General features: G+C 44.0%; 1 long non-coding RNA gene across 1 annotated transcript; it reads left to right on the top strand.

Annotated features, from left to right (window-relative positions):
* The first annotated feature begins 41,205 nt into the window (after positions 1–41,205).
* Positions 41,206–41,947, top strand: LOC142740364 (uncharacterized). Its single transcript, XR_012880626.1, has 3 exons — positions 41,206–41,277; positions 41,362–41,472; positions 41,657–41,947. It is a non-coding gene; the product is annotated as an uncharacterized LOC142740364 (long non-coding RNA).
* Positions 41,948–72,089: the final 30,142 nt, after the last annotated feature.

The raw sequence follows: 72,089 nt of genomic DNA, 5'->3' as shown, positions 1-72,089 counted from the left end.
TTTTTGTTTTACCATGGGGGCGTTTTATAGAAAAGTGTATGACACTGACCAATCATCTCTTCAGTCCAGCCCAGCTTCATTCACAGCCCTGTGTGATCTTAGCTAGAATCGTGATATCACGCTGTGACATCACTTACTCCCGCAGGTCCTTCACTGGAGCAACAGAAGACGGACCAGACATCGCCTCCAGCCGTGCCAGGATGATTATCCTTCTCAGTAGCAGCTGTGACAGGGTTCCGTTGTTCTTGACGGAACCAAAAGTGCAGTCAACTGCGCTATTGATTCCGTCAAAGCAACGGAACCCTGTCACAACGGTGACAAACCTTTAGCAATGTTTCCGTCACCATTGAGATCAATGGTGAGGGAAACGGAAGCTAAGGTTTCATTGAGAATTTGCGAATTATAAATGAAGCAATATATTCATTTTCACAAATTAAAAAAAAAAAAAAAAAACTCCTTTTAAAAGAAACAATGAAGTGGATGTCTGTAACAGATGATGCACAGCCAAGTAATAACATTTGCTTAGTTTACAATTGACATGAGACTAAAGTCAGCCAACACAGTTTGGTTTATTGCTAATTTCCTCTACATATACAAATTGGGAGAGCTGTAGAAAATGACTTGAGAGAGGAGCAGAAAAACATTTTCTCCATTGTTGAATTGGTAATTTAAAACATATCTGCAGCATAATATACAGAAAAAATGTATACGGTAAAGAGAAGACTCTATTGAAGTTACATGGTATGACAGAAAAACAGACCGATCATATGAGCTGAATATAACAAGTATACTATGATCTCTATGATAAAATTATAACAAGTGGGTGGTTGTTCACCAAAATAATAGCAAATCCCTATTCAATAGTCATGAATTATTTGTTTAAGACTATGTAGTCCCTAGTGTAATAGGGGATGCTTGGATGTCAAAAAGTATTTAAAAAGCAACCTTACCCATCTCAACGGTCTTAGACAACTGCATACCATGTGCAGAACCCCAATGCACATTTCACGGTAGTGTGCTTCCACAGGGGGTGCATAGTATTCTGTCCCAGCATTTGCCCTTAAATAGGATACATCTCAGATGTATCTTGATTGTTAACTCAACGCCAATGAGTTCATGGCGCATGTCCACTGGCGCTACCGGAAACAAGGCATGCCCCACTTCCGGCCTCCAGTGCTGTAGCACATATCCAGGTTCCTGACGCATACCAGGGATTCCGGACATGAGCAGTGCACTAAAGGAGGTAGGAATGGGGCAGGCGTCGCCACACACAGACAGAGTGCGCACCTCATTGACAGCCGGATCTAAATAACAGGTAACATATTGTCTGTTTATATCTGCAGCATATTTGCATTCATTTCCACTACATGAGTGAGAACACAATATTTTCTATGGCTGTAAATTTAATGAATCATGGAAAATTCTCATACAAACCATCTAACCCATTAAGCATCAAGCCCACTTTTGTGTTAAAGGTGCTTTCCGCTTTGGACAATCTTTACTTGTTAGTAGAGTCCCTTGTCAATAAATTGATAATAAAGCGTCCTCCTGCTCGGACCCAAGTGATCAGTTGTAATCTGTGTGGGAAATCTGGCAGTAATTGTTCAATTTCCCTGCAGTGCTACCACATGGGTAACTAAGCATTCCTTGACGTCCATAGCAGCAGCACCAATGGGGGTTTTATCCTCCTGGAAAATAGGACAAACAGTATCAATTAACAAATTATTTAATTAGGCACCTTCTATAGGATCTCTGATAGTTAGTCGCATTGAGTTTTTTCTTCTGTCTTCCTTGGAAGGTCCAGGTGTATGTGGGGTGGATTTTCAGACTCCATGGATAGCTGGTCTGAGTTTTCTCATCCTTCTGACAGCCCCGCCCCCGCAACCCCCCCTCCTCGCAACCCCCAATCCTTCCTGCAGCATCTACCTCCTTTTGCACACCTGTGTAAGGAATCTTGGTCTCCCTGACATGTTGGTTGCAAGAATCTGTCATGACTCCGGGAGTCTTCTCTGCCCCCCCCCTGACACTCCTTGGAGCCTCTCTAGCATCCTGTGACGTGGAGTAGCCACCAATATTTAAAAAACCTTTTGTGGTATCCACCTTCCCCACTGGCCAGGCTGTTGGTTTTTGTATTTGCTGCAGTAAGGTATGGATGCTGTTTTCTCTCCTGCTCTGTGGATTATCAGGGAGCAGTAGGAGGAGAGGGACGAGGGTTTTGTAATAGGAGTATCTTTATGTTTCAACCTTTTAGTGTATGTGTGTAAGCAATTTTGAACGTGTTTTTTCTGTAGCCTACTTGTTAGTGCTTCTTTATTGTATGTTAAGGTTGCAGGTACAGTACACCGAAATTACCTGGCTAGTAATTATAAAGATAATAATAAAGGGGATGTTATATGAGTATTTTCACATTTATTTATTTTTTGTGACATTGTTCTCATAGCACAGTCTTATCCTTTTACCTTTATTTTTTTCCTGTAGTCCACAGATGTCTAGTCAAGGCTCTGGGGATAGAGGCTCTGCTGGGAGAAAGGTGTCTGCGAAGCGCAGATATTTAACTTGCAGAGCATATGATTCATTACTGCCAGATGGCACTGAGTATTTTTTCTGTGCGGACTGCAGGGTCAATGAATATCCCTTGGAAGATTGTCCCATTTCTAACTGGGAAATGCTGCTATGGATGGAAAACTTTGTGAGCGATTCACTCACAGAATTGAAAGAATCCTTATGTCAACAGGGAGAACCTGCAGGAATGGTCCCCTCCAAGGCCTGAGGTAGTATGCCGCGGGACAATACAAGCTCCCCTTCTCAGGAATTATTGTTTGGGTAAGAATACAAAGTTATTGACGAGGTTGATACCTCTACCTCCGAGTCGGATGATGACCTGAAGATTAGTCGCTTTCCATTGGAGAAGATGTCTCGTCTGTTTAAAGTGCTTAAGTCGGATGAGCGGGTTCAGACTGAGATTGTGGGGGATGATGGTCTTCCCAAGAAAGTCAGAGCCTTCATGGTGGACTCAGTAATAAAGAACCTAATGTCCAATGAATGAAAATCACCTGACAAGGGTCCTATTTTGAATAAAAGATTTAAGACAATGTTTGTCATTGATGAGGAGCAAGAGAAGGAGTGGGGTGAGCCCCCCAAGGTAGATGTAGCCATTGCAAAACTCTATAAGCGCACAGTGATTCCGAGTGAAAATGGGTCAAACTTCCATGAGTCCATGGATTGGCGCATTGGTAGTTCGTTGCGACGAGGGTACCTGTCGGCTTCTGCCCAAGCCAGGGTAGCCCTATCCTCATCAGTTGTTGCTAAAACCCTGTGGTCATGGCTACTCCAGATGGAGGAAGACATCGACAATGGGGTGTCCAGAGATGACGTTCTTAAATCTTATAGGCAGGTCTCTTTAGCATCTGATTTCTTGTGTGATGCAGCAATCCAGCAGGCGAGATTGGCATTTCGTTCTATGGCTCTCTCCTCTGCTGGGAGAAGAGCTCTTTGGATTAAGCTGTGGAGAGCAGATGCTCACTTAAAGAATTCCCTCTGCGCCATGGAGTATAAGCCTAATAGGCATTTAGGGCCAGAGCAAGACTCCTTATTGGAGAACTTGTCGGAAAAAAAGGGGAAATCCCTTCCATAGACAGGCAAACGTAAGCGGAGGTCTAGTTTCCGTGGCTCATCTAGGAATTTTAGATCCAGTAAACAAGGAAGAGGAGGTAGTTTATCTTCTGGTGTCCAGAGATCAGGCTACAGATGTTCCGGAGGCCAGGGAAGGGCAGCCCGTCTTCTAGGAAGAAGATGGATTTCTGACGCCAAGAAGATTCCTGTGGCAGGGAGGCTATCCTTCTTCTACCCCCAATGGTTGTCATCAGTAAAGGATCTTTGGGTGCTGAACATTATAAGATGGGGCTATTGGATAGAATTTTCCTCCAGACAGGTTTCTCTCCAATCTCAAATTCTTCCCTGAAATATAAGTCCTCCTAGAAAGGTGAATTCAAGACTTCATAGATATAAGGGTCTTAGAAGAAGTGTCGTACCCCGACATAGCTGTTTACTCGCAGGTGTTTCTTGTGCCCAAGACAGGCAGCCGTTGGAGGTTCATAATCAACTTGTGGTACCTAAACAAGTTTATCTGCAAGAAGAGATTTTGAATGGAGACAGTTCGGTCTGCCTTAGTACTTCTGGATGAGGGAGATTTCCTTGCCACTATAGACTTGAAGGATGCTTATCTGCATGTTCCTACCCATTTAGACCACAGAAGTTTTCTGTGTATTGCTGTGTGGATAAAAGGGGAGCTGCATCATCTCCAGTTTACCTCGCTCCCGTTTGTGAAGGTGTGCGGAGCTGATGCAATTCCAAAGATTGTTGTCGCAGTGTTATTTGGTCTGAGAGAAAAAGGGATCACGGTTGTACCTTGATGACTGGCTAGTAAAGGGCAGATCTGCAGAGATTTTTGAAGACATATCTGCACAAAATATTTACCTACATCCAGTCTCTAGGGTGGCTAGTAAATTGGGAGAAATCCCATATTCTTCCGTCGCAGACAAAACAATTTCTCGGTTTCATCCTAGACACCAACTCGATGGTGATATCTCTTCCTCCGGTCAGACTGAGAAGGATCCAAGATGCTGCCAAAGATCTCAGTCAGCCCAAACGGGTATCTATTGTGTCATGATGAAGGTCTTGGGCCTTATGAAAGCGGCCAGCGACGCAATAGGATGGGCAAAGGGGGGGTCACATGCAGGGTCAGATGTTGAAAGGGTCCAGGTCTCCAACAGAGAGACTCTTGTCCTCAAATCTCAGGGAGTTGAGAGCAGTTCAGAAAGCCCTGATACACTTTCACCATGTCATCCAGGGAAGAGCAATCAGGATAAAGTCCAACAATGTCACGACTTTCTCCTATATAAACCACCAGGGAGGAACATGATCCATAGCCCTTCTTGTAGAAGTGGAACCGATCATGATTTGGGCATGCAACTCTCAGCTGTCCATATCAAAGGGACCAACAACACCATAGCGGACAGATTAAGTTGCGATTTTCCTTTACTGGGGGAGTGGTCTCTGGATTCAATGATCTTCAAAAGGATCACAGCACGTTGGGGTCAGCCCCAAGTGGACCTAATGGCCACACAGCACAATGCAAAGGTGACTCGGTTTTGTTCCCTATTCAGGAATGACAAACAATGGGTTCTGGATGCCCTCTCCATACCTTGGGAGTTTCACCTTGCTTATGTATTTCCACCAGTCCCTATGATCCCAAAGGACTTGCAGAAGATCAGGCGGGAACAAGTCTCGGTGATTGCCATTTACCCCTATTGGCCGAAGAGAGCCTGGTTTGCTCAATTGATCACCATGAGCACGGGAGTCTTCTGGAGACTACCCCTGATTCCGCACCTGGTGACACAGGACGGCCGATGCGGTCCACACCTCGATCGTCTCCATCTGACGGCATGGCTGTTGACCACTCCCTTTTGAGAGGATCCGGCTTGTCCGAGGCAGTCATTAATACCCTCCTACAGTCCAGGTAGGAAAACAAATAAGACCTTTCTAAGGATTAAGATAGCTTTTGTCAGGTGGTGCAGAAACAGACAGGTCTCCTCAGAGCATCCTTCTATCCTAGATATCCTGAGTTTTCTGCAAAATGGATTTGACAGGGGCCTTAAACCTGCCACGATCAGAGTTCAGATTTCTGCCTTGTCAGCAGTTCTGGGGAAAATTGGCAAGTGAACCCTTAATACAAAGGTGTGTCAAAGCCGTCCAGAAAATCAGGCCTACCATCTCTAATCTAGTTACAAAATGGGATCTTTCTCTTGTTTTGGATAGGCTTTGTTATCCCCCTTTGAACCCTGGCAGAACATTTACCTGAAACATCTAGCTCTCAAGGTCTGTTTCCTAGTGGCTATAACGTCAGGAAAACGTGTTAGTGAGATCCAGGCATTGGGCACTGTTGACCCTTATCTCATTTTTCTTCAAGACCGAATCTTGCTCAGAACCCTACCTAATTTCATCCCTAAGGTGCCTTCACTGCATAATATTAAACAGCAGATTGAACTGCCAGCTTTTTACCAATATCCCTCCTCAGAGGAGGAGAAGAAACTCCATTCCTTGGATGTCTGTAGGGCTTTGGAGGTCGATCTGTATCGCACTGAAGAGTTTAGGAGGCTGGATCATCTTTTTATCTCCTACCATGGCAGGAGTAGAGGTCAGAAGGTCTCTAGGGCAACCCTGTCCAGATGGATAAGGGATGTGATTACCCTCTGCTATAACCAAGCAGGTCTTCAGGCCCCATGACCTATTAGAGCCCATTAAACTCGAGCAATGGCAACATCTTGGGCCGAGAGATATCATGTTCCAATTGACCAGATCTGCAGGACTGCCTCATGGAGTACACCTCATACTTCGTAAATCATTACAGACTAGACATCAGAAGAGCTGGGGAAGCAAGCCTTTGGTCGAGTGGTGTTAGAGTTCGCTGTTAATATTAACCCACCCTAAGTTGATTTTTGATAATTGCTAAATCTCCATTGGTGTTGCTGCTATGGACGTCAAGGAAAGTGTAATTTCTACTCACTGTAAATTCTCTTTCCTTTAGTCCAAGCAGCAGCACCGCTTTCCCGCCCAATAAAGGTTGTTATGTTTTTTTAGCAAGCTTTGAGTTTTTTTGTCATTACTTGTTAGTACACAATGCGGCTGACTAGCAGATATCCTATATAGGGTGCCTAATTAAATAATTAGTTAATTGATACTGTTTGTCCTTTTTTCCTGGAGGATACAATCCCCATTGGTGCTGCTGCTTGGACTAAAGGAAAGAGAATTTACTGTGAGTAGAAATTACTCTTTACACAGTGCTAATCCAAAGCAGTTCCACAATAGTTTTTTTTTTTACTTTGTTTACACTGTGCACCATTTTCCTTTACCTAACACTGATCACCTTTCTGAAAGGGTTAAACGGACACGATTTAGGAAATCCATTGCCATTGCAGAGTAGCAATCACATCCACTCTCCAACAGACGGGGCTTGTGGGCACAGTTCCAGTGCCTGCGAGCCCACTATAACATATACGTGTACGTGTACGTGGAGAGGTAATATATTGCTCCCCCCTCGTACATATATATGATATTTTAGGAAGGGATTAATGCCTTGTTCACACGGCGTGCATTTGCCGCGTTTTACACACCGAAAAACACATCAAAAACGCATGTTTTAAGCTTCCCATTGACATTGGCATCAATGGGAAAACACATTGTAGTGCATACGACGCATTTTTCTTTACACGCACGTGTTTAAAAAGAGCATTGTGTAAAAAATGAAGCATCAGGTCAATCTCCGGCATGTAAAATATGCGTAAAACACGCCAAAAACACGCTTAACTTTTTACGTGTTTACATGTCCTTTTTTTTTACAGCTGTGTGAACAAGGCCTAAAGAAGTAAGCAGCCTTGTCTATCCTGTTTGCACCTCTAGTTCAATAGATGACAGCCGTCTAGCTTTTAGTACAAGTAATTATACAAGTATTTATATTATCACTGTGACATAGTGTTTTTTAGTAAATCACAATAAAGTCATAGGATTACTGTGTGCCGACTTTTACGTTTCCTTATGGGCAAAAAAGTTGCAAGAAATCATAGCAACATTTTTTGCAATGGTCAAAAGGTCACCTGTGACTTTTTTCTTATTGAGGAACATTGAAGTTGCAGAGAAGACGCAATGATGCCATTAAAACATGGAGCCCTATACTAAACCATTCAGTCTCAAGCACATGAGAGTGTACTAAATTCCTGGCAAAAACTTTATGAGAAACATCCGCTAGTTAGTAGGAATAGCGGCTCAGTGACATGACAGCCTGTCCATTATCTCTTCGAAGAATTTAGTAGAGCTGCTATGAAGAAAAACCTCATTATATACCTGTGACTTTAAACTACCTAGCATTACTATGACAGGTTAAAAGGTGGTTTCAAGTTTTATGTAGCTAAAGCTTATTAATTGTATAGTGAGATGTTATCAAGGTTATAAATTAGACGTTGAGTAACAGCAAGCAGAGGCCTTTTGGTCTTTAGCGCTTGCATGAACGTTTATTAAATTGCTTTGGTCCTTTTATGATACGCTAACCATATCTGCAGAGTTAGCAACACTAATATTTTTGAAAATGTATTTACTTATAACCAATTATCGAAAATCATATGTACATTATCATTCCAGACTTGTGGGGCACAATATACAGCACCGGGGTCCTTATGCAATGCTGTACATGACACTCCACTCTAGTGCGCATATCAGTGACTCCTTTGATACTTTTGCTGGTCTCCTTGTACATAACCATTCATTTTACTATGTTCATTTTGGAGCCTCAGATAAAACATACCAGTCTCTGCAGTTGAAAAAGCCCAGAATTGAAACATATCTTCATCAATTAAGTCACCAAGCGACCTAGGAGCAGCATTCTCATTCTCAGGTTCAACAGCTTCCCCGGTAACGGATCGGACTTTTGCTTCCTCACTCTTTGCATTTACGAGGTGGTCTCCTCTCTACATTCTCGACCTAGCCCGCACCTACGTTTGACCACACCAGCTTTGTCACCAGCTGATCCAGCCATCTCTACTCCTTGAGATGTTGGGGAACATACTGGATTTATATTAAACTTTCTGGGTAGCTCTTACTGAGCCCATCGTCTCCATTGTTTAATTTCTACAGTTTTACTAATATAGGGATTTTCTAGTGGACTGTCTGCCAAAGATGAAGCTCCTATTGACTTCCATTGATTCTTTCTGGGACTCAATTTTCTATTGCGGAACATCACTATCTTCCCTTTTACCACAGTTCCATGGAAGATGGTGACAGTTGATGTGTGTGCTGAAGTGCCACCTACCTCAGAGATTATGCGGTCGTTTACATTTTCCCCATTTTAGACCTTCATATTAGTCCTTCCCCTTCATGGACTGAGTTCTTTATGAAGTTCTCACTTCTGCTCAGACCAGATTCTGGATCTTTGCAACCTCATGTTCACAGACCTATATAACCGTACATGGTACAGTAAATGAAAACCAAGAAATACCCACGAGGGGATTTTAGTTCAAATAGTGCAATGTATGAGCATCTAACTATAATACAATATTTCAGTCTCTGTAGATGGCACTATGAAAAAAATCCTTAGTAATGACCAAGTAAATCTTGGTGCGTTGATCAAAACCAACTAGGGAGAACTATGAAGTGAAAAGATGATCAACTTAAGCACAAATTGTAGAAATATAGAAATATATAAATTTTATTACATAAAGACATAAACAGGTTAAAACAAGATGGAATAAAAAGATGAGTCACACAATGGATAGGCGTCAGCCTATGCTAGACCAGAGCAAAAAATGGCTTGTTTACACATATTAATAGCAGATTGCAGACACAATATGTATAGAAGGTCTTAAAAAGAGGCAATTAGTAGATGTAATAATAAAAACAGTGTTTGATAAATATGCCAGATATATCATAGTAGAAAAAAAATAAATGATACTGATGTACTGCAAAGGGCTAAGTTCTGTCAGAAATACCAGTATAAGATAACTGATAGATGTGGAAAGTAGTTACATACCAAGAGACATGGTCGCACACAGGAGAGACGCTCACACCCGACGCGCGTTTCGGCAAATGCCTTCGTCTGGGGGTGGCATCATCCTAGCGGGACCCACTCCTATATACTGTCTATACTGTATTTACTCTACAGTAAATGGACAGATGTCCTTGGATTTCCCCCTGGAGAGGGGTACTAGACAGGGCTGTCCACTGTCCCCCCTTTTACATGCACTTGTGATTAAACCTCTCGCTAGAGCAATAATAGAAATGAAGGAAATTAACCCCTTCTCGACGTATGTCGTATACTTGCGCCATACCCGGGTAGGGAAAGTATCGAGCGGGCTCACAGGCTGAGCCAACCTCATACAACGTGGTGTCGGTTGTATATTACAGCCGACACTTCACTGTAACGAGTGGATTTAACCCCTTAGATGCCGCGGTCAATAATACTTTTGGCCTGACTGTGTGCTTCCGATTTGAAATATTTAGGTATTAGGATTTCTAGAGGGTTGGTACACTATGAGAGTCTCAATGTTAGCCCTTTGATAGAGGGTCTGAGGATGAAGGCATGGGTTTGGAGATGCATCCCCTTGTCGCTGAGTGGCAGAGTGGCATTAATAAAATATGTTCTGCTCCGCAAGAATCTTTGTATTTTTGTCAACTCCCCAATATGAATTAATCCTAAATTATTCTGCATAACTCTTCAGTTTTGGAGAACTCATTTGGAGAGGAAAAAAAGCCAGAATTAGGAAAAGTGTGGAACAGGAGGGGGTGGCTGTGTGCGTCTTTATTTTTTGGCTGCTCAAGCAGGTTATTGGAAGGGATGAGGTAAAAAAACAGTCTGGGCATAAAATTACACAAATTTTTAAGACCATGGTTAAGGAAGATGATCTGCCAGTTTATTTGGAGGCAGACAGTTTGCTTGACTTTGTATATCCCAGTTCAAAGGGACTGGAATGCAGTGAGGCAAATATTAAAGATTGGAAATTAACCCACAGGGACTCCTATATGTAAAAACTGGCGACTACATGAGTTATTCAAGATACAGGAGTTTGAGGAATGGAAGCGTAAGGGAATTGTGTATTTGCATGAGAATTTGGAGGCAGGGAAACACAGTTCATGCAGAAGTATAACTTTCAAATAAGTGTATACTTTTAAATACATGCCGTTAAGATCATCGCTTAAAGCTCAGGGACAGGGTAGAGAGGGTTATTTTTCGAAGACTGTAAAGAGTTGAATTTCAGTTTACTACAAGATAGGGTAAAAAAAAAGCTGTGACTCGGGTCTACCACCTGACTAAGCCTGATAATGATATTTCGTTAGAAGATACAAAGCAGAAGTGGCTGGAGGACTTGGGGGCAGTCTTATTTACAGTGGAGACTTGGGTGAAGATTTTGAGGGCAGTTAAAAAAAGTGTCCCTATATCCTGCAAAGAGAACTTCACAGCTGTATATTATACATCGAGTCCACTATACTCCATTCAAATAAAAGAAGATGTCTTTGAGCAACTCAGATAGATGTCCTAAATCCAAAATAGAGTGTAGGACCTTAATAACTTGCGTAGCTATAGGGGTCGCAGCGGTCGCAGTTGCAACCGGGCCCCGAAGCCAGGGGGCCCACAGCCCCCCGCACCACATCAATAAAATGTTACTATAGTAACTCGGGCCACGGGCCCCTGTTACTATAGTAACAGACTGTACTTACCTTCCTGGTTCCGGATCGCAGCGGAGGTCCTGACGTCAAGCTCTGTGCGCAGCGCATGACGTCACATCGCTTTGCGCCGCGCACAACATCGAGAGGACAGGACCTCCGCCGCGGCTGAAGAGGAAGGTAAGATTAGTTGCCCTGACTGCTAAAGCTGACTGGCGGGGTCCGACTCCCTGGACCCGCCAATCAGCTGTTTTGAAGGGGCCGCAGCACTCGTATGAGAGCTGCTTCCCCTTCATTCTGGTCACTTCATTCCGGTCACACTGTGAATCCGTGTCGGCGATTCTCAGTGTGAGCGAGTAAGTGAAATGAAGGGGAAGCAGCTCTCGTACGAGTGCTGCGGCCCCTTCAAAACAGCTGATTGGCGGGTCAGGGGAGACGGACCCCGACACATCAGCTATTGATGGCCTATCCTGAGGATAGGCCATCAATGTTTAGGGACTGGACAACCCCTTTAAGCCTACGATGTAGCAGGCTTAGAGGGCCCATTAGACAGGATCACAGATTGTGTGATCCTGTCTGCTGGGCCCTGTATCTAAGCCAATCACATGGTAGGCTTAGATACATGGCCCATGTGTGATCCTGTCTGATGGGCCCTGTATATAAGCCTACCACACTGTAGGTTTAGATACAGGGCCCCAGCACACAGTAATCTTATAATGTATAAGATTACTGTCTGCTGGACCCTGTATCTAAGCCTACCTTGTGGTAGGCTGAGATACAGGGTCCCACAGACAGTATCACACATGGGCCCTGTATCTAAGCCTAACATATGTTACTAATCGTTTTTAAGGGTGTGTTTTCTTACAGGCTAGGTCGTTGGACTACGTCGGATTCCAGGACTACTTCGATGACGGCTTTTTTTTATTATCAATAAAATGGTTATTGAGGGTTGTGTGTTTTTTTTTTTATTTCAATAAAATATTTTTTCTATGTCTTTGTGTTTTTTTTTAAACTATATTACTACCGCCTTAGTAATGGCCGCCGGCTGATTGACAGCGTCCATTACTAAGACGGGGCTTAGTGTTAGCCGGTGCAGAGGCTAACACTAACCCCCTTTATTACCCCAGTACCCACCGCCACCAGGGGTGCTGGGAAGAGCCAGGTACCATCCAGTACTTGACCATCTGTTAGGCTGCTGCTGCTTTATTGTATCTGGCTGGTTATGAAAAATGGGGGGACCCTACGTCATTTAAAAAAATAAAAAATAAAAATAACTGGAAAGAACGATGTCGGGTCCCCCCCCAATTTTCATAACCAGCCAGATACAACACAGCAGCAGCAGGCAGCATTACCAGGGTGGTAGGTGCCACTGATTTTGGCCTTCCCCAGCCTAATACTACCAGCCTGCGGCCACCCTGGTGCCTGCCCGTCACTACAGATGGACGGGTACTGGTTCGTACCCGGCTCTTCCCAGTACCCCTGGTGGCGGTGGGTACCGGGGTAATAATGGGGGTTAGTGTTGGCCTCTGCACCTGCTAACATTAAGCCCCGCCTTAGTATTGGAGGTTGTCAATCAGCCGGCGGCCATTACTAAGGCGGTGATAATAAAGTTTAAAAAGATACAAGCACATAGAAAAAATATTTTATTGAAATAAAAAAACACAACCCTCATTAACCATTTTATTGAGAATAAAAAAACGCTGTCATTGAAGTCCTCGAATCCGAAGTAGTCCAACAACCGAACCTGTAAAAAAACACACAAAAATAATCCGTAACACATAAAGAAGCAAAATTATTATTCTTACCTTTCCTGGGTCCAGCGCTGGAGCCGCAATGTCAGAGAGCTGAGTCCTGTATCTAATCCGATCATGTGTGATACTGTCTGCTGGGGCCCTATATCTAATCCTATCATGTGTGATACTGTCTACTGAGCCATTGTATCTAATCCTATTATGTGTGATACTGTCTGCTGGGCCCTATATCTAATCCAATCATGTGTGATACTGTCTGCTGAGCCACTGTATCTAATCCTATCATGTGTGATACTGTCTGCTGGGCCCCATCTCTAATCCTATCATGTGTGATACTGTCTGCTGAGTCATTGTATCTAATCCTATCATGTGTGATACTGTCTGCTAGGCCACTGCATCTAATCCTATCATGTGTGATACTGTTTGCTGAGCCACTGTATCTAATCCTATCATGTGTGATACTGTCTTCTCAGCCACTGTATCTAATCCTATCATGTGTGATACTGTCTGCTCAGCCACTGTATCTAATCCTATCATGTCTGATACTGTCTGCTGAGCCAATGTATCTAATCCTATCCATAGTTGATAGGGTCGTAGTGCTATAGATATGCTATGCTGTCTCCTATACACACATTTTTTTTTGGGCGGACACATGTATTGGGGCTATTCCCCTGACATTTTAAGCCCTTAGTGACGCCCCCGGCTGCTAGTGCTGCATTGTCGGGTCACTTAGGAGACCCAGCGATGCAGCTGAAAGCTGCGGACTGTCGGCCATGAGAAGTTTGCGGGGGGGGCCCAAAAATAACTTTTGCATCGGGGCCCATGAGCCTTTAGCTACGCCCCTGACCTTAATCCACTTATTGTGGAACTGTCTTAATCTGAGAAGATATTGAACAGGAGTAATAACGACAATGATGGGAGTTTTCTCTCCAATCAGAATATGGATCAATTACTTGTTTGGCGTTATATTGGACTAAAAAATTTAAACTGCTACTAAAATAGCGATAAAAAAGTAGTATGTGTCACAAGAAAAGTCTTGCTACAATATTGGAAACTAGATCAGAATGAGTAGTAGGGGCTCTAGAAAGAGATCTGGAGTGGCTGGATAGTACAAATGAGTACTGAGGACAAATATATTATTGATTATATTATTGTTTTGGTTTTTTTTACCTTGCAACTCCTCCTCCCCTCCCCGCACCCCCTTAACAGGTGGTTAAGGGTTTTGGGTGGGATTGGGATGATATGATAAGGGTTTATAGCCTTGTTTTTCCATTTGATGGTTGTTATACTAATTGAATATACTTTGGATTGTGTTTATAATTGTAAAAAACTATTTTTCAAAAGAAAAAGGAGAAAAAACCCAGAAAGTCATTCATCAAAAGAACTTAGTTCGAGCCTAAACCAAAGGTTTCTTCATCTTGTTCTCCAGGTTCATATCGGTGGAGTGCCTTGCGACTCGCACGGATGGCACATGCAGATACCTTTTGTGAAGGGTAATATTGCTGATTCCCTAACACTGCTAGGTGATATTCCCAGAAATTGTTTTTGCTGCTCCGAAGGATTCTGCTCAGGGGAACCTTAAAGGGGTGACATTCATTTCCACTGGACCCTTCCCTTTATATTTCCTGAACATGTTCACATACATCCTCTGCCACCACTTTAATAACCCATGGTGCACATTACAGCAAACGGGACAAGATTACACATTCTTTTTGTAAACCATACAATATATACTTTCGCATCAATTATTTTCTCCTCTCAAACTCTTGACCCTTTCCTCAACTTTTATCAATTATTATTCTTTCTCTGACCATGGGATGATCACTCTCTCGCTCCCCTCCCTACACATATGAGCCTGAAAGTGGCATCTCAATGAGACATTGCTACAGTACCCGAAGGTCTTAGAGGAATTAGAAAGAGATCTACACTCTTTCTTTGAGACTAACATCACTGTGGACTCTAATTCCCTATTGGTGTGGGAAGTTCATAAATGTTACCTTAGAAATAAAAGAATGTCTATTTACTCCGACCTTTCTCAAATTAGAACAATCCCACATATTTCCATGGACAACTCTGTAGGTGCTGAACTCTGTAGGTGCTGAGAGGAAGCCGGAAGGGCGAAACCCAGGGTCGGGCGAGAGTGTTTGGCGTGCCGCCTAGAAATTTTAAAGATTTTTACTTACCTTGATGCTTTTATTTCTTGTTACTTCTGTGAGTATGGATTAAACTTGGCGTGGAGCAATCTTTTTGCAGAGGGTGTTGCACTATGTGTCTTCCTTTTTCCATCTATTAGAGACATAAGATCCTTTTCCTACCAGGAGTTCTTTGAATGTGGAGGGAGACGATAAGGAGCTTGGTGGAACTACAAGGATAAGAATTACCATCCATACCCTCATTGGATTGCGGACTGTCCACTGCATTTTTCTGGGAGAGAGTGTCTATACTGAATGATATTGGACTGTTACCAGTGCCGTCTGAGCGGTAAACTTCACTGTACTTTATAGGTGCTGAACTGTTTCGACTCTGTGACAAACTTCACTACATAGTCTTAACCAATGTGAAAGCCACTCTAGCCAAGTGCTTTCAGCATTTATTTAAATTTGGCAATAAACCCTGGCTTACTCTTGCTCAAGCCCTCCCTACCCAATGTGCACAGACTTTTGTTCCTCAATCAACAACCACCTGGGGCTCCTATGAAAACAGCTAACATTTTCAGATTTTATTATATTGAGCTTTATCGTTTACACCCTTCCCCACAAGACCTCACTAAACTCCACAGGTTAGCAATTATACAGTCTTATCTTTGAGAATCAGGATTGAGAGATGTTCCTCGGCAGGCCTTGACTGCCTTATAATCCCCTCTTAAGGAAAAGCAATTTTGCATAACCCTTAAAGACTCCCAGATGGGTAAGGCACTGGATTCTGATTGACTATCACTGCTATATTATAAACACGAACATAACTACCTAGTCTGTCCTTTACTTTTCACATTTAATTCCATCCCAGGCAAAACCACCCTAGCAGTGTCACCCTTAGAGCACATATTACGGTTATCACTAAAGAGAGGAAGGATGTCTCTGTATGTAGCAACTGCTGTCTCATATCCCTCCTCAATGTTTCTAAAAATCCTGGCTACAAGTCTGACCCCTATTTATAGCACCTTACAGTATACATGGTGACCAACTGGGTTTATGCCTACAAGAAAGATAATATCATCAGGGCAATTCATTTGATTGATTTATTACCTTCTCTTCTACCCCTAAGTTTTTTGCTATCCACAGATACCAGAAAGCTTTAGACCAAGTTGACTGGATATTTCTAAAATAGATACTCTCTTACATTAATATAGGTCCTTCTGTGCTTGGCTTCATTTTTAGCCTTTAATACTCCTCCCCTTGCTCCTCGCTTTCTATGAAGGTCAATGGCTACATCTCCCAGTCATTTTTCATCCCCAATGAAACAGGACTGCTCCTGGTCCCCCCTATGCTTTATACCTAGAACACTTTTTATGTCATGTATGTAACAAACATGACATCTTTGGAACTACTGTTAAAGGGGCTGTCCCCCATTAAATAGTATATTCATTGTACAGATAGTAAAAAAGAAACAATATTTGCCATTTACAAGTTGTTAAAAAATGATCCAGTGAAGTTATGACATTTATTTACATAGTATGGTTCCACCTAGTGTTCAAAATAGAGCAATGTGCAACTCCACCTAGGAAGTGTAGTGCTGGTGGACACAAAATCTCAGTCGCTTGCCCCTCAGCCAGTTCTCTTTATATAATTATCCTCTATTCCCTGCAGAACAGCCAATAGAAATAGATTTCTGCCCTGCTTGTCAGGAAAGGAGCAGAGCCTTTCCAGTAGCATTGCAGTATAGCTAAGGAGACGCCTTCTCCTCTGCTTGCTAGGATTGTAAAGCTCTACATCCTGACAGAAAATATGAACCTGCACATGTCCTCTCAGTCTTTATTGGCTTTAATTGGTTTCTAAGATGGTGCACACTGTGGACGTCATAAGGTATATATCTTCAATACTCCGGATCCCATATTACCTATCTGCTCAGAAAGTAAGCAGGGACTATAGTGTCAATTGCCAGAGAGGGAAGGAAACACAAAAGCAAAAAAAAACTGCTATTCACAGCCTTGTCTGGTCATCTTTTATGGTACGGAGGAGAGGGGGAAATTTTGAAGGTAGAGCTGAGAAACATCACTAGTAAGAAAGAAGGGGCTTACTGGAAGTGGACGGAACCTGCCAAGGTTGACACTGTCAAAAGAAATAGGTAGATATTCAGGGCCTCAGTTATTTAAACCAATCTTAGTGTAACTGTCGTTTGAGGTGACTTTCAGAATCTGTGCCATTGTAAAGCTACAATAGTATACTCTTATAGAGCTACATGCCAAGTGGTTAAAGGAACAGTGTCACGCAAAAAAATTTTTTTACGGCAGTTTTATTTTAGTGTTTTATTAAAAACTTTTATATTTATTTGTGTGTTTGTGTTTTACTTTTTTTTATTTTTTCACTTTTTCTTCCCTATGGGGGCTGCCATTTTTTTTTCCATTTCTGTATGTGTCGATTAACGACACATACAGACATGGAATACGGCAGCTACAGTCCCATAGTGAATGCGAACGGGGCCCGTTCCATCCACTATGCTGTACGCTGTCTGTAGACCGGAAGTCGCGGCCGGACAGTAAGATTACTACTTCCGGTCGCGGCTTCCGGACTTGTGCACTTGGAGCGGCGGTAGCAGATGGAGCGGACGGACCGGAGGGAGTGGCGGCGACTGGAGCAGGTAAGTTATTTCTGTGTATGTAAGTGTTTTACTGTGTGTTTACTAGTGTATGTAAACCTACTACACTGTGTGTTAGCTCAAAAAATGGCGACACACAGTATAGGAGGTTTGACCATTCAATCCCCTCGTTTCTCCCGGCACTAGCCAGGATAAAGGAGGGGGGATTCTGAGAGCTCACTAGAGCGAGTGAGTTTTTTCAAATTTTGCAGCATAAAGCAATGTGGTTGCTTTACCACATACAATGCTGCAATTTTGGGAATTGCTCCATCTAGTGACCAGCACTGGGAAATATTATAAATTAGAATCTAATTTATAATATTTCCTGACTCGTGAAAAAAATTAAAAAAATTAGAACAATGTTTAATCACCTATACACTAATTGTTTAACTAAAAAAAAAAATAATAATTTTCTAGCTTCACATTCCCTTTAAGATTACAGTATAAGGTGAACATAACAAATAGTTTATAACAAATAGTCAAACATCACAGGATGTCTTTTCATATACAACATGGCAAAGTCAAATACTAAACTAACATGACATTTGACCAACCGAAACACAAGGGACACCATTAATATAAAAAATATACAGGTACATTTCTTTATCCAACATCTAATATTCCAGTCTAGTAATCTGTCACTTTTTTTCCAGCTCAAATTATTATATGATTTGGAATTCCAAAAAATAAAAAAATAGAAGAAGACAAAGTTTAAGATGCAATTAGGAAATTCCTCTGATTAAAAAAAAAGTAATAGTATCATATTTTGTGTTAAACTTTTTTTTGGGGGGTTTCCTCCCAAAAAGGATCGCTACTTTTAAAAAATAAGTTTTATATTATTTTTTCTAAATATTCAGTCCAAGCTGTTTATGGTGTTGTAAAATAATTGTATTTCTCTATATACAAATAATACTTTATAATTACATGTCAATATAAATTTTGCATTGACATGTCTGTAAATACTATTTGTATAAACATCTATTTTTGAGGATTATACAAACAGGATAAACCTACGTGAGCACTACTCAACTTTTCCTGCAGAGGCAGTCAGGCACAAATCACTTTTGCAGGAAGTTTATTTTTCTATGCTAAACACTGATTGACATGACATAGGGGTTTCTGCTTTGAACAATCCTGACTTGTTAGAAGGGTCCCCTGACTGTAAACTAATCACAAAGCTTCCCCCTGCTGGGACCCCCAGCAATAAGCTGTTATATGTGGGGAAAAATGTCAGGAAGTGTTCAATTCCCCTGCAGCGCCACCATAGATAAAATTAAGCATTACACAGTGCCAATTCATATCAATTGGTTGTCTGTATAATACAGGACATTAAATAGAACACAAGAGAAAAAAGGAGTCAGATACTATTTAGAAATACAAATTGCCAAAGGCATATAAAAATACAAATTTTATTTGGACAAATACAAAATACATGGTTAAAAATAGACTACAAATCAAGAAAACTGTATATCTCCAAATGTATGGGAGGGGAACTAGAATCGAAGTAATTATGAGTGAATTACAGACAAAGAGAGCAATTTCTCTAAGACAGAATATGTAATTCGCTCTAAAGTGATTTCAATGTAGATATATGGTAAGAGCCAAAATATACATGCATTCATATGTGGTGTTGCTACATATCATTGAGACAGTAAGTCTTGTATCAAGTAGTAGAAGACAACAGCCGTGGTAAACAGAGAAAGACTCTATAAATCCACACCTGTTATGTTAAGTAGACATAAGATATTTAACTCAGCCTGTCTCAATCACAGCCACAACACAGGTAAGTACGCATATAAGTAGTAAGAAGCATTAGAGATTTTAGGATTGCATTGAAACCAACACTGGTACTAACCCATATAGTTCCGCAGAAAATGGAACTCCCAGGTATGGAGAAACCCCAACGCGCGTTTCGCGTGGATGGCTTGAAAAATGGTAGCAACACCACATATGAATGCATGTATATTTTGGCTCTTACCATATATCTACATTGAAATCACTTTAGAGCGAACGACATATTCTCTCTTAGAGAAATTGCTCTCTTTGTCTGTAATTCACTCATAATTACTTCGATTCTAGTTCCCCTCCCATACATTTGGAGATATACAGTTTTCTTGATTTGTAGTCTATTTTTAACCATGTATTTTGTATTTGTCCAAATAAAATTTGTATTTTTATATGCCTTTGGCAATTTGTATTTCTAAATAGTATCTGACTCCTTTTTTCTCTTGTGTTCTATTTAATGTTAATTGGAGTTTCTATTTGTTACTGGGAAGTCTAACAATCCGCACTTGCTGCTGACTTGGCCCATATACTTTGTAGTCCCATGAGACATATGTTGATACTAATACAGGACATGTCCTCCAGAGTGAAGGATACTCATTGTAACCGCTCTTCAGTAAGGCCAGGAGGTAAGGATCCTAAACAGAGGACCCCTCTATTAACCCAGAATTCCCTAATAGGGTATATATGAAAATGGATTTTCTAAACTAGATAACTCTTTTAAGAAGAGGTACTTCAGCAGCTACAATGGATATTAAACAGTAGTGAGCCGCAGCAGCTACAGAAAATTAAAAAAAATCTGCTTTCTTTTCAAAAAGTGTTTCTGAAGTAGCTGCGGCATGTATTATGAGTAAACCTATAACCCGAATTATTAATGATAAAGAATTTTAAGAGTCACGGAACTCCACAATGACTACTTATATTCTTATAATTTACAGTAGAATGTACATTATTCCGCACATTTACCTAAAAATGATTAATTAAATATTATTTAAATCCTAATGCATATGGCTCTGTAAAACCTCCGAGTTGTATGTAGCAGGAACCAATAGTATGCGATCATACTGTACCTTCGTATACGTCTGATGCCAAACAGAGACATATGGAGGTTGCTTCGTTGCACGATCCATCGGATGCCATATTATGAAGGTATTCTCTACTAGAAGCATTGATACTAGGGGAGGACATCTTTATAATATGGTGCCAAATGAAGGCACCATACAGTGGCATATGCTGTGTGTATGAAGTCTATTGGTTTCAACTTTCCATAAGAAAGGTCAATTCGGCTGTTAAGAAATTAACTTAACAATGGGAAGATAAAAAAAAACGTAATAAAAATAGACAAAAACAATGAAGTGATCTTGTACAAAGTAAATTGTATTCTGCTCCAACCATGTGTATAGAATCGTGAAACACAGAAACTCTTTCCTGCATTTAACATCGTTCTAATAATAAAAAAAAAATCTTTATTTTTTTATTTTTCAAGCAAAACAAATGGAAGACTGCCTGCCATCCCCGGATGAATGTTTACTTAATGGCAATCATGAAGTAGAGGTCTGTTAAGAGACTGCGGGATTTGGGGGCTGGCGTGCGCTTTATGTTTTGGACTCACAGCTGGCGCAGGTGAATTCTTAGCTATAATAAATACTAACGTTCCCCGTGGAAACATTCAGCTGTGAAAAAACAGACAGAAATCTATTATAAATGTGAGTGTAATGTCAATGTTTACAGAGGGAGGTCAAATAACAAAATTTCCTTTGGTAAATGTCAGCTCTCAGCTTTTAAAATGTACATTCTCTGCTGAATGAGGCCTACTTTACTTACAATTATTAGACACATATTACAAGTTTTATTCTGTTTTTCTTTCTACCCATCTCCTTTTTCCGGGCACTGACTGCTGTGTAATGTCATCATTTTCCCATTCAGAATAAGATTTGTGGTTATGCAGACATTGCACTGGGGTGGTAATTAATCATTAGTTTGCATACTGCACATTATATTTTAGAACTCCTGAAAAACACATTACTAATTATTAGCAAATACCAGAGGGATCACTTGGGTATCAGCTCCTGTGGGAAGCTTTTAGAGCAGTCAGATGATAAATGTTCGAATCTCTAAAAATAAAGAAATATCTCACAATCTATTTAATATTTTTAAAGGATTTGCACACATGTGGCTATAGGTTGACTATATTCAGTTAGTTCCCCCATGAGCTTGTGCTGACTTTGAATTGTTGATATCAAGGGCATTTCCCTTTCAATGTATTGTTCCTTCACAGAGGATTAATTATCTTTAGAAGCCTGACATTCAGAGCTATAAGCGGTGCACAAGCCAAGAGATTCTTAACGTTATAAAGTTGTCCTTAGGACCATAAAGTCGTACCTTAAATTAGCAATTGTAAATTGAAGATTTTTGTGACAGAATGGCTTTGTCTAGGGCTCCATGGTAACTATTGTTTTGAAGGTTTTTTTAGAAACAGCATCACTCTTGCCGATGGGCTGTGCCTGGTATTGCAGCTAAGCCACATTGACTAGAATAGGGTTGAGTTGCAATACCAGGAAAAACTCAAATGTGTGGTGCTCTCAAAAAAGCAGACCTATATTATAATCCCATACAACCGCTTTAACCTCTTAACGCCGTAGGACTGATATATCCGTCCTCTGCAGCTGCTAGTTCGCGCAGGAGGACGGATATATCTGTCCTGTGATCGCGCGGGTACTGCCAGTGTACACACGCGATCAGTGGCAGGAGCACGGCTGTTATACACAGCCTGGCTCCAGCTGCAACTGCCGGAATCGAAGAGCGCTCCGATTCCTGCAGTTTAACCCATTAAATGCCGCTGTCAATAGCGACAGCGACATCTAATGTGTTTGACAGAGGGAGGGAGCTCCCTCTGTCACTCCATCGCCGCCCCCGCAAAGAAACCGCGGGTCGCCGTCGAGTTTCCATGGCAGCCGGGGGCCTAACAAAGACCTCCAGGTCTGTCTTCAGCAAATGCCTGTTAGGCCATGCCGGAGGCATCGCCTAATAGATTGCCTGTCAGTTTTACACTGACAGGCAATAATGCTTTGATATACTAAGTATACCGAAGCATTATATATGCGATCAGCAGATCTCATAGTGAAGTCCCATGGCAGGACTAAAAAAAAAAAATGTAAAGCAGTTAAATAAAGTTTGTGAAAAAAAACAAAATAAAATTACAGTCAAAATAAAATAAAACTGTAATGACGGGGTAGGGAGACAGATAGGTGAGCCATAATCTACCCACCACTCAGTCCCTGCCTACTTGCACGGCCCGTCCTAGGCGACGGCGTACAACTGGGCGATGGTCCCTACGCTCAATAAGTGTACGACAGACAAACAGACAAGGGTACACAGAAGCTAAGGGAAATGGGGCAGTTGCCCAAGGCAACACCGTAAGCAACAGGAGTAGTGAACAAGCCGAGTCAAACCAGGAGTGTACGAGATACCAAACGCAGAGCAGGAGCGTAGTCAGTAAAGCCAGGGTCAAAATGAAGCAAGGTCAATAATAATAGCAGGAGCAGCAGAGCCAGGAAACAGGAAAGAATCACAGGCAGAGGACAAGCAGGAAATGAAGGCATAAATAGACAGAGGGCGGGAGCTGGCCAGGCTGTGATAGGTTCTCCCACTCCTGGGCCTACCAGCCTGAGTGGTAGCAGATCGAGTCACTCTAACAGACCTAGGAGCAGGTGCAGACTGATTAACCACGGGCGTCGACACAGAAGGTGTGTCTGGCAGAACCTTTACAAAAACTACTTTTTTTGCCCAAAAAGTGGTTTTATTTAGTAAAAGTGTTAAAACAAATAACACGCACACATATATGGTATCCCCGCGATCGTAACAACTTGAATAATAAAATGAACACATTAATTAAACCGCCGGATGAACAGCGTTCAAAAAACAACGGCAAAATTCTCTCTTTTCTCCCATTCCCCCCATAAAAAAATTAAATAAAAGTTAATCTATAAGTCCTATGTACCCCAAAATAGTACTAATGAAAAATACACCTTGGCCCACAAAAATCAAGCCCACATACGGCCACATTGAATGAGAAATAAAAAGTTACGGCTCTTGGAATGCGGCGAGGCAAAAACAAGCAGTTTTTTTCTAAAAGGGTTTTTATTGTGCAAACGTAGGAAAACATATAAAACCTTTACATATTTGGTATCCCCTTAATCATGCCGACCCATAAAATAAAGTTAACATGGTATTTACGCTGCGTAGTAAACTACATAAATTTATAACGTGAAAATCAATGCTGGAATAGCTGCTTATTTTCAATTCTCTCCTGAAATAAAGTTAATAAAAGTTAATCGATATATTATAAGCATCTAAAAATGGTGCAAATACAAAATACAACTCGTCCCGCAAAAACAAGCCCTTATACTGCTATGTCGACGGAATAAAAAAAAAGTTACGACTCTTGGAATGCGACCGTGAAAAAATAATCCTTGGTCATTAACGTGCAAAATGGTCTGGTCATTAAGGGGTTAAAGTGGCTAAAGACAGTTGTTTAAGCCCCTTGTCACTTTAGCTTACCGATAGTTTAAGGGATCCTAAGATGTAGCATATAGGCGACATCTCAGCTTTTGGAAGATTTTTGTTATAATCCATTTCTTAATAGAAAACATTGCAATAGATATGGCTTACTTTCATATGTAGGCCCTATTTATTTATTTTTTAGGTTTAAATAAGTTTATAATATATAGGTTAATTTACTACCTACTGTGATTTTTAAGAACCGTAGCAAGTCACCAGCAAGTTATATGACCATATAAAAGGACAAGGCCACTTATACAGGTGTAAGAATGTTGGTTCTCGGTGGTGGAATCCAATAGCTCACAATAACAGTCAGTGGTAATGCAGAATTCGTAGCACTTTAGGAGTTATACTTCAAGGAGTTGTACTTCAAAAATTTGAACTTCAAGGAGCTGTACTTTAAGGAGTTGTGATGTAGCAAGCTGGAATGCGGAATAGCTGTAATTAAGTTGGTGCAGGCTAAGCTGGGGTGCAAAGTCTAAGGAATTCCCTGGTCTTTACCCAGAACTCCTCAAGGAGGTATGGACTTAACTGCAAGGGGATCTGCGGTCCTAAAGATAGTCCCCAAATGACGGCTCAGCGGAAGATGAAGGAGTACAACGGAGAGAGGGATCAGCCATGTGCAGATGTTTGCAGAATTTGGAACACAGAATCGAAAGATCACCCGTATTTAAATGTTAAATGTTTAGTACACAGAAGAGCAATGTAACGTCTATGGCCGGGGCCCTTCGTTCTGACTTACCTTCTGACAGCCGCGGCCATGGACGTGTGAGTGCTCGCCGGCATCTCCCACCTGAGAGACGCCGGCACTCACTTCCTGGTTCTGTAACTGTCTGCGCGTGCACGGCCTTAAAGGGCGAGTGCACGCATAATTGCAGGAAGTCTGCAATCAGTCCAGAATGCTGCTGGGCTATAAAAAGGGCTCTGCCCTCTTGATCTTCGCTTGAGCGTTGTTGTGTACCTAAAGTTTGTCTTGCAAATGGTCTCCTAGTGTTTTCCAGTTCCCAGTGTTACCCGTTCCTGCTGCCTGTACCCTATATCCCGTGCTACCGTGCCTCTGTGCCATCTAGAGTTGAAGTCGAGTTGTGTCTTCCGCTGCCTCTACTGCGTCACACCCCACTGGGTGTCTGTCTACAGCCGGAGCCTTATCTTCAGCCTGAATCGCCGCTACTGTCTACATTTCCTCAGCTCAGTTGGATGTCTGCCTTGGTACCTTCTATTCACCAGCTTGCCCTCTTCTGAACAACCTTCATAATGGAATACAGAGACCCAATTAGTAGATGTGCCCGAAGATTTTTCCACCATCTTCTGAGGCATCAGCGATTTGAAAAATGGCAGTAGATTCTATGGCACAGCAGCTTGGGGCACTAGCTGCTTCCTTTTCTGCTCCTGTTTAAGTTCCTGCGATTGAACCTCCTGCTACACCTCCTGGCAGCTCCGGTTCTGATCCTCGGTTCTCGCTGCCACTACCACCTAGTTTCCATGGAGACGCAAGCGCATGTCATATCCACTTCACCCTGCACGCCAGAGCTTTTCCTTCAGACGGAGCCAGGATTGCCTTCATTATCTCCTTACTTGCCAGCAAGGCCCTGGCATGGGCTAACCCAATCTGGGAACGACAGGGACCCGAGACTCAAGATTTCCAGGGGTTCATGCAGTTATTTTGTACCGTGTTCGAGGATCCTGGACGAGTCTTGTCGGCAGCCACTGCTATGCTGAACCTTCGACAGGGTGACGCTTACGTGGGCGAGTACACCATCCAGTTCCGGACCCTGGCAGGAGAATTGCCCTGGAACAACGAGGCGTTGGTAGCTTCCTTCTGGCATAGCCTATCACCAGAGATCAAGGACGAACTTCCTGCCCGGGATTTACCATCTACCTTGGTCAACCTGATTCTACTTGCTACTCGAGTGGACATAAGGCTCAAGGAAAGATCAAGAGAGACAGCTTCCTAGACTGGCGCCCAACTTCCACCAACCTCTATTGCCTTCTTCTACTGCTCCACCCGAGGTCCCTATGCCGGTGGACAGGCTTAAACTCTCAGTCCAGGAGAAGCAGCGCAGACGCACCTCTGGACTCTGCTTATATTGCGGCCTAGCTGGCCATGTCGTGTGTCTGTGTCCCCAGAAGCTTGGTTGGGGAGACAACCCTGGGCGATACAGCATTTAATAGAGAACTCTCCTCCAAACTGTTCATTCCTGTGACCTCCGCCTACCTGGATTCTGGCTCCAATTTCATCTGCCAAGACCTTGTGGACCTGCTTCATTTGCCTACTGTTCTGCTGGAAAGGCCATTGATCGTTGCTTCGGTAGATGGTCTGCCGCTGCCGGATCCTATTTTAACCGTGACCAAGCCGCTGAGGCTTCAAGTGGGAGCCCTCTATTCCGAGCTCATGTCCCTGTTTGTCCTGCCCAAGGCCGTCAACCCCGTGCTGCTGGGTTTGTCTTCGCTCCATCTACAGGCCCCAGTCCTGAAATTTAACTCTGCAGAGGTTCTCCAGTGGGGCCCCAAGTGTCTCGGTCACTGTCTGGGGCATATCCATCCGCCTCAGTCTTCTCCAAATCAGTCATTGGCAGGGTTCCCTTTTTGTTACTCTCTGTTCTCAGATGTTTTCGACAAGAAGGAAACAGAGACGTTGCCACCACATCGAGCATATGTGTAATGGATTTGCCTGACACAGATTCTTTGTCGATGCCCGTGGTTAATCAGCCTGCATCTGTGCCTAGGTCTGTTAGAGTGACTCGATCTGCTACCACTCAGGCTGGGAGGCTGAGGAGTGGGAGAACCTATCACAGCCTGGCCAAACGGAGCTAGCTCCCGCCCTCTGTCTAATTATACCTTCATTTCCTGCTCCTCCTTTGCCTGTGATTCTGTCTGGTTTCCTGGCTAAGCTGCTCCTGCTAATACTATTGACCTCTGCATCAAATTGACCCTGGCTTTACTGACTACTCTCCTGCTCTGCGTTTGGTACCTCGTACACTCCTGGTTTGACTCGGCTCGTTCACTACACTTGTTGCTCACGGTGTTGCCGTGAGTAACTGCCCCATTTCCCTTAGCTTCTGTGTTCCCTTGTCTGTTGGTCTGTCGTGAACTTATTGAGCGTAGGGACCGTCGCCCAGTTGTACGCCGTCGCCTAGGACTGGCCGTGCAAGTAGGCAGGGACTGAGTGGCGGGTAGATTAGGGCTCACCTGTCTGTCTCCCTACCCCGTCATTACAATATGATTGTCCTATCAATTTGGTTCCTGATTCGTCCCATCCTCGCTGTAGAGTATACCCTCTCTCCTTACCTGAAACCCAGTCTATGTTGGCCTACATTAAGGAGAATTTGAAGAGGGGCTTCATACGTAAATCCTCATCCCCGGCCGGAGCCGGGTTTCTCTTTGTCAAGAAAAAAGATGGATCTCTCCAACCCTGCATTGACTACCGGGGCCTCAACCAGATCACGGTGAAGAACAGGTACCCATTGCCTTTGATTTCGGAACTGTTTGATCGCATACAGGGGGGCAAACATTGAAACAAATATTTCTAAGCTAGACCTGCGGTGGGGCCTATAATCTAATCCGAATTCATCAGAGTGACGAGTGGAAGACTACATTTAATACATGTGATGGGCACTACGAATACCTGGTCATGCCCGTCGGCCTGTGTAACGCCCCCGCGGTGTTTCAAGAATTTGTCAATTACATTTTTCCTGATCTCATCTATGTCTGTGTTGTGGTGTATCTCGATGACATTTAGATTTTTTCCCCAGATCGTGTAACTCATCAGAGTCATGTCCGCCAGGTGTTGCTTCGATTAAGGGAGAAATCATCTTTATGCCAAGCTGGAGAAGTGCGTGTTTGAAAAAAAGTCTCTACCCTTCCTGGGTTATATAATCTCCAATCAGGGTCTCAAAATGGACCCTGAGAAGGTAAAGGCTGTCCTGGAATGGGCATGCCCCCAAAGCTTAAGGGTCATGCAACGCTTCCTGGGATTCGCCAACTTCTACCGGCTGTTCATTCCCAGCTTCTCTTCATTGACAGCTCCCATCTCTATCCTCACCAAAAAGAGCATGAATGCCAAAGTGTGAACTCCGGAATCAGAAGCTGCAGTTAAAACCTTAAAAAAGGCCTTCACGTCAGCCTCTATTCTTCATCACCCTCATGTATCCCTACAGTTTTCGTTAGAGGTGGACTCTTCCTCTGCTGGCGCTTGTGAACTTTTGTTCCAGAGTGGTTCGAAAGGCAAGACTGTGGTATGTGGCTACTAGTCTAAACTGTTTTCTGCCGCAGAGCGCAACTACTCGATTGGGGATCGGGAGTTACTGGCCATCAAGCTGGCCCTGCAGGAGTGGAGAGACCTACTGGAAGGCGCAGCTCATCCTATCCTGGTCTTCACAGACCACAAGAACGTGACCTATCTTCAGACGGCTCAACGGCTGAATCCTCGTCAAGCCAGGTTGTCACTGTTCTTTGCTCGGTTCCGGTTCGAACTCCACTACCGACCTGCCGACAAGAATGTGAGGGCCGATGCCTTGTCTAGGTCATTTGAGACAGAGGACAATGTGGAGTCCCCACAGACTATTATTGATCCTTCCTGCATCTTCTCTGTTAAGTTAGAGACTTTCCTCCGGGAAGGACTTTTGTACGTCTGGCAGACAGAGGAAGAATCCTTTGCTGGGGTCACAGTTCCAAGCTGGCAGGTCACGCGGGTGCCCGTAAGACCCAAGACCTAATTTCCCGTCAGTTCTGGTGGACCACGCTGCCCAATGACGTCATGGACTTTGTCTCCTCTTGTACGGTATGCACAGCAAATAAAGTTGCCCACTCCAGACCAGCTGGCCTGCTCCAACCACTGCTTGTGCCCGATGCCCCCTGGCAACATGTTGCAATGGACTTCGTCACATATGTACCTCTCTCTGCTGGATGCTGTGTGATCTGGGTGGTGGTGGATCAATTTTCCAAAATGGCTAATTTTGTTCCCCTGACTGGCCGACCTCTTCGTCCAACACATCTTCCGTCTGCACGGCTTGCCTCTGCACATTGGTTCAGATCGAGGGGTCCAGTTCACCTAGAAGTTCTGGAGAGCACTCTGCGGTCTCCTCGGTGTAAAGTTGGACTTTTCCTCGGCTTACCATCCCCAGTCCAATGGTCAAGTCGAGAGGGTTAACCAGATTATGGAGAACTATCTGCAGCACTTTGTCTCCAGGCGGCATGATGACTGGGTGCAGCTGCTCCTGTGGGCTGAGTTCTCCTATAATAACCATACTAGTGAGCTCACCACCTCCAGTCTGTTCTTCATTGTCTACGGCCAACATCCTTGAATACCTCTTCCTGTCTCTACTATGTCCTAGGTGCCTGCAGCTGACTCTACCTTCAGGGACTTTCTGCAGATATGGCAACAAACCTGATCTTCTATTCTGCTGGTGGTGGACGACACTAGAAGATGAGAGCCTCCTCAGTTTCTTCCAGGTATGAAGGTCTGGCTGTCTTCCAGGAATATCCGGCTGAGGGTGCCCTCTTGTAAATTTGCTCCCAGGTTCCTCGGACCCTTCGAGATTTTGCTACAAATTAACCCTGTGTCTTACAAACTTCGGCTGCCTCCTACCCTCAAGATAAGATCCTTAACTCCTTCCATGTCTCCCTGCTGAAGCCTGTGGTCTTGAACCGCTACTTCAGGACTCCTAGTTCCGCAGTGGCTCCTGGCGGCTCGTCAGGGACTTTTGAAGTAAGGGAGATCCTGGCCACCAAGAAACTGGAAGGAAGGATGTTTTATTTGGTGTATTGGAGGGGATTTGGTCCAGAAGAGAGGTCTTGGGAGCCAGAGGAAAACATCGATGCTCCTGTCCTCATGAGGAAGTTTCTCTCCCGCTCTGGTCCCAAGAAAAGGGGGTGTAAGAGGGGGGATACTGTAACGTCTATGGTCGCGGCCCGTCGTTCTGACTTACACTCTGACGGCCGCGGCCATGGACGTTTGAGTGCTTGGCGGCATCTCCCTCCTGAGAGACGCCGGCACTCACTTCCTGGTTCTTTGTCTGCCGCAGGGTGCGCGCGCCCGCCATGCACGGCCTTAAAAGGCCAGTGCGCGCATAATTGCAGGAAGTCTGCAATCAGTCCAGAATGATGCTGGACTATAAAAAGGGCTCTGCCCTCTTGATCTACGCCTGAGCGTTGTTTCGTACCTAAAGTTTGTCTTGCAAATGGTCTCCTAGTGCTTTCCAGTTCCCAGTGTTACCCGTTCCTGCTGCCTTTACCCTGTATCCTGTGCTACCATGCTACCGTGCTTCTGTGCCATCTAGAGTTGAAGTCGAGTTGTCTGCCTCTACTGCGTCACACCCCGCTGGGTGTCTGTCTATAGCCGGAGCCTTATCTTCATCCTGAATCACCACTACTGTCTAGATTTCCTCAGGTACCCTTCCTGGACTATAGACTTTGTATTGTACCTTTTTGGCCAGCTGCTTTTCCTCTACGCGGTACGGCCCAGTGGGTCCACACCGCGCGCCGTGACAAGCAATAGTGGTTTAACTGAGAAAAGTTGGATAACTAGGCAGAATAATCAGACACAGGAAGTACAAATCTGTGGTAAATATAGGGCAGCTAATATTGTAAATTAGTCATTGCAACTGCTATGTAGCCAATCACCAAGACACATGACTCTCTATAGCAGGGCGTTCTAGACTGCAAAGAAAGACTGGTGAGTCCAGGCTTCAAGTCTAGAAAGTTTAGCTTCTAGCAATAGGTCACAGAGTTCCAAAGTGGCTCGTAATATTTTATAATAGAGAAAGATTATTATTTCTTATAAAACACATCTCAGCTGCTGCAGAATCTCTTTTTGTCCACGATTGATTGATATGAGATTCCTTCATTCATTAGAAAAAGAAGGTCTGCAGCATCAGAGGTGTGTATCATGAGGTTTTGCAGCAGAAGGGACACATAGCTGTATAATACACACTGTAGCTTCTGAAGTACACCTTATTTTTTATAAAGAGAGGAATGACAACATGTCATCAAATTAGCGGTTGATACAAGCAATAGGAACTTCTTGAAAAATTGACAGTTGCTGTTTCTAAGGTAGCGCCTATGTCATCAGGTTCTGACATCGAAATGTGATGTGTATACAAAAATTCAAAGAAATATCAATGAAAAAATGTCTATTCATGTGTATGATAATCAAAATAATACCCCTATGGATACTGTAATGGAGACCATAAGTGATTGTCCCCAAGTATGTTATAGCTGTAGAAGAGACCTAAGAAACAGCTGAATAGACTAATAAAAGGCTTGACACAAGAGAACAACTCTGCAATATTTCTAGGTGTATTTTTATGATTTTAGCTGGAAATGCTCTTTATGATGTATATTAAATCGCTCACAACACACTACATAACCAGGCACATGTTTTTATTACACAGCAAGCCCTTTGCAAATGTTGCTGTGTTCAGGACTGGAAAAGTGTTATCTTGGGGAATCTGTACTTAAAATTCATTTCCACTGCTTTGAATGAATATTGTTATAAAAGTAAGTACTGTAGGGAATTACAATATCATAATGTAGTTTATATTCTTTTTTTTTCAGAATAGGTTTTACTTTTTAATTTAAGATACATGTTAGTTCAAATGAAACCATCTTCCTGTCTTGTACAGTTATTATCCCACATTTTATTATAGATGAAAATGTCTATATTATACGCATGTATAAGCATCAAAAGAGGATTTCCACCCAAGATGTGATAATGTCCATATATTAGTAAATCAGAGGTTAAAAGAATAGTCAAAGTCTGCTTATTATGTTTCTTTTTCTTATTGATATATATATACACACTAGTGCCACCTATATTCTTGGGGATGGTAGGAACCAGCATTAAACCAATTAAAATCACCCAGGGCAGAATGGGAGGAGTGCAAGATAAAAAAATGGAGGCAGCCACTAACCCCACATGTATGAATCACACAAACAACATAAAAGTTTGAACAGCACATTCCAACAAAATGGAACAAAATGTGTACACAGGTGCAAGAACAACTGTGATTGCAAATTTTTACAGCACACAAGAAAATGGCGACAACACACTGCGAACACTAATGCCACCTAAGCCACTAAATATAAATAAATATGCATTACAGCTAAATCTACTTATAATAGGAGGGTTATTAGCGCACATTTTGTTAAAATTGTGTGAGCGCACCTGCTACGACAAGACGACCTCTATCAGCTGGGAACCTACGCTGCACATACACCCAGAACTGGAACTAAACCTACATATTTGCAAAAATATATAGTTTGGACCCTTGGTAGCTGGCAGGCCAGATACAACAATTGAAAAACAGATGCCAGAGGCAAAGAAGCCCTATTTCCCAGCTACCATAGAAATTGTTAAATTTTAAAATGTAATCTTTATTATGCTGATTCAGCAAACAGACAAACAGACAGATCAACATAGATGGTTAAAATTCTCAGTGCATGGATCGGGTCAACAACCATTAGTGGTTGTGTCAGTATGCACGTGTATTTGCCATCTATACCTGCAGACCGGCAAAGTCTGGAGAACGTTGATAGCAACAATGGACTCCTGAGCAGTTAGATTGTTAAATTGTTAAACCCTAAGATCCAGCATGTATTAAAATTGAAAGGAGAGCCCCCCCGACATGTTTCGCGGCTACCTTGAACCCATGAGGACGCTACATACGTAGCGAAACATGTCGGGGGGGCTCTCCTTTCAATTTGAATACATGCTGGATCTAAGGGTTTAACAATTTAACAATCTAACTGCTCAGGAGTCCATTGTTGCTATCAACGTTCTCCAGACTTTGCCGGTCTGCAGGTATAGACGGCAAATACACGTGCATACTGACACAACCACTAATGGTTGTTGACCCGATCCATGCACTGAGAATTTTAACCATCTATGTTGGTCTGTCTGTTTGTCTGTTTGCTGAATCAGCATAATAAAGATTACATTTTAAAATTTAACAATTTCTATGGTAGCTGGGAAATAGGGCTTCTTTGCCTCTGGCATCTGTTTTTCAAACATACATATTTGTCACGAAGCGGGGTGTGGACCCACTGGGCCGTACCGCGTAGTGGGATGGCAGCTGGTCAAACAGGTAAGTACACAGTTCAATAGTTCAGCGAGGATACCTGAGGCAACGTAGACAGTAGCGAGGCAGGCACGTCCTGGACCAGGCGGCGGAAAGACGTCAGGTGAGGCATAGCAAATCAAGCGAGACTGAAGCACAGCACAGCAACAGCACAGCACGGCACTAGAACTGGGTAACACGGAAACAGGATACTGGATACAGGAACAAGGTACACTGGGAAACTGGAAGACACTGGGAGACCATTAGCATGACAAACCATGGGTAACAAACAACGCTCTGGCAAAGAGCAAGAGGGCAGAGCCATTTTTATAGCCCAGGGCATCCAGGGCTAGATTGCAGACTTCCTGTAATATGCGCGCACTGGCCCTTTAGGACCGTGCACGCACTAGCGCGCGCCTGCCAGAGACAGTCTCGATATCCTGAAGTGAGTGCCGGCGCCTCATAGGAAGACGAGGCTGTATGCAGGTAAGATGTCCATGGCCACAGTCGTCGAGGTTTAAGTCAGAACGACGGACCGTGGCCATAGATGTTACAGTATCCCCCCTCTTACGCCCCCTCTTCTTGGGACCAGAGTAGGAGAGAAACTTCCTCACGAAGACAGGAGCATCGATGTTCTCCTCTGGCTCCCAAGACCTCTCTTCTTGACCGAACCCCCTCCAATCCACTAAATAAAATGTCCTTCCTCCCACCTTCTTGGTAGCCAGAATCTCCTTTGCTTCGAAAGTCCCCGATGAGCCGCCAGGGACCACTGCGGAGCTAGGAGTCCTGGAGTAGCAGTTCAGGACCACGGGTTTCAGCATGGAGAAGTGGAAGGAGTTAGGAATCCTTAGGGTAGGGGGGAGCCGCAGCTTGTATGATACCGGGTTGATCTGTAGCAGGATTTCGAAGGGTCCGAGGAACCTATGTGCAAATTGGCACGACGGCACCTTCAGCTGGATATTCCTAGAAATCAACCAGACTTTAGTCCCTGGAAGGAATTGCGGAGGCGCCCGTCTTCTTGTATCTGCCTTTCTCTTCATTCGGTCCACCGCCAACAGGATAGAAGATCGGGTCTGTTGCCAAATCTGTAGAAAGTCTCTGAAGGTCGAGTCGGCTGCAGGAACCTGGGACATAGTAGAAGCAGGAAGAGGTATACGAGGATGCTGACCGTAGACGATGAAGAATGGACTGCAAGTGGTCGACTCACTGGTGTGGTTGTTATAAAGAGAACTCTGCCCACGGGAGCAACCAATCATCATGGCGCCTGGAAACAAAGTGACGTAGATAGTTCTCCATAATCTGGAAAGCTCTCTCGACTTGCCCATTGGACTGGGGATGATAGGCCGAAGAGAAGTCCAATTTTACACTGAGGAGGCCGCAGAGTGCTCTCCAAAACTTTGAGGTGAACTGGACCCCTCGGTCTGAGACAATATTCAGGGGCAAACCGTGCAGACGGAAGATGTGTTGTATGAAGAGGTCAGCCAATCGTGTAGCAGACGGCAGGCCGGTCAAGGGAATGAAATGTGCCATCTTGGAAAATCGATCCACCACCACCCAGATCACACTGCAACTCACAGAAGAAGGAAGATCCGTGACAAAGTCCATAGCGTCATGTTGCCATGGGGCAACGGGCACAGGCAGTGGTTGGAGCAGGCCAGCAGGACTGGAGTGAGCAACTTTATTTGCTGCGCATACCGTGCATGAGGAGACAAAGTCCATAACGTCTTTGGGTAGCCTGGGCCACCAGAACTGACGGGTGATTAGATCTTGGGTCTTACGAGCACCTATATGACCTGCCAGCTTAGAACTGTGACCACAGTGAAGAATTCTTCCTTTGTCAGCCAGACGCAAAAAAGTCCTTCCCGGAGGAATGTCTCTAACTTGCAGGGGATTCACAGAGAAGATGCAGGATGTGTCAATAATATTCTGTGGAGATTCCATGGCGTCCTCAGTTTCAAAAGATCTAGACAAGGCGTCGGCCCTCACATTCTTGTCGACAGGTTGGTAGTGGAGTTCGAACTGGAACCGAGCAAAGAACAACGACCACCTGGCTTGACGAGGATTCAACAGCTGGGCCATTTGTAGGTAGGTCAAATTCTTGTGATCCGTGAAAATCAGGATAGGATGAACCGCGCCCTCCAGTAAATGTCTCCACTCCTGCAGAGCCAGCTTGATGGCCAGTAACTAACGATCCCCAATCGAGTAGTTGCGATCTGCGGAAGAAAACAGCTTAGAATAGTAGCCACATACCACAGCCTTGCCTTTCGATCCTCTCTGGAACAACAGTGCACCAGCACCAACCAAGGAAGCATCCACCTCTAACGAAAACTGTAGGGATACATCAGGATGGTACAGAATGGAGGCAGACATGAAGGCTTTTTTTAAGAATTCATATCCTTAGGGGAGAGAGACAGACAGGTGAGCCCTAATCTACCCGCCACTCAGTCCCTGCCTACTTGCACGGCCCGTCCTAGGCAACGGCATACAACTGGGCGACGGTCCCTACGCTCAATATGTGTACGACAGACAAACAGACAAGGGTACACAGAAGCTAAGGGAAATGGGGCAGTTGCCCACGGCAACACCTTGAGCAGCAGGAGTAGTCAACGAGCCGAGTCAAACCAGGAGTGTACGAGGTACCAAACGCAGAGCAGGAGCGTAGTCAATAAAGCCAGGGTCAAAATGAAGCAAGGTCAATAATAATAGCACGAGCAGCAGAGCCAGGAAACAGGAAAGAATCACAGGCAAAGACAAGCAGGGAATGAAGGTATAAATAGGCCGAGGGCGGGAGCTAGAACCGTCTGGCCAGGCTGTGATAGGTTCTCCCACTCCTGAGCCTACCAGCCTAAGTTGTAGCAGATCGAGTCACTCTATCAGACCTAGGTGCAGACTGATTAACCACGGGCGTCGACACAGAAGCTGTGTCTGGCAGATCCTTTACACATACCCTTCTTAGTGAGGGTGGAGATAGGAGCAGTCAAAGATGAGAAGTTGGGGATGAATAGCCGGTAGAAGTTGGCGAATCCTGGGAAGCGTTGTATTGGCCTTAAAGGCATGGTGTTGGTCGAAAAACATTTTTTTTTTTTTTTAATTCAACATTTAGTGTGTGGGTGATTAAACATTGTTCCAATTTTTTTTTTTTTTTTCACGAGTACGGAAATATTATAAATTGGATTCAATTGGATTCAATTTTATAGTATTTACCATTTCTGGTCACTAGATGGAGCCATTTCCAAAATTGCAGCATTGCATGTGGTAAAGCAACCACATAGCTTTTCTGCTGCAAATTTTGGGAAAAGTGACTCGCTCTAGTGAGCTCACAGAATCCCCCCTCCCTTCTCCTGGCAAGTGCCAGGAGAGGGAGGGGTTTCAATGTCTTCAAACCTCCTTACATTGTGTGCCGCCATTTTCTTAGCGACCACACAGTGGAAGGAGGTTGTACTGCGAGCATACCTGCGAGGAGACGCTCTGAGGAGGACCAGGACCATCGAGGCGGACCAGGACCATCGAGGCGGACCAGGACCATCGAGGCGGACCAGGACCAGCGAGGGGACACTTCGAGGACGAGGCGGCCAAGGAAGGACGAGGTGTGTCGGACGTGGAAGGACGAGCGAGGCGACGGAGGAGGAGCAGCGAGTCGGACGAGGAGGACAAGGAAGGACGAGGTGTACCAGGGAATCGGACGTGGAAGGACGAGCGAGGCGACGGTGGAGGAGCAGCGAGTCGGACGAGGAGGACAAGGAAGGACGAGGTGTACCAGGGAATCGGACGTGGAAGGACGAGCGAGGCGACGGTGGAGGACGAGCGAGGCGACGTAGGAGGACGAGCGAGGCGAATTGGGAGGACCACCGTGGGGGAACAGCGAGGCGGTAAGTAACGCCGAAATAGGCATCATGTGTGGCATCATATAAGGGAGGCCTATGTCGGCATATACGGGAGGCCTGTGCCATCATACGGGAGGCCTGTGCCATCATACGGGAGGCCTGTGCCATCATATCAGGGAGGCCTGTGGCATCATATAGGGGAGGCCTGTGGCATCATATAGGGGAGGTCTGTGGCATCATATAGGGGAGGCCTGTGGCATCATATAGGGGAGGCCTGTGGCATCATATCAGGGAGGCCTGTGCCATCATACGGGAGGCCTGTGGCATCATACCATGGAGCCATATCAGGGAGGCCTGTGGCATCATATAGGGGAGGCCTGTGGCATCATATCGGGGAGGCCTGTGGCATCATATAGGGGAGGCCTGTGGCATCATATCAGGGAGGTCTGTGGCATCATATCAGGGAGGTCTGTGGCATCATATACGGGAGGCCTGTGGCATCATATACGGGAGGCCTGTGTCAGCATATCATGGAGGCCTGTGGCAGCAAAAGCAGAGTGTCATCATTTCCAGTGTTGTAGCGTATACGTTGTGTCAGCGTATACGTTGTGTCAGCGTATACCTTGTGTCAGCGTATACCTTGTGTCAGCGTATACCTTGTGTCAGCGTATACCTTGTGTCAGCGTATAGGTTGTGTCAGCGTATAGGTTGTGTCAGCGTATACGTTGTGTCAGCGTATACGTTGTGTCAGCGTATAGGTTGTGTCAGCGTATAGGTTGTGTCAGCGTATAGGTTGTGTCAGCGTATACGTTGTGTCAGCGTATACGTTGTGTCAGCGTATACGTTGTGGCAGCGTATACGTTGTGGCAGCGTATACGTTGTGGCAGCGTATACCTTGTGGCAGCGTATAGGTTGTGTCAGCGTATAGGTTGTGGCAGCGTATACGTTGTGTCAGCGTATACGTTGTGTCAGCGTATACGTTGTGTCAGCGTATACGTTGTGGCAGCGTATACGTTGTGTCAGCGTATAGGTTGTGTCAGCGTATAGGTTGTGTCAGCGTATAGGTTGTGTCAGCGTATAGGTTGTGTCAGCGTATACCTTGTGTCAGCGTATACCTTGTGTCAGCGTATACGTTGTGTCAGCGTATAGGTTGTGTCAGCGTATAGGTTGTGTCAGCGTATAGGTTGTGTCAGCGTATACGTTGTGTCAGCGTATAGGTTGTGTCAGCGTATACGTTGTGTCAGCGTATACGTTGTGTCAGCGTATACGTAGTGGCAGCGTATACGTTGTGGCAGCGTATACGTTGTGGCAGCGTATACGTTGTGGCAGCGTATACCTTGTGGCAGCGTATACCTTGTGGCAGCGTATAGGTTGTGTCAGCGTATACGTTGTGTCAGCGTATACGTTGTGTCAGCGTATACGTTGTCGCAGCGTATACCTTGTGGCAGCGTATACCTTGTGGCAGCGTATACCTTGTGGCAGCGTATACCTTGTGGCATCATAACATTGGAGGCCTGTGTCATCATACCAAGGGAGGGCAGTGGCAGCATTTACAGAGTGGCAGCATTTACAGAGTGGCAGCATATACAGAGTGGCAGCATATACAGAGTGGCAGCATATACAGAGTGGCAGCATATACAGAGTGGCAGCATATACAGAGTGGCAGCATATACAGAGTGGCAGCATAAGCAGAGTGTCATCATTTCCAGTGTTGTAGCGTATACGTTGTGGCAGCGTATACCTTGTGGCTGCGTATACCTTGTGGCTGCGTATACCTTGTGGCTGCGTATACCTTGTGGCAGCGTATACCTTGTGGCATCATAACATTGGAGGCCTGTGTCATCATACCAAGGGAGGGCAGTGGCAGCATTTACAGAGTGGCAGCATTTACAGAGTGGCAGCATTTACAGAGTGGCAGCATTTACAGAGTGGCAGCGTATACCTTGTGGCAGCGTATACCTTGTGTCAGCGTATACCTTGTGTCAGCGTATACCTTGTGTCAGCGTATAGGTTGTGTCAGCGTATAGGTTGTGTCAGCGTATAGGTTGTGTCAGCGTATACGTTGTGTCAGCGTATACCTTGTGTCAGCGTATACCTTGTGTCAGCGTATACCTTGTGTCAGCGTATACGTTGTGTCAGCGTATAGGTTGTGTCAGCGTATACGTTGTGTCAGCGTATACGTTGTGTCAGCGTATAGGTTGTGTCAGCGTATAGGTTGTGTCAGCGTATAGGTTGTGTCAGCGTATAGGTTGTGTCAGCGTATACGTTGTGTCAGCGTATACGTTGTGTCAGCGTATACGTTGTGGCAGCGTATACGTTGTGGCAGCGTATACGTTGTGGCAGCGTATACGTTGTGGCAGCGTATACGTTGTGGCAGCGTATAGGTTGTGTCAGCGTATAGGTTGTGGCAGCGTATAGGTTGTGTCAGCGTATACGTTGTGTCAGCGTATACGTTGTGTCAGCGTATACGTTGTGGCAGCGTATAGGTTGTGTCAGCGTATAGGTTGTGTCAGCGTATAGGTTGTGTCAGCGTATAGGTTGTGTCAGCGTATACCTTGTGTCAGCGTATACCTTGTGTCAGCGTATACCTTGTGTCAGCGTATAGGTTGTGTCAGCGTATAGGTTGTGTCAGCGTATACGTTGTGTCAGCGTATACGTTGTGTCAGCGTATAGGTTGTGTCAGCGTATACGTTGTGTCAGCGTATACGTTGTGTCAGCGTATACGTAGTGGCAGCGTATACGTTGTGGCAGCGTATACGTTGTGGCAGCGTATACGTTGTGGCAGCGTATACCTTGTGGCAGCGTATACCTTGTGGCAGCGTATAGGTTGTGTCAGCGTATACGTTGTGTCAGCGTATACGTTGTGTCAGCGTATACGTTGTCAGCGTATACCTTGTGGCAGCGTATACCTTGTGGCAGCGTATACCTTGTGGCAGCGTATACCTTGTGGCAGCGTATAGGTTGTGTCAGCGTATACCTTGTGGCTGCGTATACCTTGTGGCAGCGTATACCTTGTGGCATCATAACATTGGAGGCCTGTGTCATCATACCAAGGGAGGGCAGTGGCAGCATTTACAGAGTGGCAGCATTTACAGAGTGGCAGCATTTACAGAGTGGCAGCATTTACAGAGTGGCAGCATTTACAGAGTGGCAGCATTTACAGAGTGGCAGCATATACAGAGTGGCAGCATATACAGAGTGGCAGCATATACAGAGTGGCAGCATATACAGAGTGGCAGCATTTACAGAGTGGCAGCATTTACAGAGTGGCAGCATTTACAGAGTGGCAGCATTTACAGAGTGGCAGCATTTACAGAGTGGCAGCATTTACAGAGTGGCAGCATTTCCAGTGTTGTAGCGTATACGTTGTGGCAGCGTATACCTTGTGGCAGCGTATACCTTGTGGCAGCGTATACCTTGTGGCAGCGTATACCTTGTGGCAGCGTATAGGTTGTGTCAGCGTATACCTTGTGGCTGCGTATACCTTGTGGCAGCGTATACCTTGTGGCATCATAACATTGGAGGCCTGTGTCATCATACCAAGGGAGGGCAGTGGCAGCATTTACAGAGTGGCAGCATTTACAGAGTGGCAGCATTTACAGAGTGGCAGCATTTACAGAGTGGCAGCATTTACAGAGTGGCAGCGTATACCTTGTGTCAGCGTATACCTTGTGTCAGCGTATACCTTGTGTCAGCGTATACCTTGTGTCAGCGTATAGGTTGTGTCAGCGTATAGGTTGTTTCAGCGTATACGTTGTGTCAGCATATACGTTGTGTCAGCGTATAGGTTGTGTCAGCGTATACGTTGTGTCAGCGTATACGTTGTGTCAGCGTATACGTTGTCAGCGTATACGTTGTGGCAGCGTATACCTTGTGGCAGCGTATACCTTGTGGCAGCGTATACCTTGTGGCAGCGTATACCTTGTGGCAGCGTATAGGTTGTGTCAGCGTATACCTTGTGTCAGCGTATACGTTGTGGCAGCGTATACCTTGTGGCATCATAACATTGGAGGCCTGTGTCATCATACCAAGGGAGGGCAGTGGCAGCATTTACAGAGTGGCAGCATTTACAGAGTGTCAGCATTGCCAGTGTGTCAGCATTGCCAGTGTGTCAGCATTGCCAGTGTGGCAGCATTGCCAGTGTGGCAGCATTTAGAGTGTGGCAGCTATTTGTACATCACTTTATCTAATCCCACAATGTGTGTGACTTTTTGAACAGCAGTTTACCTGGAGGAGAGGGAGCGCGCCAGTGAAAACACAACCGTGAGGAGTGTATTCGAGGAGCATAGATACTTTGAACAGGTGCGGGAGCGAGGGGACTACCCTAAACGAACAATAATTACAAATTATGTTTTTTTATATATATTATTGTACTTTTTTTAACAGGAGGCAAAGCAACGCTATCAGATACAGACGACGACAGCAGCAACCAGAGCGGATTACCAACGTGGAGACGAACAGGCCATTCTGAGCAGCATAAGTAACAAATTTTAGAAAGTAAGTAATCCCTAACATAGGGAGTTCATATAAACATACATAACACACAAGTTCACCAGAGGAGCCAAACTATGCAGAGTGATCAGACAGGGATGTCATTCTTCCAAAGCGACCATGTTGCGCATAGTGCAACGCTTGAAGTTGATCAATCCATTCATACATTTTTTATTTTATTCTTCTGTAGGAAATATAACTTTGACATGCCGCATGATTGGCTGAAACGTTCTGTAATACAATGTGAAGGTACGCTGGTAATATGTGACAAAGCAAGGTGTTTTCACCATCTGCTAAAGGTCCGGTTGGATGATGAGATGCGAAAAAAAAAGTTGTTTTCATCTGCTGATGAAGGTCCAGTTCGATGATGTGACAAAGCAAGGTCTTTTCACCTGCTGCTAAAGGCTCCGGTTTGATGATGAGATGAGGAAAAAAAGTTTTTTTCATCTGCTGGTGAAGGTCCATAAACATGATGTGACGAAGCAAGGTTTTTTCATCTGCTGATAACTTCTTTGTGATTGTCGTTGACATGTGTGTATTTTCAATGTAAATCTCGTTTACATTTTCGTCTTCCAATTTCTACTTTTATATGTTGCTCCCTATCCGTCAATGTTGACTTTTTAACAGAACTAATTTTTTGTGACTATGTAACAAAAACTTTTTTTGTTCTGCATGTAAATTTTATATTTGTGTTTATGATGGAACACTTCTTCTGTGTTAGTGTGGAAGGCAGTTATGGCTTCATCAATAAAAAAAACATTGTTTTAGAAATGCTATTCTCTTTAATTCACTGTCTCTATTACATAAAAACAAAAAAAATAAAAAATGGGTTGGTCAGCCAAAAAAACCTATACTCAAACATTGACATGGTGAAACTGTCTGGCACAGAGATCATTGACGGTTTGACAATGATCGTCTAAAACGACACACTATTTTGTGCCTTGGTCAACCGTAAATTCCCAGTGCCAAACAGTTACCTATAAACAATGTAACATGTTGAATACTCACTTCTCCACATGACAATCTACAACACACCATAGGCCACATTTGTGTGATAAATATGGGTGACTTCGCACGCGCTGACCCAAGAACTGCCACAAATGTGATGTTATGTCTTCAAAAAAACGCTGTGGGCAATATAATTTTAGACAAACTCTCTAGTTTTACTCTTGCACTTAGAAAAGGCAAACTCACACATCTAAATTGGAATACTAAGTATGGTAGTACACAAATACACCTCATTCGGGGTATCAACTATCTTTATGTAATCCATCGTTATTACCGTAATGATCTTTTCTCATGACATAATATTTACATTTACTTTTTTGATAGAAATGCCGTCGTGCATTGTCTCTGGTTGTGACAGTCGGTCTAATCGAGCTACTTACTCTCAAGGAGTGACCCTGCATGTTTTTCCAGGCAACATTGACAAGATAAAAGTTTGGCTCCAACAGGCCAGACAATCGTTGGACAATCTAGATGCACTGTCACAAAGAATTTTGGATGGGAAAAAACAAGATTTATTTAGACTATGTTCAAAACACTTTGCAGAAGACTGTTATGTTTTTAAGTCGGAAAAGAAGATACGATGGCTGAAGGAAAGTACAATTCCCACGATATTCCCTTATCAGGAAACAGAGTGTCCACCATCTAAACGGAAACGTACAGAAGAGGAACACACTTATTCTTGTGCAACACAATGCATGCAATTGCCTTTGCCTACTACATCCACCAACAGAATTACATACGCTTCGACCGGTACCTCAATGCAAAACGATCCACCAACGTCAATGTCCAAATTCATGGGAGTGAAACATGTAAAAATTGGTGTCAAGAGGAAATTTTTCGAAAGAAATGCAGCAACAAACACCCGACATACGACATTGTCAACGAGAGCCACCAACACACCTTTCAAAAGAATAAGAGATGCAACCACTCAATCACACATCTTCACAGTGGATACAGGATGCCAGTTTCCAGAGGAAGAACTTTCGTATGATAACCAAATAACAATGAAGTTGGATCATTTTTACCCATCAACGTTCTCAACCCCCCGCTTACAAAGACAAACATCAAGCAAAGTCATATTGGAGGATCCAGAGGAAAGCTTTGTTTCTTCTACTGTCATAAATGATCCAACAGATCTGGACTACGAACCACCAGATTCTAGTTTATCATTTGACAACGTGACAACAAATTTGTTTTCCGAACGAGCAGATGAAGAGATAGTAAAAGAGCGTAAATTTTTGGTTTTTGAATCGGCTTTAGATGTACTGGTTGCTCAGTGCGCGTGTTTCTGTGGCCACAAAATAGAAAACACAGTCAAATTCCTTCAAGGTACCTATCTTTCGCTACAAGGGAAATGTCCCAATGGACATGATTATTTTTGGGAAAGTCAACCGAAGTGTAATCATATCCCGGTTGGGAATGTTCTGATTGCAGCGGCCATTTTATTTAATGGTGGGAACTATGCCAAGATGTCTGACATTTGTAAATCGATTGGGATGCAATTTATTTCACATTCCACTTTCTTTCGTCACCAAAGAAAATTATTATTTCCAGTGGTGGACATTCACTGGAAACAAGAAAAAATGGAACTTCATAAAGAAATCAAAGAAACACCATTGTGTCTCCTTGGTGACGGACAATGTGATAGCCCTGGGCATAATGCAAAATATTGTGTGTACACATTGATGGATTACAAGAGCGACAAGATTGTTGACTTTGAAATCGTTCAGGTTACACAAACCACATCTTCTGTGGCTATGGAAAGTTTGGCCTTTCAAAACTGTCTGAACCGTGTTATTCAAGATGGCCTGAATGTGTATGTTCTTGCAACAGACCGTCATGTCTCCATACGCAAAAAAATACGTGAACAATACCCCGAGATTGGAAATCAATTTGATATATGGCATTATGCTAAGTCCATTCGGAAGAAGCTGAAGGCTGCAAGTAAAAAAAAAAACTGTTCCCAAATTGTTGATTGGATCACGTCAATAACCAATCATTTTTGGTACTGCTGTAGTACTAGTTGCGGTAATGTGGATGTGCTGCGTGAAAAATGGCTCTCTGTACTTCAACATATTTGTAATGTACATGAATTCCCGGGGGACATTCTCACACAATGTGATCACAGATGTTTAGACATTGATGACGATCGCAAACACAATTGGATGTCAACAACATCGGCAGCCTTTCAGGAGCTTGAAAAGATTGTCAAAGATAAACAATTATTGAAAGACTTGCCCCACTTGTCATCTTTCTGTCATACTGGAAAAATCGAGGTATTCCACAGCTTTATTCTAAAATACAGACCGAAAAGAATACATTTTTCTTTAGACGGAATGGAAGCACGGACAAAACTTGCTGTTTTGGCCCATAATCATAATACAAAACGGGAACAATCTAGAGTCCACCGACAGACCGCAAAGTCGGATCGGCTTGGTAGCATGAGGTATAATGTAGTTTTCTCTAAACTAAGCAAAAAATGGACTGCAAAGAAAGAGTACGTACCAATGTCTTTCTCACACCTCTTTCCTATGTTTGTAAATGTGATCAAATTGTCAAAACAAGAAATAGAACATAGTTGGCAAACACGTACATTGACCCTACCACCAAACATAGCCACAGAACCACGTCCGGATAAAGCATCAACTGTTCTAGCTCACAAGTCACGTTTTTAATGTACTGAACTATGTTGTGTTTGCCCTTCTACCAAAAAAGTGTACAACTATTTTCCACTATTTATATTGCCTGATACTGTAATAATTTGTAAGCAAACTATCTGTGGATATTGGGTGTTGATTCTGGGATTTAGTCTGATTGCCATATTTGGAGTCGGGAAGGAATTTCCCCCACTAATGAAGAACAAAACGTAAATAACCATGGGTTTTCGCCTTCCTCATAATCAACACTAGCAGTTTATATCCTGTATATTTTGTTTTGTTATGTACAATACTTATGCTGTGTTAATATATTATAATAAATAAACATCAAAAGTTTGGATTTGAAATTTTTTTTATTGAAAAATATAGCATAGTAAAGTAAACAAACACATTTCAAAAATCGGCCATTTCAGAAGCATTATTGTCAGTGGCTAGCTTGAAACCAACATATACTTGATTTTCGTCTGGAAACATTGCTCTGACTTTCTGAACTGCACACGCTGGAATAGTACGCCTGTTTTTTCGTCCAAGGTAACCGTGAACCCACACGGTGAACATTCTGTATGCAACCATCCGTAAGGACCTATACATCAGAAAAAAAAAATGTTTAGGCAATCATATTTGCACACTATACAGACCACAATCGTATACTGTCACCCCTGACATGGTAATATAATTTACAAAAATACATAACGGCTCACAAACGCTGGAGCGACAGACATTGTTTAATTGGTGCGTGGAACAAGATCAAAATTTACTTCTAGTGTTACAGGGACCAATTAACATTTGTCAGACACATATTAGACACATGCATGCTGCTGAAACCACACATAATAATATTTATTTGAGCAATAAGGTTAGGATCACAATACCATCATTGAAACTTTACTGGAACACAAACTAATTTCCTTACCTGTTATTTAGCGGTGCTTGACGTGTTGGACCCAAACATCTATAGCTTTCACATAGGGTCAGTTGTTCCTTGTCCAGACATGTGCCAATAAAAGTATGATGCTCTGTAATGCAACTAATCGGCTCATCTTCCTCCATTTTGTTTAGCACATTACGGATAACTTTGCAACAGACACATTCCTCTTCTGTCGGCAAATTAACGCAGTTCCCACATTGACACAACGATTCCACCGGTTGCACGGACGCTGAAGGAGTTTGTCTCGCACTCTGTTCTGCCCGTTTTCTCATTGGGTGTTGTACAAGAATTAGATTTGGATCCTGATATTTGGGACACCTTGCTCGTAGTTCCTGCTCTAATATCGCTCTCTAAAAACAAAAAAAAAATTGGCACAATAAAATCCGATGTAACTGAAGATTATCCAGATTGTGACAACAGTACAGAAAGGAACAGATGGACATTGACTTATTTATCAAAGATTTTTGGAGTGGACATGTACATCTAATAATTACATTTTTCCAGCTAAAAATGAGACCCCAAACATAGGTATATTCCATAGTGTGCGCTCCACTAACGTCAATGGTGAAGGTGAGTGAAAAGACAATAAAAATATAGGAACCAATATTCGGAATGGGATGGAGGTCCAAAAGTTGGCTTACAAATTTAACTTTTCTACCGGTTTGATTTCCATTCAAACAAGTATATGGGGGTGTGCTTGGCCCCCCCCAAATGCAAGAGTCAGCGTGCTATCCCACAGCACAGTGAAGCATTTCACAGACATCAACTGCACAAAGTCTTACCTCCTGGGCTCTTTTTGCTTTCTCCTCTGGGGTAAATGTTGGTGGTATTCGTTTTGCTATTGGTTTCTTGTCATCAATGGATTTCCGACTTCTCTTGGGCGCCATAACTGACAATTTGAAACAAAAGTTGATACATATCTCTTCCAAGACTTCAAATAAAAAACAGTATACGCTGCCACATGCCTCCCTGCATATGCTGCCACACAACTTCCTTTGATAGAATGCCACACCACCTTACTTGGTATGATGCCACACAATATCCCTGTATAGGATGCCACACAAGCTCATTTGATAAGATGCCACACACTATCCCTGTATATGATGCCACCCAATATCCCAGTATAGGATGCCACACAAGCTCATTTGATCGGATGACAGTCAATATCCCAGTAAATGTTGCCACACTAGAAATGCGGCCACACTAGAAATGCGGCCACACCGTAAATGCAGCCACACCGTAAATGCTGTCACAGCGTAAATGCTACCACACCGTAAATGCTGCCACACCGTAAATGCTGCCACACCGTACATGCTGTCACACCGTACATGCTACCACACCGTACATGCTGCCACACCGTACATGCTGTCACACCGTACATGCTGTCACACCGTACATGCTGTCACACCGTACATGCTGTCACACCGTACATGCTACCACACCGTACATGCTGTCACACCGTACATGCTGTCACACCGTACATGCTGTCACACCGTAAATGCTGACACTCTGTAAATGCTGACACTCTGTAAATGCTGACACTCTGCAAATGCTGACACTCTCTAAATGCTACGACACACTGTAAATGCTGCCACACTATAAATGCTGCCACACTGCAAATGCTGCCACAGGCCTCCGCTGGTATGATGACACAGGGCTCCGCTGGTATGATGCCACACCGTACATGCAGCCACACCGTACATGCTGTCACAGCGTAAATGCTACCACACCGTAAATGCTGCCACACCGTAAATGCTGCCACACCGTACATGCTGTCACACCGTACATGCTGTCACACCGTACATGCTACCACACCGTACATGCTGCCACACCGTACATGCTGTCACACCGTACATGCTGTCACACCGTACATGCTGTCACACCGTACATGCTACCACACCGTACATGCTGTCACACCGTACATGCTGTCACACCGTACATGCTGTCACACCGTAAATGATGACACTCTGTAAATGCTGACACTCTGTAAATGCTGACACTCTGTAAATGCTACGACACACTGTAAATGCTGCCACACTATAAATGCTGCCACACTGCAAATGCTGCCACAGGCCTCCGCTGGTATGATGACACAGGGCTCCGCTGGTATGATGCCACACCGTACATGCAGCCACACCGTACATGCTGTCACAGCGTAAATGCTACCACACCGTAAATGCTGCCACACCGTAAATGCTGCCACACCGTACATGCTGTCACACCGTACATGCTGTCACACCGTACATGCTACCACACCGTACATGCTGCCACACCGTACATGCTGTCACACCGTACATGCTGTCACACCGTACATGCTGTCACACCGTACATGCTACCACACCGTACATGCTGCCACACCGTACATGCTGTCACACCGTACATGCTGTCACACCGTACATGCTGTCACACCGTACATGCTGTCACACCGTACATGCTACCACACCGTACATGCTGTCACACCGTACATGCTGTCACACCGTACATGCTGTCACACCGTAAATGCTGACACTCTGTAAATGCTGACACTCTGTAAATGCTGACACTCTGTAAATGCTACGACACACTGTAAATGCTGCCACACTATAAATGCTGCCACACTGCAAATGCTGCCACAGGCCTCCGCTGGTATGATGACACAGGGCTCCGCTGGTATGATGCCACACCGTACATGCAGCCACACCGTACATGCTGTCACAGCGTAAATGCTACCACACCGTAAATGCTGCCACACCGTAAATGCTGCCACACCGTCCATGCTGTCACACCGTACATGCTGTCACACCGTACATGCTGTCACACCGTACATGCTGTCACACCGTACATGCTACCACACCGTACATGCTGTCACACCGTACATGCTGTCACACCGTACATGCTGTCACACCGTAAATGCTGACACTCTGTAAATGCTGACACTCTGTAAATGCTGACACTCTGTAAATGCTACGACACACTGTAAATGCTGCCACACTATAAATGCTGCCACACTGCAAATGCTGCCACAGGCCTCCGCTGGTATGATGACACAGGGCTCCGCTGGTATGATGCCACACCGTACATGCAGCCACACCGTACATGCTGTCACAGCGTAAATGCTACCACACCGTAAATGCTGCCACACCGTAAATGCTGCCACACCGTACATGCTGTCACACCGTACATGCTGTCACACCGTACATGCTACCACACCGTACATGCTGCCACACCGTACATGCTGTCACACCGTACATGCTGTCACACCGTACATGCTGTCACACCGTACATGCTACCACACCGTACATGCTGTCACACCGTACATGCTGTCACACCGTACATGCTGTCACACCGTAAATGCTGACACTCTGTAAATGCTGACACTCTGTAAATGCTACGACACACTGTAAATGCTGCCACACTATAAATGCTGCCACACTGCAAATGCTGCCACAGGCCTCCGCTGGTATGATGACACAGGGCTCCGCTGGTATGATGCCACACCGTACATGCAGCCACACCGTACATGCTGTCACAGCGTAAATGCTACCACACCGTAAATGCTGCCACACCGTAAATGCTGCCACACCGTACATGCTGTCACACCGTACATGCTGTCACACCGTACATGCTACCACACCGTACATTCTGCCACACCGTACATGCTGTCACACCGTACATGCTGTCACACCGTACATGCTGTCACACCGTACATGCTGTCACACCGTACATGCTACCACACCGTACATGCTGTCACACCGTACATGCTGTCACACCGTACATGCTGTCACACCGTAAATGCTGACACTCTGTAAATGCTGACACTCTGTAAATGCTGACACTCTGTAAATGCTACGACACACTGTAAATGCTGCCACATTATAAATGCTGCCACACTGCAAATGCTGCCACAGGCCTCCGCTGGTATGATGACACAGGGCTCCGCTGGTTTGATGCCACACTGTACAAGCAGCCACACCATACATGCAGCCACAGCGTAAATGCTGTCACACCGTAAAAGCTACCACACCGTAAATGCTGCCACACTGTAAATGCTGCCACACTGTAAATGCTGCCACACTGCAAATGCTGCCACAGGCCTCCGCTGGTATGATGACACAGGGCTCCGCTGGTTTGATGCCACACTGTACAAGTAGCCACACCGTACATGCAGCCACACCGTAAATGCTGTCACACCGTAAAAGCTACCACACCGTAAATGCTGGCACACCGTAAATGCTGCCACACTGTAAATGCTGCCACTCTGTAAATGCTGCCACTCTGTAAATGCTGCCACTCTGTAAATGCTGCCACACTGTAAATGCTGCCACAGGCCTCCGCTGGTATGATGACACAGGGCTCCGCTGGTATGATGCCACACCGTACATGCAGCCACACCGTACATGCTGTCACACCGTAAATGCTACCACACCGTAAATGCTGCCACACCGTACATGCTGTCACACCGTACATGCTGTCACACCGTAAATGCTACCACACCGTACATGCTGCCACACCGTAAATGCTGCCACACCGTAAATGCTGCCACACCGTGAATGCTGCCACACTGTAAATGCTGCCACACTATAAATGCTGCCACACTGCAAATGCTGCCACAGGCCTCCGCTGGTATGATGACACAGGGCTCCGCTGGTTTGATGGCACACTGTACAAGCAGCCACACCATACATGCAGCCACAGCGTAATTGCTGTCACACCGTAAAAGCTACCACACCGTAAATGCTGCCACACTGTAAATGCTGCCACACTGTAAATGCTGCCACACTGCAAATGCTGCCACAGGCCTCCGCTGGTATGATGACACAGGGCTGCGCTGGTTTGATGCCACACTGTACAAGTAGCCACACCGTACATGCAGCCACACCGTAAATGCTGTCACACCGTAAAAGCTACCACACCGTAAATTCTGGCACACTGTAAATGCTGCCACACTGTAAATGCTGCCACTCTGTAAATGCTGCCACTCTGTAAATGCTGCCACACTGTAAATGCTGCCACACTGTAAATGCTGCCACAGGCCTCCGCTGGTATGATGACACAGGGCTCCGCTGGTATGATGCCACACCGTACATGCAGCCACACCGTACATGCTGTCACACCGTAAATGCTACCACACCGTAAATGCTGCCACACCGTACATGCTGTCACACCGTACATGCTGTCACACCGTAAATGCTACCACACCGTACATGCTGCCACACCGTAAATGCTGCCACACCGTAAATGCTGCCACTCTGTAAATGCTGCCACACTGTAAATGCTGCCACACTATAAATGCTGCCACACTGCAAATGCTGCCACAGGCCTCCGCTGGTATGATGACACAGGGCTCCGCTGGTTTGATGCCACACTGTACAAGCAGCCACACCATACATGCAGCCACAGCGTAAATGCTGTCACACCGTAAACGCTACCACACCGTAAACGCTGCCACACCGTAAACGCTGCCACACTGTAAATGCTGCCACAGGCCTCCGCTGGTATGATGACACAGGGCTCCGCTGGTATGATGCCACACCGTACATGCAGCCACACCGTACATGCTGCCACTCTGTAAATGCTGCCACTCTGTAAATGCTGCCACTCTGTAAATGCTGCCACTCTGTAAATGCTGCCACTCTGTAAATGCTGCCACAGGCCTCCGCTGGTATGATGACACAGGGCTCCGCTGGTTTGATGCCACACCGTACATGCTGTCACACCGTAAATGCCACCACACCGTAAATGCAGCCACACCGTAAATGCAGCCACACCGTAAACGCTACCACACCGTAAACGCTACCACACCGTAAACGCTACCACACCGTAAACGCTGCCACACCGTAAACGCTGCCACACCGTAAGCGCTGCCACACCGTAAACGCTGCCACACCGTAAACGCTGCCACACCGTAAACGCTGCCACACCGTAAACGCTGCCACACACACCGTAAAAGCTGCCACACCGTAAATGCTGCCACACCGTAAACGCTGCCACAACGTAAATGCTGCCACACTGTAAATGCTGCCACACTGTAAATACTAGCAGAGGCCTCCCTTGATATGATGCCACAGGCCTCCGCTGGTATGATGCCACAGGCCTACGCTGGTATGCTGCCACAGGCCTCCGCTGGTATGATGCCGCAGGCCTCCGCAAACATGATGCAACAAGGCCTCCCTGTTATGATGCCACAGGCCTCCTTGGTATGATGCCACAGGCCTCCTTGGTATGATGCCACAGGCCTCTGCTTGTATGCTGCCACAGGCCTCCTTGGTATGATGCCACAGGCCTCTGCTTGTATGCTGCCACAGGCCTCCCTTCGTATGATGCCGCAGGCCTCCGCTGTTATGATGCCGCAGGCCTCCGCTGTTATGATGCCGCAGGCCTCCGCTGTTATGATGCCGCAGTCCTCCCTGTTATGATGCCACAGGCCTCCCTGTTATGATGCCACAGGCCTCCCTGGTATGATGCCAAAGGCTGCTCACACTAACGCACATGAACAGAACTTACCTGCTCCTGACGCGACCTCCGCTCTCTCCAACTTCTTCAGACTGGTCTTCTTGCGCCTTCGCCTCGCTGCGAACACATGACCGGAAGCCGCGGCCGGAACTCGTCATCTCACAGTCCGGCCGCGGCTTCCGGTCGACATGAACATGGCGCTGGATTTCGCTCTAGCAAACGCCTCAGTTTTGGTCTGTGTGTGAGCGGCTCACACATAGACCGCGTACGCTATAGTGGATGGGACGGCTCCCGTCCCCATTCTCTATGGGGATGTGTGTGCCGTATTCCATCACTGTATGTGTCGTTAATCGACACACACAGTAATGGAAACTAAAATGGCAGCCCCCATAGAGAAGTAAATGAAGTAAAAACGTAAAAAGTACAACACAGCAACATACATTAATAAAATTTATTGATCTATCACACTAAAACACATAACATATTAAAAAAAAAGTTGGTCGTGACACTGTTCCTTTAAGCCTTGGGGGCGGGCCACTCCAGGACAGCCTTTACCTTCTGGGGGTCCAGCTTGAGGCCCTAATCGGAGATAATATAGCCCAGGAAGGATAGAGACTTCTTCTCAAATACACACTTCTCCAGCTTTGCATAAAGGCGATTCTCTCTTAGACGGAGCAACACCTGGCAGACATGACTTTGATGAGTTACTGGATCTGGGGAAAAAATCAAAATGTCATCGAGATACACCACAACACAAACATAAAGGAGATCACGAGAAATGTCATTGAAAAATTCTTGAAATACTGCGGGGGCGTTTACACAGGCCGAAAGGCATAACTAAGTAGTCATAGTGCCCGTCACGAGTATTAAAGGCAGTATTAAAGGCAGTCTTGTAGGCCACCCGCAGGTCCAGTTTAGACTTTTTTTCCGCCCCCCGTATGCGATCAAACAGTTCAGCAATCAAAGGCAGAGTGTACCTGTTCTTCACCGTGATCTGGTTTATGCCTTGGTAGTCAATGCAAGGTCGTAGCGATCCATCTTTTTTCTTAACAAAGAAGAACCCCGCTTCGGCCGGGGATGAGGATTTACGAATGAAACCCCTCTCCAGGTTCTCCTTAATGTAGGCCGACATGGACTGGGTCTCTGGCAAGGAGAGAGGGTACACTCTACCATGAGGAGGAGACGATTTAGGAACCAGGTTGATCAGACAATCATATGCACGGTGTGGCGGCAAGGTCTCAGCCTCCTTTTTGTTGAAGACATCAGAGAACATGGAGTAACAAGAAGGCAACCCTGTCAAAGGCTGAAGAGGGGCAGGCTGTGGCAACTGGATATGGCCCCGACATGGACTGGGTCTCTGGCAAGTAGAGAGGGTACACTCTACCATGAAGAGGAGACGATTCAGGAATCAGGTTGATACGACAATCATATGCCCGGTGTGGCGGCAAGGTCTCAGCCTCCTTTGTGTTGAAGACATCAGAGAACATGGAGTAACAAGAAGGCAACCCTTTTAAAGGCTGAAGAGGGGCAGGCTGTGGCAACTGGATATGGCCCAGACAGCGGTCAAGACACTTCGGACCCCACTGGAGGACCTCTCCAGAGTTCCAATCCAAGACGGGGCGTGCAGACGGAGGCAAGGCAAACCCAGCAGCACGGGGTTGACAGCCTTAGACAGGACAAACAGGGAGATGAGTTCAGCATGAAGAGCTCCCACTTAGAGTCTCAAAGGCTTGGTTACAGACACAACTGGGTCAGGCAATGGCAGTCCATCCACCGAGGCAACGATCAATGGCCTTTCAAGCGGGATAGTAGGCAACTGAAGCAGATCCACAAGGTCCTGGCAGATGAAGTCGGCTGCAGAGCCGGAAGTCCAGATAGGCAGAGACCGGATGGCCCAGGGTTGTCTCTCCAACCAAACCTAGGCTCTGGGTTTTTATGGCTTGTGGGGGCACAGACGCACAACATGGCCAGCGGGCCCGCAATATAAGAAAAGTCCAGAGGTGCGCCTGCGCTGTTTCTCCTGGACCGATAATTTTAGTCGGTCTACTTGCATCGGGACCTCGGGCAAAGCAATAGAAGCAGGCAAGAGGGGTTGCTAGAAGTTGGGCGCCAGTCTAGGGCGCTGACGCTCCTGACGAACATCGTGAGATCTCTCCCTCAGCCTTATGTCTACCCGAGTGGCAAGCAGAATCAAGTCGTCCAAGGCAGGAGGCAGGTCTCGAGCGGCCAGTTCGTCCTTGATCTCGGACGACAGGCCATGCCAATAGGATGCCACCAAGGCCTTATTGTTCCAGGATAGCTCTCCCGCCAGAGTCCGGAACTGGATCGTATACTCGCCCACGGAGGTGTCCTCTTGGCGAAGGTTGAAGATGGCAGTGGCGGCCGATGCTTGGGTCTCAGGTCCCTGACGTTCCCAGATAGGATTAGCCCATGCCAGGGCCTTGCCAGTCAGGAGGGATATGATGAATGCGATCTTGGCTCCGTCCGACGGAAATGCTTGGGACTGCAGGGTAAAATGAATGTGGCATTGGTTCAGAAACCCCCGACATGCACTGGCGTCTCCATCGAAGCGAGCGGGCAATGGCAGCGAGAACCGAGGATCCGGACAGGAACTGCCAGGAGGAGTAACAGGAGGATCGGCTTGAGGGACTTGCATAGAGGCAGGAAGAGAGGCAACTAGCGTCCCTAGCTACTGCGCCATAGCGTCCACTGCCACAAGGAGCTGATCATGCCTAGCTCGGAGATCCAGCAGGTCCGCCTGCATGGCTTGGGAGGGTGCCAAGCCTTTGAATTGACCAGTGGAGTCCATGACCAGAGCGTACTGTCACAGAGCGGGGTGTGGACCCACTGGGCCGTACCGCATAGCGGGATGGCAGCTGGCCAAACACGTAAGTACAGAGTTCAATAGTTCAGCGAGGATACCTGAGGCAACGTAGACAGTAGCGAGGCCGGCACGTCCTGGACCAGGCGGCGGAAAGATGTCCGGTGAGGCGTAGCAAATCAAGCGAGACTGAAGCACAGCATGGCAACAGCACAGCACGGCACTATAACTGGGTAACACGGAAACAGGATACGGGATACAGGAACAAGGTACACTGGGCAACTGGAAGACAGTGGGAGACCATTAGCATGACAAACTATGGGTAACAAACAACGCTCTGGCAAAGAGCCAGAGGGTAGAGCCCTTTTTATAGCCCAGGGCATCCTGGGCTAGATTGCAGACTTCCTGCAAAATATGCGCACTGGCCCTTTAAGACCGTGCACGCGATAGTCTCGATGTCCGGAAGTGAGTGCCGGCGACTCACAGGAGGACGACGCTGCATACAGGTAAGATGTCCATGGCCACGGTCGTCGAGGTTTAAGTCAGAACGACGGACCGTGGCCATAGACGTTACAATATTATTGGGGATGGTAGAAGAATATGTAGGTTTAGTCCCAGTTCTGGGTGTATGTGCAGAGTAGGTTCCCACCTCAAAGAGGTGGCCTTGTCGTGGCAGATGGGCTCACACCATTTGATCAAAATGTGGGCAAAGAACCTCCCTATCAGGCCTGATTCACACGAGCGTGTGCGTTCTGCGCGCGCAAAAAATGCTGCATTTTGCACACGCAAAAGGTCCATAACAGCTCCGTGTGTCAGCAGCATATGATGCGTGGCTGCGTGATTTTCACGCAGCCGCCATCATTATGACACTCTGTTTGTATGTTTGTAAACAGAAAAGCACATGGTGCTTTTCTGTTTTCATTCATAGTTTTAACTACTGTAGCACGTATCACGCGCGGCACACGGAAGTGCGTCCGTGTGCCATGCGCGGTTTTCATGCACCCATTGACTTCATGGGTACGTGATGCGCGAAAAACGGGCAAATATAGGACATGTCGTGAGTTTTACGCAGCGGACATACGCTGCGTGAAAATCACTGACAGTCTGAACGGCCCCATTGACTAACATAGGTCCGTGCGAGGCGCGTGAAAATCACGCGCGTTGCACGGACGTATTATACGTTCGTCTGAATAAGCCCTTATAAGTAGATTTAGCAGTAATGCATATTTATTTCTATTTAGTGGCTTAGGCGGCATTAGTGTTCGCAGTGTGCTGTCGACATTTTCTTGTGTGTTGTATAAATTTGCAGTCACACGCGTTCTTGCACCCGTATACACGTTTTGTTTAATTTTGTTGGAATGTACTGTTAAAACTTTTGTGTTGTTTATATATATATATATACACCGCGTTCCAAATTATTATGCAAATGTTATTTTTCTCTGATTTTCCTAAATAGTCGATGCAAATGGCAGTCAGTATAATCTTCAAGCCATCAACCGTTGGAGTATAATGTGAATTTTATTGAACAAATCTCCTAATGATAACATATTTTTTTTTAGAAGTAAAAAAACTCAAAATGCACCGTTTCAAATTATTATGCACAACAGAGATCAAAACATTTTAAAGGTTGTAAAGAGAACTAAAGTGGTAATTTGTTGAATTTGCAGCATCAGGAGGTCATATTTACAGAAATCAAAAGCTCTGTTACATGTTAACATAGGACCCCTTCTTTGATATCTCCTTCACAATTCTTGCATCCATTGAATTTGTGAGTATTTGGACAGTTTCTGCTTGAATATCTTTGAAGGAAGTCAGAATAGCCTCCCAGAGTTTCTGTTTTGATGTGAACTGCCTCCCACCCTCATAGATATTTTGCTTGAGGATGCTCCAAAAGTTCTCAATAGGGTTGAGGTCATGGGAACATGGGGGCCACACCATGAGTTTCTCTCCTTTTATGCCCATAGCAGCCAATGACACCGAGGTATTCTTTGCAGCATGAGATGGTACATTGTCATGCATGAAGATAATTTTGCTTCTTCTTTTTGTACCACGGAAGAAAGTGGTCAGTCATAAATGCTACGTACTTTGCAGAAGTCATTTTCACACCGTCACGGACCTTAAAGGGGCCTACCAGCTCTCTCCTCATGATTCCAGCCCAAAACGTGACTCCGCCACCTCCTTGCTGACGTCGCAGCCTTGTTGGGGCATGGTGGCCATTCACCAACCATCCACTACTCCATCCATCTGGACCATCCAGGGTTGCACGGCACTCATCAGTAAACAACACGGTTTGAAAACTAGTCTTCATGTATTTCTGAGCCCACTGCAACCGTTTCTGCTTGTGAGCATTGTTTAGGGGTGGCCGAATAATAGCTTTATGCACACTTGCAAACATCTGGAGGATCCTACACCTTGAGGTTTGCGGGACTCCAGAGGCACCAGCGGCTTCAAATACCTGTTTGCTGCTTTGCAATGGCATTTTAGCAGCTGCTCTCCTAATCCTATTAATTTGTCTGGCAGAAAACTTCCTCATTATGCCTTTATCTGAACGAACCTGTCTGTGCTCTGAATCAGCCACAAATCTTTTCACAGTACGATGACCACGCTTATGTTTTCTTGAAATATCCAATGTTTTCATACTTTGTCCAAGGTATTGCACTATTTCCTGCTTTTCGGCAGCAGAGAGATCCTTTTTTCCCCATATTGCTTGAAACCTGTGGCCTGCTTAATAATGTGGAACGTCCTTCTTAAGTAGTTTTCCTTTTATTGGGCACACCTGGCAAACTAATTATCACAGGTATCTGAGATTGATTACAATGATACAAAGAGCCCTAAAACACAATACCATCCATGAGTTTATTTGAAAAACTAACAATTAAATGTTTATGACACTTAAATCCAATGTGCATAATAATTTGGAACATTGTTATTTTTTTTTCTTTTGCAGCGAAAATTTTTGCTAAATTTACAATTCAAAGTGTAGCCATTTTATATGTATGTATGAGCTATTTCCTGGGTGGAATGAGGACTGCAGGGCTGTCTAGGGTGCCATTGAGGAGGAAGCAATGCTTGCTCTATGGTTGCTTTGGTGGCATTAACCCGTTAGTGACCGCCAATATGCCTTTTCACGGCGGCCACTAATGGGCTTTATTCTGATGTATATGCCTTTTCATGGCACGGCATCAGAATAAATAAACAGAGCAGGGAGCCGTTAAATCTCCCTGCTCTCAGCTACCAGAGGTAGCTGTGGACTGGGGGCATCCCTGCTCGAACGGATGAGATCGATATAAGTATTGATCTCACACGTTTAACCCCTCAGATGCAGCATTAAATAGCGAGCTCCGCATCTGAGTTGTTTTGGAGAGAGGGAGGGAGCTCCCTCTCTCTCCCCCCGTCACCCGGCGATAAGATCGCCGAGTGTCTGTGTCTTCTATGGCAGTATCTACAAAAGTATTGCAGTGTATTATAAAAGCGATCGGATGATCGAATATTAAAGTCCCCTAGTGGAACAGTAAAAAAGTAAAAAAAAAGTTGAATAAATGTAATAGAAAAAAAAGTGAAAAAAAAATGAAAAACCCACTTTTTCCTTTTACAAAATGCTGTACTATTAAAAAAAAGAAAATAAAGTAAAAAAGTTAAATTTATTTGGTATTGCCGTGTCCGTAACTACCCCAACTATTAGGCCCCATGCCCACTTCAGTTTTTTCCTTCAGGGTGCTAGCCGTTTTTCTGACGGCTAGCACACTGACCCATTAATTTCAATGGGCCCATGCACACTTCAGTTTTTTGACGGTCCCGTTGCTCCGTTCCGATCCAAAGTAGAGCATGTCCTACTTTGGTCCGAGATTCCGTGACCGTGAGGCCCATATAAGTCAATGGGGCCGTCAAAAAAACGGAAGGCACACGGAAGACATCCGTGTGCTGTCCGTGTGTGACGGAGCCATTGCCTAGCAATGGCTGGGTGGGCAGAAAAGCATTACAGAAATATTACACTAATCGGCAGCCACTTGTCTCTATCAATCACTGATAGAGAAAAGAGGCTGCTGAGTAAAAATAAAATAAAAATCAGTCCATACGTATCCGGTCATTGTCTTGGTGACGAGTCCCTCTTCTTCCTCCAGTCCGACCTTCCTTTCTGACGCGGCAGCCTTTGATTGGCTGCAGAGGCCACTGCAGCCGGTGATTGGCTGCAGAGGCGGTCACGTGGGATGAAGCGTCATCCCTGGAGGCCGGCCTTCTGACGTCATCCTGACGTGCGTGACCGCCACTACAGTCTGTGATTGGCTGCAGCGGCGACATGGATGAAACGTCATCGCTGGAGGCCGGACAGGAGGAAAGTAAGTATGAACTTTTTTATTTTTTTTATTACATTAAAATTGTATTCTCCGAGCGCCGAGCATGGTACTGTCCAGGGTACTGAAAGAGTTACCGCCGATCAGTGCAGCCAATGAACTCTTTCAGCACCCTGGACAGTACCATGCTCGCGCTCGGAAACAGAAACACACAGTGCACACCGGAGTGCACACGGCCGCTAAAACGGGCACACGGATCCGTCACAAACGGCTGCGAAAACTGTGTCGGAAGTGTGCACTAGGCCTAAAGCTATTAAGTTTTTTTAACCCGCACGGTGAACGCCGTAAAAAAATAAAATAAAAAACAATGGAAAAATTGCTGCTTTCTGTGAATCCTGCCTTAAATTTTTTTTTAAAAAAAGCGATCAAAAAGTCACATCTACGCCAAAATGGTACCAATAAAAACTACAAGTCATCCCGCAAAAAAAAGCCCTCATACAACTGCATCGGCGGAACAATAAAAAAGTTATGGCTCTTCAAAAACAAATAATGTAGAAAAAAAAAAAGTGTTTTTACTGTGTAAAAACATACAAAATCTATATAAATTTGGTATTGTTGCAATCGTAACAACCCGCTGAATAAAGTTATTGTGTTATTTATACCACACGGTAAACGGCGTAGATTTAGGAAGCAAAAAAGTGTGGCAGCATTTCAGTTTTTTTTCTATTCCCCCCAAAAAAAAGTTAAAAAAAGTTAATCAATAAATTATATGTACCCCAAAATGGTGCTATTAAAAAATACAACTTGTCTCACAAAAAACAAGACCTTATACAGCTATGTTGATGCAGAAATAAAAAATTTATAGTTCTTGGAATGCGATGATGGAAAAACGTAAAAAATAGCTTGGCCATTAAGGTTTAAAATAGGCTGGTAATTACAGGGTTAACAGACTTCTGTGTATGGGCATCCTGTTATTTGCACATGTCTATTATGACAGGAGAGAGAGGCTCAATTCACACCACGGTTTGTACAGTTGGCAGTATATGTTGGAACCAAAAAGAACGTACTTGAAGGCATACAGTACATTATCCATTGAAAGAACACACTTTTGGCATATGTCTGGCTAGGTAACGCCCCTTTCTTTATTATAGAGGAAAAACTTGGGCTACAGCACTTTTCAAAACAAAAAACAAAAAAACACACTTTTAGGCTATGTTCACACGGGGTCTTTTGCCGAGTTTTTTGACGCGGAAACCGCGTCGCAAAACTCGGCAGAAACGGCCCGAGAACGCCTCCCATTGATTTCAATGGGAGGCGTCGGCGTCTTTTTCCCGCGAGCAGTAAAACTGCCTCGCGGGAAAAAGAAGCGACATGCCCTATCTTCGGGCGCTTCCGCCTCCGACCTCCCATTGACTTCAATGGGAGGCAGGAGAAAGCGTGTTTTATGCCCGCGGCGCTCAATGGCCGCGGGCGAAAAAGGGCACGATAATTGCTATTCACACGGAGTATTTTGGGGGAGGAATATCTGCCTCAAAATTCCGTTTGGAGCTTTGAGGCAGATATTCCTCCCCCAAAATACTCCGTGTGAACATAGCCTTAGGCCTCATGCCCACTTCAGTTTTTTCCTTCAGGGTGCTATCCATTTTTGTCACTGATAGCACCCTGAACCCATTCATTTCAATGGGCCCATGCACACTTCCGTTATTTTGACGGATCTGTTGTTCCGTTCCGTCCAAAGTAGAGCAGGTCCTACTTTGGTGAGTGATTCCGTGACCGTAGGGCCATTGAAGTCAATGGGTGCGTCAAAAAAACGGACGGCAAAAGGAAGGCTTCCGTGTGCCTTCCTTTTTTGACTGATCCGTTGCCCTAGCAACGGCAGGGCGTGCCAAAGTTCACAGACTGGGACATGTGACAAGTTCAAATAAAGTTCAATACCTTTTGTTTTTTTAACGGAAACACAGAAGCAAAACGGAAGCACAACTTCCGTTTGAAACAGAAGCACGGAACGGACAGGGAGTACACATGGAAACCACAGAGATACCATAACGGACACACGAATCCGTGAGAAATGGCCGGTAAAATGGTGATGGAAGTGTGCATGAGGCCTAAGGAATACAATTTTTATGAAGGAATTCAATGGCAGATGTATCCAAATCTAAGGGTTTATGTGTGCATTTGTTTGCGCAGAATACGTTTGGAGCCGTATAGAGAAAATAAGGCAAAAAAAGTTCACTCCACTTCAAAAAGAAAATATATTCATTAAACATTTGCAAATTGCATGCAACAGTATACTTTAATTTGGCAAATAGATTAAACAGATACTGTATGTCAAACGGATGTTTAAAATGTGATCATGTACCATGCATACTGGCATCATCACTGCGGCAGATTTAAAAGGTGGGTATAGGCCTTTTTCCTTATTTTATCCAACATACAGCAGCAAGTTTTGGTTTTTTTTTAAGCCCAGAAAACCACTTTGATAAAGAAAATCATAGTTTTTTCTCTATATATTACTAGTATTCTTTTGGCTAAATACATGGATGTATTTGGAGGCTGATAATATGGCACACATATTATATCATGAAATGTGTAATTATTTTTTTTTAAACAGTTTGGAGGATTCAGCCCCTCTTATATAGGTACTATATGAGCACAATGTATTGAAATATTTTCTATTACTCATACACTACTGAGGGGTTAGCAGCAAATATTGATCAGTTTGAAGGTCAGGATTTAATTTAATTCAAAGTTTCAATCAGGGTCCTTCCTAACCAATATTTAAGCTTAACTTCAGAACTGCAGTTTCTTAAAAGAGCTTGTGTTCTGATTTAAAATATCTGGATGTCTTTTGATTTTTCATAGGTCAGTGCCTATTATGCTTGGAGAATTAAATTTTTGAAAACTTCAAATTGGAAAAGTCATACTAACTTTCCGATAACAAAGAGGCCATTGAAGTTCGTTAATTCTAGTCTAATTGTCTTCAAAGAAGGCATCTTGCTGTGGATCTGATTTCTTGGATCAATGGACTGTGAACAGTTGACAAAACAAATCTGCAATGCTTTACACTGACATGGGTATGAGGCCAAGGGAGTCCAGATGTCTTATACAGCACAGATGGGCTGGAAAGTGACTTGGCTATCGCTGCCATGAATCTTTTAGAAGAAGCAGGAACTAAGGCAAAACCTGGAAGGAATTGCTCTTTAACTGGGGGGAAACACACCAAATGGACTAGATGTCATTATGTTAATTTTTCACAGCAAATCTACAGTGATGGTGACACCAAGAGCAACTGTCAAGAACTGTAGCTCTTATCAATTTGCAGAGAACCTTTATGGAAGTGTTTTATATAAACAAGTCAAATGGGCATTAGTGTAACTGTATAGCATAGTGATGCAAATGAAGATTCTTTTTCAAATGCTTTCATTTATGAGTTGTCAAAGCCAATATTTCAAAGCAGATTGTTATTATATTTGTTATTCACTATTATATTTATTGCTCTAATATTATTTGCTTTATTAGCCAATTATTATCTTAGTTATTAAAATTATGACCAAGCTAACCAAAGAGTATGATTCAATATAGTGTATAATGAATAACTATGTCTAAAGCAAATTTAATGATATTTGATATATCATTTAATCAAGTATGGCATTCGCAATGTGCTTATCATAGGTGATGAAGATCTATATATGTAACCATTACAAATAAACCCATTTTAACCTCATTAATCCAATAATTAATTTCTTACAAACGTGCAAAATTGTAGCTCTTTTTTAAATGCCATTACACAATTATTTAATTACTGTGATCTGCCAATGTCACAGATGGAAAACAACTGGAATGTTACATGTACATAGTACCAAAATGACATGAATTATTTATTTGGCAGTGCAATGACTTCTTTACATCTCACAGATTTCAAAATATCCTGGAATGATGTGTTTATACAGAGCACAAAAATACAGTAAATTATAGTGTGCTCTGTCCATGTCACAGATGGAAAAATCTAGCAATTTTATTAACACAGAACAATGAAGTTACACTATGTGTTTATTTGACAAAGTGTTCTGTTCTTGCCACAGATGAAAAAACTTGCAGTATGCACAGTACACAAAATTACACAATTTAATTGGTAGCACAATTTGCCCTGGTCATGGATAGAAAATCCCCTGGAATGTTATGGATACATCACACCAAAATTATACTGATTATTTGTAAGTGCGCTATTCTTATGTCAAAGAAGGAAAAAAAACTTGAATGCTGCAAACACAGTACACTGAAACCAATTGTAAGCAAGTACCATATGTCCATATTATAGATGGGAAAAAAACATGGAGTGCTGCATGTACAGTAATCTAGAATTAACACAGTGAAAATCGATACCAACAAAACACAAAAAGAAGCAAAGCAAATTTTAATGTCAACTGTGGTGCACTGGTATTGATTGAATAGCTGAGCTGAGCTTTCATCAGGTACCTCTTTATGCTGAAAATGGTTCAAGGATGGCAATGCAATGACTTGGGTAGGATTGTCAGGATGAGTTATATGATTTCACACTTCTGACTGGCTATTCAGTTTGATGATTCAAACTGTTATTTAATTTCAAACATATTAAAATAGTCTCATTTTGCTAGCGGGATTGTTCTTTTCTATGTATCTACTTGGATATGTCATATTGTTCTCATCATTGGGAGTATATTTATGATTTAGTGCCCAACCATTGGTCATGTTATTGTGGGTTATTATCAGATGATCTTTGAATATCAGTTCACATTATTTGGGAGAAAATTTTGGAAAACATTATGAAGGAAGATTTGAGAATTTCTGATCAGTTTTGAACTCTGATTGCTGTGTGTCCAGGGATTATCTGCCTGCCTCATCGAGAATATAGTTATCAAACTTTGAAATGCTTGATTGTTGCTTTTAAATATGGGGTTGAGCACTATGATGTAATTCAACTGTATTGGTTTGATCTCTCTTGACCCCATTATATGGGGCTATGTGTGTACTTTTCTCTTCCTTACAGGTAAAATATATATGTTAAGGCCTATGAATAATATATCTCATAGTTGTTCCCCTATGATTTATTTAACATATTAACTTCTCGTTTTTGGTAATACTAACCTATATGTTCTTTTGATGAGGCACACAGAACCATTAGGGACTGCAGCTTAATCTTGTTATGGGTGAAGTAGTGATGTGATCTGCGTTCCTTTGAGGACTTGCGAGCGTCATTGGTTGCCTTTGGCACCCAGTTCTTCTTAGCATAATATGCTTCTGTTACATGAGCGGATGCATGCGCATAGGCGATAAGAAGCGCGCATGCGCAGTCCGCATTGAGATTGCGATTTGCTGCCTTGGAAACTGGAGATGCTGGATGTTGGTAGCGTGGAGGACCGGACATGCACAATAGAGAGCTGTGGACGCTGCAAGCATTAGGAGTTCAAATGTACTGATATACAGGTATTTCTCTTGGCGATCCTTATATATTTTGATATTATGGAACATGTTAATAGTGTGGGGGATATTTATCTGCCCTGTTATGTATTTTGAATGTTATACACATGTTGTTTATATAAAATTTGTTCAGGAAGTGATGTCATATGTTATATGCTATATAAAGTGTGCACTTATTCATTGCTATTATGCTTGATAAAGACCCAGCATGGGTTGAACTGTCACAAGATTTATTGCTTGGTGAATAAAGACCAACACATTTTTTGAAAACTTGAGTGCTGCAGTTTTTCTCATTTATATTGGATATGTCATATTGTCATTAGATAGATGGTAGAAGATTACAGTAGCATTGATTCTCCAAGTTCAAGATGCTTAGCTAATCAGAGTAGAATTTTCATATATTTAATCATTAGAAATGGTAGAGCTGATTTGACTTTGTTTCAAGATTTTACACAAATCAGAGAATTAATGGAGACTAAAATTGTCATATGTTAATCAGCTATCTTCATACTAAACGAAAACATTTGAAGTATACTAATATATACATATAAATATACATAAAAAACAAAATAATGGTTTAACAGTTGCTTTTAAACTACAGATCATAATACATGCACTGAACTTGGACACTAGTAATTAAAACTTGGAAGTGTGTGATTAATGGCTACCTGAATGTTCCAGATGTGAGGATGATGCTCTAAGGTCGTTCTGTCATTAGATGTGTTAATTGCCATCATTTTCTAAATAGTGTACAAATATAAGCTCTGCCATCAATATATACAATGCAACATATGGTGCATAATCACGTACTTGTTTCAAATGAAATGATCACTTGTGTGGTGTAGTGTGGCCCAGTTCATCATTGTAAAGGCGAGCAAAGTCAAAACACAAAGAACAGAACTTTGTTGATTCAGCTAATTCAGATGAGACAAAGATGAGGAATGGATGAAAGAAAAGATAACATCTGATTGCAGCAGATGGTGGAAGATTATGTACACTTCAAAATTTGGTTCACTGGATGCCATTGTCATGTACCGATGAGAATATCTTCACAGATTTTTAATGCCGTATACATATTAATGAATTTTCCTTTCACACTATATTTATTGATATACTGTACTAAGATATTCGCTTGTGAAGTTGGACAGATTAAAAAATATGTAAACAGGTTTAATAACTACAATTCATGTATCAATATTTACATAAGAAATTGTATATTTTCTTTTCAAATTCATACATATTTTTTTACATGAAGCATTGCTTGTAGTCTCCTTACTTTCTACTTTCCAGTTGGTTCTTCTAAGAGATACTCAGTATTTCCATGTGGCTACTGAAATTGTAGCTCGATATGTTCACCATTAACCTGCTCGGAGCGGATGAGGTCCAAAAGATAAAACAGATCTGTCTACAAATCAATGGTTAACTAATATATTACTATGTTAACTAATACGCCCTTCTTTATGAAGTGAGACATTGACATACAGAGTAGTCAAGTCAATTTTAATATCCCAGGGAGTAGAGATGAGCGAATCGATGCTACACAAATCAAATTTATTACGACTTTTCAAAAAGTTTCGGATTTTCGCAAATTCAAAACTTTTGGGATTCGTCCCGCACAAATTGCTCAAAGAGGCAACAGCCATTTAACAGTTTAGAAGAAGATAGGGGAAAAAGGATCATATGACTTTGGGCGGCGGCCTTCCCCATAATCCCTTTCAAGCGGTTGTCCCTCTAGCACAGCCAATCCTGAGGGGTATAGCTGTGATTTACTGATGACAGTCATATGAGTCGTAGCCACTATAAACAGCCCAATCAGGAAATTCTGCTGCAGATAGATAGTGGATTAGTGTTAGTGAGTGTGTTTCATAGTGAGGAGAAGAGAATAGATAGATTGCAATAGTTTGAAAAAGAGATAGACTTTAGAAAGAAATAGGAGTCAGTCAGTATCAGTTTTAGTTAGGCAGGCACAGTGCAGCTGCAGCTATACAATTATTACATTAATTTGTTAATCACTGTAGCAGCCACCACCGCACCTCTCTCTCCTCCACTCATACTCACCTTTTCACGGTACCGCTGCATTCACTCTAGGCTGCAGTCTGGCCTCCGTCCACGCAGTGCCAGCTCTGCTACATCTTCTATTCCTGGTACTACTGAGGACAGCTCACACTACTAGTTACTTAACTCTCTGCACCTGCTGTCCTTTGCTCTGGAGTAGCAGCATACACTAATTGGCAATTTTCAGCACCTGTTGCTTTCCTATATAAAGCTTTCACTCCCAGTTTTACTTTCCAGAGCAATAAGGTTGCTCCTACTTAACTGGTTGCCGACACAGGACGAGTATGCTCGTCCTGAGCGGCGAGCACTTCGCGCATTAGGACGAGCATACTCGTCCTGTGTGACAGCAGTCTCTGCCGTCTCTGTGTGTGCGATCGAGAGCGGGGCAACGGCTGTAATACACAGCCACGGCCCCGCTCTGACAGCGGAGAGGAGAGAAACATCTTCTCTCCGCTGTTAACCCTTTGAACGCCGCGATGACAACTGATCGTGGCGTTCAAAGAGGAGGGACTGCACATTGATCGCGTCACAGAAAATAACTGTGACGCGATGCAAAACCCACAACTCATATGGCCAGACAGCCCAGGGTCCAGTGAAGGACCCCAGGGCTGTCTGAACATATTTCCTGTTGTTAGGGCATACTGAGGTATGCCCTAACAACTGCCTGTGTACAATCAGTAACAGGCTCATGTACTGGCATATAGATCTATGCCAGTACATTACATTTACAAAATAAAAATAAAAATGATAAATCCCTTTATGGGATTAAAAAAAAAAAGTTAAATGAATGTAAAAAAAAAATAATGGTAAATAAATAAATAAAAAGTAAATAAAATCCACAGAAACACACATTTTTTATAATAAATAAACTTTTTCAAATATAAGTCCCAAAACATGAAATAATATAGACATATTTGGTATCGCCACGACCGTAACAACCTGTACAACAAATGTATAAAATTATTTATGATGATCGGTGTATGGTGTAAAAAAAATAAATATTAAAACTGCTGCGCAACTGCTTTTTTTCTGCATTTTAATCTAATTAAAAATGTATAGAAATTAAACGATAATGTATTTGTACCAAAAAATGGTACGTACATAAAGTACAACTCGTCCCGCAAAAAACAAAGTCTCATACAACTATGTCGTACAAAAAATAAAAGCGTTATGAGCATCGGGATTCAAAGAGGGAAATGTAAAAAAAATTGCTCTGTCCTCAAGGCCAAAATTGGCCGTGTCCTTAAGGGGTTAAAGCCTGGTTCTGTGTTTGCTTTTATTTATCTATTGGACTGTATCATCGATTATTCTTGTTTACCTCCTACCTACCAACTCGAGAGTGTACACCTAAATAGTAAGTGCGCCATTTGTCACTTCTATTCCATTGGTTATTTATCGGCTGTTGTATCGGGAGACTATTTCAGGGGTTCACTGATCAGGGGATTTTTCGTCCTCAAGACCAAGGCCCTATACAGTGAAGGAAATAAGTATTTGATCCCTTGCTGATTTTGTAAGTTTGCCCACTGTCAAAGACCTGAACAGTCTAGAATTTTTAGGCTAGGTTAATTTTACCAGTGAGAGATAGATTATATTTTTAAAAAAACAGAAAATCGCATAGTCAAAATTATATATATTTATTTGCATTGTGCACAGAGAAATAAGTATTTGATCCCTTTGGCAAACAAGACTTAATACTTGGTGGCAAAACCCTTGTTGGCAAGCACAGCTGTCAGACGTTTTTTGTAGTTGATGATGAGGTTTGCACACATCTTAGATGGAATTTTGGCCCACTCCTCTTTGCAGATCATCTGTAAATCATTAAGATTTCGAGGCTATCGCTTGGCAACTCGGATCTTCAGCTCCCTCCATAAGTTTTCGATGGGATTAAGGTCTGGAGACTGGCTAGGCCACTCCATGACCTTAATGTGCTTCTTTTTGAGCCACTCCTTTGTTGCCTTGGCTGTATCTTTCGGGTCATTGTCGTGCTGGAAGACCCAGCCACGAGCCATTTTTAATGTCCTGGTGGAGGGAAGGAGGTTGTCACTCAGGATTTGACGGTACATGGCTGCATCCATTCTCCCATTAATGCGGTGAAGTAGTCCTGTGCCCTTAGCAGGGAAACACCCCCAAAACATAATGTTTCCACCTCCATGCTTGACAGTGGGGACGGTGTTATTTGGGTCATAGGCAGCATTTCTTTTCCTCCAAACACGGCGAGTTGAGTTAATGCCAAAGAGCTCAATTTTATTCTCATCTGACCACAGCACCTTCTCCCAATCACTCTCAGAATCATCCAGATGTTCATTTGCAAACTTCAGACGGGCCTGTACATGTGCCTTCTTGAACAGGGGGACCTTGCGGCACTGCAGGATTTTAATCCATTACGGCGTAATGTGTTACCAATGATTTTCTTGGTGACTGTGGTTCCAGCTGCCTTGAGATCATTAACAAGTTCCCCCTGTGTAATTTTCGGCTGAGCTCTCACCTTCCTCAGGATCAAGGATACCCCACGAGGTGAGATTTTGCATGGAGCCCCAGATCGATGTCAATTGACAGTCATTTTGTATGTCTTCCATTTTCTTACTATTGCACCAACAGTTGTCTCCTTCTCACCCAGCGTCTTACTTATGGTTTTGTAGCCCATTCCAGCCTTGTGCAGGTCTATGATTTTGTCCCTGACATCCTTAGAAAGCTCTTTGGTCTTGCCCATGTTGTAGAGGTTAGAGTCAGACTGATTAATTGAGTCTGTGGACAGGAGTCTTTTATACAGGTGACCATGTAAGACAGCTGTCTTTAATGCAGGCACCAAGTTGATTTGGAGAGTGTAACTGGTCTGGAGGAGGCTGAACACTTAATGGTTGGTAGGGGATCAAATACTTATTTCTCTGTGCACAAATGCAAATAAATATATATATAATTTTGACTATGTGATTTTCTTTTTTTTTTTTTATATATAATCTATCTCTCACTGGTAAAATTAACCTAGCCTAAACATTCTAGACTGTTCATGACTTTGACAGTGGGCAAACTTACAAAATCAGCAAGGGATCAAATACTTATTTCCTTCACTGTACAAGGGTTGGAGGGTGAAATGCAGAGGGTCCCCCTGAATCTGCTCCCCGGTCTAGTCCCCAGAAATCCTTTACAACATGGTGGGTTCACTATACCCCGGAAAATATTATTACTACGCTATATTGGACGGAGACGGTCACAGTTTGCTCTGGCCCACAGTTTGCTCTGGCCACAGACTCCGCTGTTGTACCATCACCTGCCGTTGCTCATCTAGCCAAGGTGGCTTACATCATGTCCCTACTCTCCAGAGAGGCTCTAGCTTGGATATCCCCCTTGTGGGAGAAAGATGAACCCCTCATGTACGACATTCAGTTGTTCCTTGCTAGCTTAAAAAGGGTGTTCAAAAAGCCTAGTCGGGTATCCTCAGCGGCATCTTCCCTCCTAAGACTTAACCAAGGGACACTGCCCGTGGGTCAGTTTACGGTCAAGTTTCGTACGCTGAGTGCTGTACTAAAGTGGGACAATGATGCCTTAGTCGCAACATTCTGGAAGGGTCTGGCAAGTCGCATCAAGGATGAACTTGCTGGTCAAGACCTACCCCCCAACCTTGATGACCTCATCTCCCTGGCAACACGGATCGACATCAAGTTCCAGGAGAGACAACGCGAGACAGAGAAGGTTCGTCATATTCCTAAACTGACTCCTACCTACCAAAGACTTATGTTTGCCTGCTCATCAACCCGACAGGAAGAACCCATGCAGGTCGAAAGGTTTGCTGTGTCTGGGGACTACCGTCAGAGAAGACGCTCGTTGAATTTATGTCAATATTGTTGCAGCAAAGCACACAATGTAAGAAATTGCCCTGTGTGTCCAGGAAACTCTTATGCCTAGGGCAAGTAGGAGAGGCTACCATAGGCAACAATACTGCCTCTCAGGAAGTGCTTATCCCTGTTACCTTGTTCCTTACTGAAAATTGTTTCTCAGTGCAGGCCTTTCTGGATTCTAGATCAGCTGGTGATTTCATTTGCCAAGGGCTAGTCAACCAGTACCGAATTCTGCTGCAAACATTGAAGAAATCTCTATTTCCTCTGTGGATTGCAGTATCCTGCCAGAAAAGGTTCATTACATCACGATACCCCTCACTATGAAGATTGGGGTAATACACGAGAAACTATCCAATTCTATGTTCTAAATAACTCCATTAATCCTATCCTGCTAGGCTTTCCTTGGTTGAAAGGACATTCCCCAACCATTGACTGGGCATCATCACAGATTATTTGCTGGGGAGAGACATGTCACTTGAAGTGCCTTCCTAGCATCCATACTCTTAAAAGTCAGTCTAAGGAATCTACCCTAGAGGAGTTGCCCTCAGACTACTCTAGCTACCCTGATGTCTTCAGCAGCAAATCCGCAGACATGTTACCACCCTATACCCCCTATGACTGTGCAATTAACCTGGTGGCCAATACCACCCTACCTCGGGGCAGGATGTATCCTCCCTCTCTACCTGAGACCATGGCATTTCTCCCGACATTCAGACTCACCGTAGAAAAGTTTGATTGGTCCTCCAACGCCTCAGAGAGAATCAATTATACGCCAAGCTCGAAAAGTGTGTCTTCGAGAAAACGAGCTTGCCTTTCCTGGGCTACATTATCTCTGACTTAAGTCTACAGACAGACCCCACCAAATTGTCTGCCGTGCTCAAAGCCATCCAATGTTTTTTGGATTTCGCCAATTATTACCCGAAAAACATCTCTAATCTTTCTTCCCTTACACCACCTATCTCTTCCCTCACAAAAAAAGGGAGTCAATGCCAAAGAATGGACACCTGAGGCTGAATCTGCCTTTCTGGAAGTAAAACAGGCTTTTGCTTCTGCATTTATCCTCCAAAACCGTTTTTCTTGTAAGTGGATGCTTCGTCAGTTTTGGTACGTGCTGTTCTCTCCCAGAAAAGAGAGAAC

Source organism: Rhinoderma darwinii, chromosome 1 (assembly GCF_050947455.1).
Source record: "Rhinoderma darwinii isolate aRhiDar2 chromosome 1, aRhiDar2.hap1, whole genome shotgun sequence".
Classification (NCBI taxonomy): domain Eukaryota; kingdom Metazoa; phylum Chordata; class Amphibia; order Anura; family Rhinodermatidae; genus Rhinoderma; species Rhinoderma darwinii.
This window is presented reverse-complemented; position numbering and strand designations above follow the sequence as displayed.